The sequence below is a fragment of the Desmodus rotundus genome, chromosome 5, assembly GCF_022682495.2.
Source record: "Desmodus rotundus isolate HL8 chromosome 5, HLdesRot8A.1, whole genome shotgun sequence".
NCBI classification, from domain to species: domain Eukaryota; kingdom Metazoa; phylum Chordata; class Mammalia; order Chiroptera; family Phyllostomidae; genus Desmodus; species Desmodus rotundus.
Window position 1 is genome coordinate 94,439,761 of NC_071391.1, and position 72,089 is coordinate 94,511,849.

General features: G+C 39.0%; 1 protein-coding gene across 8 annotated transcripts; it reads left to right on the plus strand.

The window, feature by feature from the left end:
- Positions 1–973: 973 nt before the first annotated feature.
- IL1RL2 (interleukin 1 receptor like 2) lies at positions 974–44,771 on the plus strand. 8 transcript variants are annotated; one of them, XM_045204752.2, is made up of 12 exons: positions 980–1,112; positions 1,197–1,310; positions 1,883–1,955; positions 2,776–3,010; positions 5,195–5,387; positions 21,203–21,368; positions 21,890–21,964; positions 25,596–25,725; positions 27,061–27,197; positions 31,178–31,321; positions 39,294–39,455; positions 41,422–44,771. In XM_045204752.2, the coding sequence occupies exons 3-12, from the start codon at positions 1,892–1,894 to the stop codon at positions 41,808–41,810; spliced, it is 1,695 nt and encodes a 564-aa protein (XP_045060687.1). In that variant the 5' UTR covers positions 980–1,112; positions 1,197–1,310; positions 1,883–1,891; the 3' UTR covers positions 41,811–44,771. The 8 variants fall into 8 exon arrangements, with proteins under 8 accessions (XP_045060688.1, XP_045060687.1, XP_045060691.1 ...); XM_045204756.2 differs by having other exon boundaries at positions 25,614–25,725; XM_045204755.2 differs by having other exon boundaries at positions 21,893–21,964.
- Positions 44,772–72,089: the final 27,318 nt, after the last annotated feature.

Genomic DNA, 72,089 nt, shown 5'->3' on the forward strand with positions numbered 1-72,089 from the left:
GATTACAGAAGCTTAGATACCTAGAACAGCCTGACAGCTATGGGAAAGGCATGGGGGGATGGGATGAAAGATGGTGAAGGGATTAACTAAAGAACATTTATGCACAACCCACAGACACCGAACAACAATGTGGGGATTGGCTTGGTGTGGGGAAAGAGTGGGGCTGGGTGAGGAAGGGGAAAGGGAGAAAAGTGGGAACAACTGTAACAGCTTAATAAAAAATAAAATAAAATAAATAAAATAAATGTTTAAAACTCTCCACTTAATTTCTAATACAGTAAATTATGGGAGACAAATCCATATAAGCAAAAAGACTTTAGAAGGCTCAATAATTTGGAATAGTGTGGACATTTGCAAACGACTAGCCACCAGCCTATCCCTGGAAGTTCTGCTGACAATGTAACTACTTCATTCCTCTGCTTGCTCCTGTGGTTGCTCCTGTCTCACTGTCTCAAATCCTACAGAGACCAGAAATCTCTTGAATGGCAATTATAATTTATATTTTCTTCTAAGTCTCAGTGCCATGAGAGATATCTCTGGGGTGTCATCCAACAGCCAGGGCAACAGGTCCCGGCTGATAGCCTCCTATTTCGAAGTTTCAGACCAAAGTGGTCTTTGTGCTCCAGGAATTTGAGTATCATCATGGAATGCCTGCTTTCCATATTCAACGAGCTTGACTCTGGCAGAAAAATGATATTTCTTACAAGCCATTTGGACGGTTCCACTTTTGGGGTGTTGGATATAGGCCAATGTAGGGCATGTAATTACTGCTTAAGTGGTGTTTGGAAAGGAATGAATAATTCATTTACAAGGACAATTCAGAATAGACTTAAGCAGGAATTACCGGTGAGCTGTCAGAAAATTAGGCAACAAGCCTTCAGACCCACTTCCTAGGGTGACACCATGTTCCTTCCTACACTTCCCTTGGGGAAGGTAAGCCTGCCCCGCCCACGGTGGCAAAGAAATAGCCTGATGTGAAAATGCAAGACAGGGTTCAGTTCCTGGGTGTCAGATCCTCCACTCTCCAGAACTCCTGAGTGCTCAGATCTGATCCCACAGGTCGTGTGTGGCTGGGAGTCCGTGGTGGAGCCAGTTGCGGGTGGGCGCCGACGGTAGGTGTGCAGGGGTAAAGGTGGCAAAAATCTGAGCGACGGGGAGGCTAGAGACTGGGACTACTGGGCGTCTCCTTACCTCAGGGGAGACCTTGGGAGAACAGATGCCACCTCTGAGAGAAGGTGTGGAGCTTGCGTCTACCTGCCAGTCCAGCCGCACACCGTCTTCCTCCCTCTTCTCCTGCCGGCCTTTGCCAGGTAGACCTAAGCTAACTTCTTCCTGGTGAGCAGATATTTGGAGTGTCGGTTTAGACCAACGGCCCTGCGGATCCTGAGCTCGGGGACGTGCAAGGGAGTAGGCTCTGTGCAACGCACGGTGGGAACCTGGGCAGCCACGATCGGGACCAGGGGCTTCGGCTGAAGGGGGCAGGGAGGCTCGCCACTTACAAGGCGCAGGATGCAGATTCTGCCTCGCTGTGCCAGATGGCAGAAGGGGATGCCAGCGCGTCCCCAGAGGAAGCGAAGGAGAGCGTCCTGGAGGAGGGGACCCCGCTCCTGCAACAGCCATACCCAGACTTCCCCCACTTTGTTCTCGTAGCTGACCCACGGACCCCTCTCCGCCTAAGATACTGACGGTCGGACCCTGAGAATAGGAAGGGGGAAGGAGAGGGAGCCGTCTTTGTGGGTACTCTGGGTCAATGTGGGGCCAGGGTTAGAGGGCTCCCCGCGAAGAACAGAAAGTCAGTGGCCTGACTTGGGGTATTTGAGGTTCAGAGATCGCAGGATCAGGCCCTTGCCTCTTCCCCTCCCACTCTCTTTTCTCTTCCTAGTAGCCTGATATGGAGACGGTATCCCTGCTGCTGTGCGGTGTGTCCATAGCTCTTCCCCTTTGGATCAGAGCTGGTATGTTGGGTTTGTCCTCGGTTCTCAGAGGTCCCCCTCACCCAAGAGCCTCCTTGCTGCTCTGTGCAAGCCTTCTGTGCAGACCTAGGGGGGTTCCATGGGACTCTGAGCCTTGGTGACACTCTCCCAGGGGACCGACCAGGCAGAATTCCGTAAATGGCAGTTTCATTTCCAAGTGTCTGATGCTCAGCTCCAGTTGTCACCTTTGAGTTTTGAGGTGACTTTGGAGAGGAGGAGGATGAGGCAAATTGAGTTAAACGGCTCAAATGGATCTTTTACATGACAGAGTCATTTTATGACCCAGGATAAAAGCAAAGAAACCATGAAAAGACTAATTTCTTCCAAGAAAGAAACTAAGTGATTTGGTAGAAAGGAACTCTAAAGCGAGCGGAGTTTTAAACAATCCTTTTTGGGATGAGATACACATTTGATACACCTTTTATTTAAGACAGAATGAAGTAGCTGAGTGTCAGAACAAAAGGAAAACAGGACAATTAAGGCTGAGAAGAAACATTTCCTCTGACCCGGGAGGATGAAAAATGAAGTGTCTTAGAGCGGAAAGGAAACGGAATCAGTTGTTCTAAATGCTGAAGATGACTGTGAGGTGCAAACAGTAAATTCAGTCCTACGGACACATTGGAAGGACTTTGATGCTTACAAATTAGTAGACTATTTTTTTGTTTTGTTTTGTTTTAGGTAACTCCCACACTGAAAAAATTCTCAAATAAAATTGGCTAGGAAATTGAGATGTTTGTGAAAACTATTAATAAACAAACATTAAATTTTTCTTTCATTATTATTTTTCCCTTTCATTTCCTAGATGAATGTCGGAACATTAGTGTGCAAAATGAGACACCTTCAGTCAACCAGCCTTTTGCTTTTAATTGCACATACCCTCCGCTAACCTCTGGGAAAGCACATGTAACTTGGTATAAATATCCTAGCAAAATCCCAGTATCCAAAAACATGCAGACTAGAATTTACCAGGATCAAAACTGGATTTTGTTTCTTCCCCTGGCATGGGGGGACTCTGGAATCTACCAATGTATTATAAAGTAAGTTCCTCACTTGAAATAGAACTGTCTCTTTCTCTGTCTCATGTATATATTATAATTATATGTATATAATTCTTTTAGGAAATTTCTTAATAAATTACCAAGTATAGAAAACTCAATGAGAAGAATAAAATGTAGTTTTATAATTGTTATAAGACAATTTCCAATGAACACATTTTAAAACAAAACAGATTTGTAAATCAGTTGTTGGAATATGAAATGCAGCTTTTTCCACGGAAGTGATGCCATAGCCAGACCAGTTTGCAAAAAATCTGTGTAACCCAATATTATTGTTGCTGCCTTCTTTCTTGGAATGCCAGAAGTTTTTGTGGTAAATGGCACATCCAGATAGGAATAAGCTTCCTTTGAACACCTTTTTGTAAGGCATCTGCTATGGAAATTTAACAGTGACTAAGCACCAAGTATGTTCCAAACCTAATGCTAAATCTTGTGCTAGAAAGTAATACTGTATAAATGAATGACACAGGTCTGGTGGGAGACAACTGAGCGTGGTGGGGACTGTGGTGAACTAGAAAACATGCCCCACCAGATGTGGCAGTCTATTCAGCTCAAGTCAATTTTCCAGTTTTTCAAGAAAACCTGGAAATTAATGTGTGTGTATGTGTGTATGTGTAACTTTTAATGAACTTTTTGTGTGTGGCTCAAATAAAACATATCTGTGGACCAAATTTTGCCTGAGGGCCCCAATTTTGTTACTTTCCCTTACTATGTTCATGACTTTACAGATTATTTGACCTCTCTGAGACTTGGTTTTCTTATCTGCATAGTGGAAGTCATGCGGGCCTGATAGGGTTGAAGTGAAAAATAGCTGAGATCATATGTGAAGAAAGTGCCCCAGAAATGAAGCTGCATTCTCTCTTGTTTTGTTTCTATGGTATTTGCTGTTCCCTTTCTCTGTCCTAGGATGGCTTGTGTCCCACTCTGATTCATGCCAGATTCCTCATTTTCATATGCCAGGTCAACTTTAGGGCCAAAATTACTTAGTGGTACACAAATAGAAGTGGCCTTTTGCCCATTTTCCTGGCTTCTTTCCACAATTTCACTTGCTACATAGATCAAGCTGCTGACATCTTAAGAAGGCCTGCTCTCCCATTTTTACTCTCGGCTACAAATTAACTAGAGTTGAAGACTGTATGTCACACAAATTTCATCTGGAAATCTAGATTGGATTTAAAATATTTAAATCTGGAAGCTGTGAAGTGGGGAAAATCATCTTTCATAAAAAGTAAATGTAGATATTGTCTGTCATAGAAGAAAAATATGAATTTTCATAAAAATTTAATATATAGATATGATATATATTTATTTAACTGTATATTTTTACTTTGATAATTTCAAATTCATGTAAAATTTGTAAGAACAGTATAGAGAGGTCTCATCTATCCTTTATCTAGATTCCCCCATTATTTAATATTTTGCCACATTTAAATTATTCTTTCTCCATATATATTATACCAAATATTTTTTCCAAGTCGTTTTCCCAAATCATTTGAGTTGTTTGTATCATGTCTCTTGACCCCTTAATAAGTCAATGTGTATTCCTATCAAAAAGAATATTTTCTTACATAATCACAGCATAACTAACACATTCAGAAAATTTTACTGCCATACAATATTTTATAATCTAATTCTCAATCCATATTATAATTTTATCAATAGTCTTAGTGATAACCAATATAAATATTTTTCTTTCCTTTCTAGCAGAGGATCTAATTCAAGATCAATCATTGCCTTTGGTTGCCATGCATTTTTAAACTTTCATGTAGAACAGTTCTTCAGTCTGTTTTTCATGACATTGACGCTTTGAAGGAGTACAGGCAATTATTTTACATTATATCCCTTAATTTGAGTTTCTCCATGAACCTCCTTGGTTGGAATACTCTGAAACTTGTGTCCTCTTCAGAAAACACTCAGAGGCACATTTGCCCCTCATTGGTGATGTTCATTTTGATCATTTGGTTAAGGTATTATCCACTGTTTCTGCTATATAAATACTTTTTTCCTTTTGTGATTAATGATTTGTGAGATATGTATTGTCTTGTGTGAGGTAGAGGGTTTGTACAGTACCTTGAAGATAATTTGAACATAGCTGAAGATAAACGGAATCATTTGATTTTGTGATTGTTTGAATTTATGAGGTTTTAATCTGTTATTTTCTTACAGTAATACAAATATGTGTCACCGAATACACGTAAATCTAACTGTGTTTAATGAAACCCAGTGTGTTTCCAGAAACAGTCAAGTGAATTTATCAGATGAGTACAAGCAAATATTACATGTTGGAAAAAATGATAGTCTTACGTGTCATCTGAACTTCCCAAAGAGTTGTAATTTGGATTCAGTAAAGTGGTATAAGGTAAAAAAAAAAAAAATCCTATTAATACTTTTTCTCTTCTTATTTAAAACCCACTTGTTTTTTCAATTTAAGTTGTATTTTTTAAGGCAGAATTGGTAAAGGGATGTGTGTACCTAGGAGAGCTGATTGCTATGGGTAAGCTTACCTGCTAATTATTTATTTTTAAATTTATAGTTATTATAGTTTTGTAATATTTTATCATTTGTATCTACCACCTCCCCACTATTATCCTTATTTTTTAGACTATCCTTGGCTATTTTTTTTCCCCTAACAGATTACTTAGTTTGTTTGAATGAGTACTAACCACAGAATATAAAAAGTCACCCCTGGAAAGTATCCTTTCCACTCTTGACCCATATTTGTCCTGGTTGGGCCCATGGCACCTTCCCTAACATGTAGCTACCTTATTAGTTTCCTGCTTTCTTTATGTTTTCTTTGTATAATGCTGTATAAGCAAATGATACTCTATACTTAACCCCTTTCTTTTTTAAGCAAACAAGGAATCCTACCTTTCTGCACCTTGTGTCTTCTTCACCTTCAGAGATTCTTTTTTTCTTGACTGGACTGGCATATAATAATGCATAAGACAGAATCCTTGGTATGAGGGAGCACCAGCTAGTTATTTAGGGTTGGGATTATTTTTCCACAACCCTGCTTGCTAGCACTTGCTAGTATAACTGTCTAGGTTAGGAGTTTGCTTTGTTGGAAGGTTTTCATATATTAACTCAAATTCTTTAATGGTGATAGGAATATACAAATTTCTTATTTCTTCTTGAATTAATTTGGGTAAGATTTTGTTTTCAAGGAAATTGTCTATTTCATTAATACTCTGTCATGGAATTGTTTATCTTCTCTTTGAGTATCTACTTCTGCAACAAGGTTCATCTTTTAATGCCTATTACTCTTTCTTTCTCTCTCTCTCTTGATTTGCCAGTTTTGTCACTTCTATCACTTCTTTTAAAGAACCATTCTTTTTGGCTTTGTTGATCCTCTCTACTATGTTTCATATTCATTTAGTTTGTTTCCATTTTCCTCTTGCACAAAAAAATGTAAAAATGTAACAACAAATTCCTTATTCCTGTCTTTAAATGTACATTTGCCAATATGTGAGGTTTTCTCTTTTTCATTTTTTTTTGGTATCTTTAAAATTTTGAGTATTCTAAATGATAAACCTGGTATATCCCTACATTTGGTTTTCTCTAATTTCTCACAACAATGTTGTATAATATTTTTGTGTAGACACACTGTATGTTTTCTGTTAAATGTATTTTTAGAAAATGGATGTTTTCTGATGTTATTGCAATGGATGGTTTTTACATATTAATATTCTGTTTATTGTTCTTTTATCTCACAATCTTGGTAACTTCACCTGTCCATTTTAATAATGGATCTATAGATTCTTTTGTATATCATACATACATAATCATGTTGTTTGTGGATTAACAACAGTTTTATTTATTGCTTTTTTATCTTTGTAACATTAATGTTTTCTTTCATTGTCATTGCACTGGCTAGGACCTTCAGAATGATCTAGAAGTTATTATCATTCCAGTGTTAATATCCTATAGTGTTATCACCACTCCAGAAGAGGCAAAAACAGCATCTTTGTGTCATTGTATCAGAAAAAGCTTTTAATATTTTCCCATTAAGTGTGATGTTTGTTCTAGGGTTAAAGGCCTTTATCAGACTGAGGAAGTTCCCCTAGTTTGTTTGAAATTTTATGAATGGAAGTTGAATTTTATCAACTGATTACATATATGTATATATATATACACACATGTGAATGTTATACCAATGGTGCGTTACTAGAATAACCTAAATTGATGTGTAACCCTTTTTATACATTGCCAGATTTGGCTTAGTAATATTTTGTCTAGGATTTTTTTCATCCAAGTCATAAAGAGACTGGTCTGTAATTTGTGTTTCTTGCTTTGTCCTTGTCAGATTTTGGTATAAAGGATATGCTGACCTTATAAAATAAATTGGGAATAATCCTTACTTTCTTCTAGAAATGTTTCAGATTGATTTTATTTCCTCTTGTACATGTTTTTATTTTATTTATTTTTAAAGATTTTTATTTATTTATTTTTAGAGAGAAGGAATGGGAGGGAGAAACAGAGGGAGAGAAACATCAATTGGATCAATTGCCTCTCACACACACCTAGATGGGGACCTTAACATGTGCAAACTGGGACCTAACTTGCAAATCAGGCATGTGCCCTGAACTGGAATTGAACCAGCAACTTTTTGCTTTGCGGAATAATGCTCAATCAACACTCGTCAGGGCTCTTTTACATGCTTTTAGGATTTAGTAGTAAAATTATGTAGGACTGAGACTTTCTTTGAAGGAAGGGTTTTCAATTACAGATACAGTGTGCTTAATTATAGAATTACTCAGATTTCTTGTTTCTTCTTAAAGCAGATTTAACACATTGTGCTTGTTTAGAAATTTTCATCTTATCTACATAATTTTTAAATTATTGGGCTAAACTTGTTTATAATATACTCTCACTCCCTTTTTAATGTTTTTAGAATTTGTAGTGACATCTTTTTCACATCTGGAGTCATATATTTCCATCTCCCTTCCTCCCTCCCTCTCTCTCTCTCTCTCTTGCTTTCTCTCTTTGTTGATTACCTTTGCCAGGGGTTTATCAACTTGAAAAGTTTCTTCAAAGTGCTAATTTTGAAATTGCTGTCTCTCATTAGTTTTCTGCTTTATTAATTTCTGCCCTTATCTAGTTTTTCCCCTCTATTTCTAGTTTTGGTTTTAATTTGCTATTATGTTAATAACTTTATGGAAAGGATTTTTTGGTCATTAATTATAAGCCTTAAAGTTGTAATTTCCCTTTAAATTCAGGTTAAGCTGCTTTATACTTTTGATATATTATATTCTTATCATTCTGTCAAAAGTATTTTCCAGTTTCTAATGCTATTTTTTCTTTGAACTCTGGAATATTTGTAAGAATTGCCTAATTTGCAAATATAGTGGATTTTTAAGTTACTTTTCTATTTGTGATATTAAGCTTAATTGCACTGTGGCACAGAATTTACTCCCTATGTTGTAAATACTTTGAAGTTTGGTGGGATTGGCTTCAAAACCCAGCATATGTTCCACTTCTGTGAACACCTCATGCTTATTCAAAAGAATGTAAGAACTACAATTTGGGTTTCTTAACTGTGTTATGCAGGTGTATTTTTTCTACAAATGTTCTTTTTTTCTTTCTTTTTCTTTTAGTTACTTAGAAAGATATGCAAAACTAACCCAGTGTGATTGCAGATTTTTCTGGATTATTTAGAAGTGACATCATCCCACTTCTAAAGTCCAGCTTTGGACTTCTCAGTATATAGTGTTACACATTTTTCTATTTAGCTTCTTCAGACTCTATTCCTCAGGCCGCTCAGTGTTTACCTTGAAGCCTTGCAGCAATCACTCCTTGGCATCAGTATTATGACCCTCTAGGGTCTTGGCAATAGGACTCTTCTGGCAAGTTTCTCCTCTTGATCTGGACATGTTGTGGTCATAGGTGTTGAAATCAGATGACATTTATAGAGAAGTAGATTTCTAGAATCAACTCTGCCACTACTCCAGTGTCAACATACAGATATATTGAGTCTAAAATTTCTCACTTAGAAAATGAGAGTTTAGACTACATGATTTCAAAAGGCTTTCCAAACCTTAAGGCTACCAGCCTGATAATAAAACCTATTATCTCCTGTTCCATTATAGTCAGACTTTGAGGAACTGGGAGATTTTTTAGCAATTTAAGAAATGTTATAATATTTATTATTATTTCAAATAAATTTCAAGTTCTGTAAGACTTGGAGATGATCTCAGAGCTCTGATGATTGGTCCAAAGTGGGCATCAAATTTTATACTATGGACCTTTTTAAAAAGCAAATGCTTGACCTCATTTTCTACTACTGAATGAGGTTATGCATGAGTGAGACTCAGACATACTTATTTTTAAAATAACTGATCAGCTTGAGAAGATATGAGGAAGCAAGGAATTAAGTAATATAAGGAGGAGAGATCATTCTGCAGTGTCCACCTGCTCAGATTCAGTGACCTCAGTTATTGCTCTGTTTTTGCCACTAACTAGTTATCTTCTATCACTCCTTGGTCCTCAGTATTTTCATCTGTAAAATGAGAGGGTTGGGATAAATTATCTAAATATTTAGAGCTTATTATTTGCCTACTGCTATGCCAGGTACTGGGGATGTAATGATGAAAGAAAGTCCTTGCCTTCAAAAAAGTTATATTTCATGAAGGTGAAGGGGACTGATTCAAGTTAGGATTTAAAAAATGGCTCAGATGGATAGGAAGTTCAGGTAGAAAAATATGATGGATATGGTGGTAAACACTCACTATCCATGGTGAGCCTCTTTACCCTAGAGACTATAAAGCTTAAAATAAGAACAGAACAACCAAAAAGGTACCCTACGCTTTCCAGATCTGCCTGCTGCTAAGGTTCTGGATGTGATTCGGTTTCTCCTCTGGCTTCACTTAAAGGCTAACATGAGGGTGGTGAATCTTCCTGCTTTTCCTACTAGACTACATGCATGGCACTGGGTACTTTCTGCAGCGGTGTTCCAGGGTCCAGCCCCCAGGTTTGTGGGAGCTGAGAAGCAGTGTGTATGTCTTCTTAGTCATTCGTTGGTTTGTCTGTGCCAGATGTGGCATGACTAATGCAACACTATAGTTGCATAAGTGGCAATTCCTGGACTCTGACTTGCACATGATGTATTTCCAGATCTTGATTCCTGCTGCCATGATTGTGGTAGAGGTAGCAGCTTTATGTGAGCTAGTTCTATAGGGTGGTTCTGGACTAGACCTCACTCCCTGAGTACTTCTTAATATTTATAAGCACCTAATATCTATCCTGTGTTGAATCCTTTTATTCCTAAAATAGCTAAAATGCTTCTTGTTTCTTGCAATTAAGTCCAGTCTGACAGATATAACCTGATAGAGTTTTAAAGAGTAAATAAAATAACCAGTCCACTAGTTCATTGTGGGCATTTAGTAATTATTTAATAAACAATTATTATATATTATTATTTAGTTAAAATAAAGGAATGGAAGAGGTGGCATAATAAAAAATTATAATCAGAATGGTATGTTTGTTTTTAAGAATTTTGAGACACAGACATTATGGACATTGATAAAGTCCAAGTAGTGGCTAGTAGGATTGAAGATGGAGAGGAATACAACTGAAATTGAATGAGTTATGGAGGAGAAGGTTCAGGTATTAAAACATCCATTCTTACAGATAAATAGCGAAGTACCCACACTTGGAAAAGCAGTAAAATCTCCTTTTTTTTTTTTCAATTCCAAATCATTCCTGAGTACAATGCTTTCTCCTTTACTACTGTGCTGAATCTGTACTTGCTGAGGTTACTGCTGGCTTTTAAGCTGCCAAAATCTAACATTTATTTTCAATCCTGACCTTGATCTCCTGTGGCATTTATCATTGCTGGGCATGCTTGTCACCTGAGAGCTCCCTTTTCTTTCTACCTGATACTCATTTTTTAAACTTCGTTCCACCCCCACCTGTCCTAGGTAATCATTACTGTATTCTCATCCTTTGTGTTTGGGTCTTAGATTTTTGGGTTTCAATTTCCACCATGGTCATCTTCTGTTCTTGCTTTGATTACATTCAAATGGAGATAGCTCATAGACCCATCTATACACAGATTTACAAATGACTTCCAAACCTTCTTTCTCCCACTTCAATCTTTCTCTCAATATCCAGATACTTTGTCAATAGTCTAATATGTATTCTACTTAGACATTCCCATCCCTAAAACTGAAAATAGTCACCATTTTTACGGCAACTTTTTATCTTAGTTCAAAATCTGATCATTCTTTTCTTATTTTTCCAATTTTTAAATTATTTTGTTGTTGTTCAATTACAGTTGTCTGCATTTTCTTCCCACCTTTCAACCCCACCCCAGCAAAACCCACCTCCTTCCCCTGCTTCCACCCTCCTACTTGGTTTTGTCCATGTGTTCTTTTTTTTTTCCTATTTTATAGATTGTCTTTATTATTTTTTATAATACCCTTTAAAGCACAAAATTTTTAAATTTTGATGAAAATTTTAAAGAAAAAAATAGGAAATTAAAAAATATATATGGCTATTTTTTTCTTTTTTTGCTGGGTTTTTGTTTGTATATTTGTTTTTTTTTAAATTTTTATTGTTATTCAATTACAGTTGTATGCCGTTTCTCCCCAACTCTCCACCCCACCCCAGTTGAACCCACCTCCCTCCCCCACCTCCACCCTCCCCCTTGGTTTTGTCCATGTGTTCTTTATAGTAGATACTGAAAACCCTTCTCCCCATTACCCTGTCACCCCTCCCCACTAGCTATTGTTAGATTGTTCTTAACTTCAATGTCTCTGGTTATATTTTGTTTCCTTTGAATTCTGTTGATTATGTTCCAGTTAAAGGTGAGATCATATGGTATTTGTCCCTCACTGCCTGCCTTACTGTACTTAGCATAATGCTCTGCAGTTCCATCCATGCTGCTGCAAAGGGTATAAACTCCTTCTTTAACTCTGCTGCATAGAATTCCATTGTGTAAATGTACGAAGTTATTTCATCCACGCATTTGCTGATGGGCACTTAGGTTGCTTCCAGTACGTGGCTATTGTCAATTGTGCTGCTACGAACATTGGGGTGCATAGGTTCTTTTGGATTGATGTTTCGGGGCTCTTAGGGTATAATCTCAGCAGTGGAATTGTTGGGTCAAAGGCAGTTCCATTTTTAGTTTTCTGAGGAAATTCCATACTGTTTTCCACAGTGGCCTCACCAGTCTGCATTCCCACCAACAGTGCACTAGGGTTCCCTTTTCTTCGCATCCTCTCCAACATTTGTTTGTTGATTTGTTTAGTTTGGCCACTCTGACTGGTATGAGATGGTACCTCATTGTGGTTTTAATTTGCATCTCTCTGATGGCTAGTGGTGCTGAGCATCTTTTCATATGTCTCTGGGCCCTCTGTAAGTCTTCCTTAGAGAAGTGTCTGTTCAAGTCCTTTGCCCATTTTTCAATTGGGTTGTTTGTCTTCCTGGAGTAGAGTCATGTGAGTTCTTTATATATTTAGGAAATCAGGCCCTTGTCTGAGGTATCATTGGCAAATATGTTTTCCCATAGTGTTGGTTCTCTTTTAATTTTAATGCTGTTTTCTTTAGCCATGCAGAAGCTTTTTATTTTGATGAGGTCCCATTTGTTTATTCTTTCCTTTATGTCCCTTGCTTTAGGGGACAAGTCTGTGAGGATGTTGCTGCATGGAATGTCTGAGATTTTCCTGCCAATGTTTCCCTCTAGGACTTTTATGGTGTTACGACTTACATTCAAGTCTTTTATCCACCTTGAATTTATTTTTGTGTATGGTGTAAGTTGGTGATCGAGTTTCATTTTTTTTGCATGTAGCTGTCCAAATACCACAACACCATTTTTTGAAGAGGCTATTTTTGCTCCATTTTATGCTCCTGCCTGCTTTGTCAAATATTAATTGATTGTAAAGCCTAGGGTTTATTTCTGGGCTCTCTGTTCTGTTCCATTGGTCTATGTGCCTGTTTTTATGCCAGTACCAGGCTGTTTTGATTACAGTGGCCTTGTAATACAGTTTGATATCAGGCATTGTGATCCCTCCTGCTTTGTTCTTCTTTCTCAAAATTGCTGCAGTTGTTCGGTGTCGTTTATGGTTCCATATGAATTTCTGAAATGTTTGTTCTATATCTGTGAAATATGCCATGGGTACTTTAATAGGGATTGCATTGAATCTACAAATCGCTTTGGATAGTATGGCCATTTTGATGATGTTAATTCTTCCAATCCATGAACATGGTACATGCTTCCATTTGTTTGTGTCTTCCTTAATTTCTTTCTTCAGTGTTGTGTAGTTTTCTGAGTACAGGTCTTTTACCTCCTTGGTTAGGTTTATTCCTAGGTACTTTATTTTTCTTGTTGCTATATCAAATGGGATTTTTTTCCTGATTTCTGTTTCTGATGTTTCATGGTTGGTGTACAAGAAGGCCATTGATTTCTGAGTAATGACTTTGTATCCAGCTGTTTTGCCAAATTCACTTATTAAGTCGAGTGGCTTTTTGGTGGAGTCTATAGGATTTTCCATGTACACTATTATGTCATCTGCAAACAGTGACAGTTTCATTTCCTCCTTTCCAATTTGGATGCCTTTTATTTCTTTTTCTTGTCTGATTGCTGTGGCTATGACTTCCAATACTATGTTGAATAGGAGTGGTGAGAGAGGGCATCCTTGTCTTGTTCCTGATCTTAGTGGGAAAGCTCTAAGTTTTTGTCCATTGAGTATGATGTTGGCTGTAGGTGTCTCATGTATGGTCTTTATTATGTTGAGGAATGCTCCCTCTTTTCCCACTTTGCTGAGTGTTTTTATGAGAAATGGGTGCTGTACCTTATCAAATGCTTTTTCCGTATTTATTGATATGATCAAGTGGTTTTTGTCTTTGCTTTTGTTTATGTGGTGTATTACGTTTATTGATTTGGGAATATTGTACCATCCTTGCATCCCTGGGATGAATCCCACTTGGTCATGGTGGATTATCTTTTTAATGTATTGCTGGATGTGGTTTGCCAATATTTAGTTGAGGATTGTAGCATCTATGTTCATCAGTGATATTGGCCTGAAGTTTTCTTTCTTTGTTATGTCTGTATCTGGTTTTTGGATTAGGATGATGTTGGCTTCATAAAACGAGTTTGGTAGCCTTCGATCTTCTTGAATTTTTTGAAAGAATCTGTGGAGGATGGGTGTTATCTCTCCCTTAAATGCTCTGCCGAATTCTCCTGTGAAACCATCGCGTCCAGGACTTTTGTGTGTCGGTGGGCTTTTGATCACTGCTTCAATGTTTTCTGCTGTTATTGGTCTATTCAGGCTTTCTGCTTCTTCTTCACTGAGTTTAGGAAGATTATATATTTGTAGAAATTTGTCCATTTCACCTAGGTCTTCAAATTTCTTGGCATATAGTTCTTTGTAGTAATTTCTTAAAATCCTTTGTGTTTCGGTGGTATCAGTTGTAGTCTCTCCTCTTTCATTTCTGATTGTGTTTATTTGGGTCCTCTCTCTTTTTTTCTTGATGAGCTTGCCTAAGGGCTTGTCGATTGTGTTTTTCTTTTTAAAGAATCACCTTCTGGATTCATTGATCCTTGAAATTGTGCTTTTAGTTCTTATGTCATTTAACTCTGCTCTGATCTTGGTTATTTCCTTCCTTCTGCTTGCTCTGGGCTGTCTTTGTTGTTGTTCCTCGAGTTGTTGTAGATATAGAGTTAGGCTATTTATTTGAAATGTTTCTATTCTTTTTAGGTAAGCCTATATCACTATGAACTTCCCTCTCAGGACTGCTTTTGCTGTGTCCCATAGGTTTTGGATTGTTGTGAGTTCATTTTTGTTTGTTTCCAGAAACTTTTTGATTGCTTCCCTAATCTCATTCGTCACCCACTCATTTTATAATAGCATGCTATTCAATCTCCATGTTTTTGAGTGTTTTGGGGCTTTTTCGTTGAGATTTGTTTCTAGTTTCAGTCCCTTATGGTCAGAGAAAATGCTTGATCTGATTTCAATTTTCTTGAACTTGTTGAGGCTTTCTTTGTGTCGTATTATGTGGTCTATCTTTGGAAATATTCCATGTGCACTTGAAAAGAATGTGTATTTTGCTTCTTTGGGATCAGTTAAGTCCATTTCATCTAGGACATTGTTCAATTCCACAATATCTTTGTTGATATTTTGTTTGGAAGATCTGTCCTTCTTTGACAGTAGGCTATGAAAATCCCCTACTATAATTGTATTGCTGTCAATATCTTTCTTGAAGTCCTCCAAGATTTTCTTTATGTATTTATTTCAGTGCTCCTTTGTTGGGTGCTTATATATGTACAATGTTTATGTCTTCTTGATGGATTCTTCCTTTGAGTATTATGAAGTGACCTTCTGGGTCTCTCTTTATGGCCTTTTTTGAAGTCCGTTTTTTCTGATATGAGTATTGCTACCCCTGCTTTTTTTTCCTGTCCGTTTGCTTGGAAAATTTGTTTCCTGCCCTTCCCTTTCAGTCTGTGTAGGTCTTGTGTCCTGAGGTGGGTCTCTTGTAGGCAGCATATGTGTGGGTCATGCTTTCTTATCCATTCAGCTTTTCTATGTCTTTTGATTGGAGCATTTTATCCATTTACATTTAAGGTTATAATTGATAAGTTCTTATTCATTGCCATTTTTTTTGTGCTTGTGTTTCTCTCTCTCTCTCTCTCTCTCCCTCTCTGTCTCTCTTTTCCATCCTTTCCTTAAAGCAGTCTCTTTAGCATCTTTTGCAGAGCTGGTTTGGTGGAGGTATATTCTTTTGGGCTTCTGTTGTCTGGGCAACTCCTTATTTGGTCTTCTATCTTGATTGAGAGCCTTGGTGGGTAAAGTAGTCTTGGTTGCAGGCCTCTGGTTCTCACTACTTGGAATAGTTTTTGCCATTCTCTTCTGGCTTGGAGAGTTTCCATTGGGAAGATAGCTGCTAACCTTATTGAGGCTCCCTTGTATGCTACTTCTTGTTTCTCCCTTGCTGCCTTTAAGATTCTCTGTTTCTCTTGGAATTTTGCCATTTTAATTATGATGTGTCTTGAAGTGGGCCTCTTTGGGTTCCTCTTGCTTGGGACTCTCTGTGTTTCCTGGATTTGTGTCATTTTTTCTGTATGATTAGGGACATTTTCCATCATTACTTTTTCAAACAGGTTTTCTATCCCTTGCTCTTCCTCTTCTCCTTCTGGTATCCCTATTATATGGATATTATTATGTTTCATGTTGTCCTGCATTTCCCTTAACCCCTCTTCATTCTTTCTGAGCTTATTTTCCTTTTCTTGCTCATCTGGGTGTTTTTTTCTACCTTGTCCTCCAGTTCGCTGATCCAATCCTCTGCTTCTTTGAGCCTGCTTTTGATTCCTTCTACTCTGTTCTTTAGTTCAGAAATTGTATTCTTCAGTTCCTCTTGGCCCTTGTTGATAGTTTCTATTTCCTTTTTCATGTTGATATAGTTTGCAGTGAGTTCACTGTAGTTTCCTTGTAATTTTTGGTAATTCTGTGTGAGCTTATTAAGTTTCCTTATAACCAATTCTTTGAACTCAACATCTGATAGTTCACTTGCTTCTTTTTCATTTCGAATTGTTTCTGAGACTTCCTCTTTTCCTTTCACTTGGGGATTGTTTCTTTGTCTTCCCATTGTTTGTGAGACTATACCTGTTAGTCTCTGCTTCTTAAGTTGCTCTGTTCTGACCCCCTGGGTTTATGGTTTAAACTTCTGTGGTCGAATACCTGAGAGATTCAGTGGTAAAGTCTCCTTGATCTCCCGATCTTATTGATCTTGGGCTCTGGTTTATTTTAGCTCTGTGTATGTCTTTGGGGTTTGTTTTTTTTTTTTTTTGAGTCTTTCTTTGGTGAGTCCTTCCCACCAGCTGGTTATCTGAGGGTTAGTCTGTCCCCCACCTCTTGTTTTCTGTTGTGTAGGTGTGGGCAGGTTGTGTTGGAGCTGGTTCTTCCATGTCTTCCAGGTTTTGAGGCTTTTCTCTTGCTCTTGTTCAGTTGTTTTTTCTGAGTAATTTCTTCACTATTTAATTGTATTTCCAGATAGGTCCTGGGTTGAGTTAGTGTGACTTCCACTCCCTTCTTCCCCTTCTTCTGTTCTTAGCTGTTGGTTGTTCCTTTGTTGGTGGGTTTCCTCTTCCAGGAGGTATCCTGGGGTTCACAGCTTCTGCCTACTCTTTTTCGTGATAGGTTGTAGAGGGAAGGTGAAATGGTTTAAGACAGCAAGAGTGTATTATATGATCTTTAAAGTACCAGCCCTTGGATAAGAGATAGGAGATCCTTTGGATACGTGTAGTGTTAACCATGATAATTCACACACATAGCCACTTTTTAGAAAGGGTGAAAAGAAGTTAAGACTCCTGTTGTGTGTATGGGTGGAGGATTATGAGTTGGATCTAGAAAGGTGTGAGCTTGTGGGAGGTCTGATTATGAGGTAAAGTGAGAGTAAACAGTAGAAAATAGGTGTAATGTGTGAGAGAATAGATTTAACCACAGCAGTAATAAAGTTCAGGAAACAGTGAAGTGGGCTGAGGTCTAGGAGGGGTTCTGTGTAGTATTTACAAATGTATGGAACAACTAATATTTATAATAGTAATGGAGCAACAATCATATGACAGAATCTATGTGATCTGGATAATTACAATAGGGAGTATAAGTCCTAGAATAGTGTGCTAATAGAACACAAGTGAAGTGAAAGACAGTTAATTAACAATACACTATGAAAGAGAGAATAAGGGGAAACCAGTCAAACAATGCAAATTAAGCAGTCAAGCGAAAAAGACTAAACAGAAAGAAGAGAGATACAAAAATACTAATAAAATGAGTGATGTAAGAATAATGAAAAAAATAATAATACAAATATACAATATCTTATAAGTTCTCTGGAGTAGCAAAGTGAAATTTGTTTCACTGTCTCAGCTGTTGGGATGCCCCTCTGGGTGCAACTCTTGTCTTTTCACAGTTCCAGGTTTCATTGTATCACTTGTGGGGATATATATATATATAAAAAAAAGAAATGGAAGGAAGAAGAGATATAAAAAGGAGAGAATGAAGGAGTAGAAAAAGAAAGCAGGAAAGAGAGGAAGAAGGTGTTAAAAGAAAGAAAAAATAATTAAAAAAATAATAATTACTTTAAAAAGAAAAAAAAAAACAATCTTGCTGGCTTCTAACTGGCCAAGCCAGTTTTGCTGGTCTTTTTGGCTGCAGCCAACTCAGGGGCCCTAGCCCAGCTCTTCTCTGTTCAGATCAGCACTTGGGCAGTCTCAGGACCAGCTCTCCAGCGGCCCCTGGACCCACAGGTTCAGGCACTCACCCTCCTCCCGACTATGGGTGCGAGCGTGGGGCCTTCCTTGATTCGCACTCTCCTTGATGGCTGTGGTCTCAGTTCCCCCGAGTTGCACTCTCCCCGTTCTTTGGATGTGGGCTGCTGCCCCCTACATCCCCATGGGTGCACTGGGTGGCCAGGTGAAGAAGAGACTGGAGATGCTGTTGTAGGAGAATTCCCCAAAGTGCCTCCGAGTGTCTTTTTCTTTTTGAGAAAATCCTCCTGCTCAATCCTGCTGCTCCATACAAGGAAGGGCCTGTCCTCTCACACAGCCCACCTCTCCAGCTAGAGCAGGGACTGTCCAAGTCAGGGCCCCACATGGCCCAACTCTCAACTCTCCCCAGCCAGTGCACACGGTCTCTGTGGGTTTACCACTTCGTCCTTATTCCCCTCTCTTCGACTTCAAGCAATCAGGTCTCTCACAGTGCTGCTCAAGCCTTATTTGTCAGGGGAGGGAGCTGTTAACCTAGCTCTCTCTCAGGAGTCCTGCATCAGTCCCGGCAGGTGCGGGCCTGGGGCTGTAGTCTCCCTGGTCCCTGCACTGGTTCCAGGGACCTTTTTGTTCTGAAGCAATCCCCTTACTGTCTGTTTTTTCAGTGCCCTCTATACTTTTTGGTCTGCTATCTTCATAAATGCTGGGGTGCTGTTGGCTGTTCGCTTTGTTCCTCAGTAGAAAGGCTAGGTGTTTCACCCATGTGCAGGGGGAAGTGGACCCCACTCCCAACTATCTCACTGCCATCTTAAGTGTCCTTTTTTTTTCTTTTTACATTCTCTCTCCTTTGTAACAATACCTTTGTATAAAGGAGCTAGGATAATGAAAATCCTGTTCCCTGTCCATATTCCAAATTTGTCACTAAATTCTGTGTATTAGAACAGCTTAAAAATATTGTTTTTGTGTCCTCTTGCTGTCATCACTGTACTGCCTTAGTTCATCCTCTATTTAGCCTTAGTTTATGGACATAACTTTCTAAATTTTTTCCTAGTTTTTGGATTGTTCCATCTTTAATTCTTTCCCATACAACAACCAGATAGATTGCTCTCTAATACAAATATAATCTTCTTATTCCCTTACTTCCAAAGCTTCTAATATTCATCCCTTTCCGCTTGTCTCACTGGTTTCATTTTCATCATTTTCCCACAGCCACATCTTAGCCAGAGGCTCTGGACTATTTTATGCCTCAGAATCATCATACCTGTTGAACCAGGAGTGTTCGTTTTAGTGTCTGAAAAATGAAATATGCAAATGTTGGCTACCAGAATAATGAATATTTTAATTTTAAATCTTATTAATGAGCTATTACCCAAGAAGTGTTAAATAAAAATGCAAGCCTTCTGACGATTTAGACTCTAAAGTTATGCTTCAGTAATTATAGTAGAGGCTGTCCTAGTTACAGTAAAAGGATAGAATGGCTTTTACACTAGCTTGGCTAAACATTAATATGACTAAATATTTGTATGTACATCTTGAAAGAAAGAATGAGTCAATTGAAAATTGGAGTGGTCATAGAAAGCAAGGCCCAGAAATTGTGCCTATCTAAGCCTATCTAGGGAAGAGGTTTTCACAGTCCAAAGATTTAAGCTTTTTTTTGTGCTCTAAAGAAGGTGGCATCACATTTTCAGAGGCTTCGCCCACCTGGCTCTTATTAATTCCCATTCCATTTGGTAGCCATTGTTCAATTATAATTTATTTTTCCATGTAAGGTGTTTATAGAGAGATAATTTAAGACTTCTAGAAAGTTGTAGTTTACATTGTAGTAATCAAGTGCTTGTTCTGGCATTATTGAATTGCATCTTTTAAGATCGATTTGTTAACACTGCTCCAGTAACAGAGAATGAGGTCTAAAACTTTAGAAATTAAATCTTTGCTTATAAATTAAGAGTTTGCATATTTGTCTTATCTATTATCATGATTATCAGCTTTCAGAGGCCATGGACTGCATCTTATTCATGCATGACCAGGGTCTTTCATAGTTCCAGCAAAGAGCAGGAACTTAAATGTTTGAATGTATAAAATGGACTCAATTGTCCAAGAAGTCACCCTGTAGAGTGGTGCTTCCTGAAGAGAGGGTAAAAGATTTAAGAGAGAGTTCAGAAGTGGGCTTGTGAGATGGAAGAAATGGTAATTAGCATGAGAATATGAGCTTCCAGATAGGATGTATGAATAGTGAGACTTGCCCTCTGGGTGGTTGCTAAGGATGACAAGTAAAATAGGCATCCCTGAAACTGACCAGCCTTCCAGTTTGTTTGGTGTGGTGCTGTTTCTCTGTTGATGCAGTGGAAGCATAGGAGATATGAGAAGTGACATGACACTTGTTGTTCCTAAGCCTAGTCAGCATCGTTCCAAATAGAATGTCTGTCAATTGAGAGAGATGGTCCCCTGTAGGTGAAGGATTTTTCCTGCCTGTTCACATCTTCCTACCAAATTCCTTTATGGCCCAGCCTCAGTCTTCTTCCATGATGTCTTCCTTCCAGCCTACATAATGTCTCTGTCCATTCAACTCCTATTAGATGATATTTGTAACATTCATTTTAGACTGTTAAATATTCTCTGTCACCCTGGCTGGTGTGGGTGAGTGAATTGAGTGCCGGCTTATGAACTGAAGGGTTGCCGATTTGATTCCCAGTCAGGACACATGCCTGGGTTGCTGGCTGGGTCACCATTTGGGTGTGTGCAAGAGGCAAACACACATTGATGTTTCTCTCCCTCTATTTCTTTCCCTCTCTTTAAAAAATAAATAAATATTGCCTGTCAACTCTTCTGTACATATATATCACTTAGATAATAAACTACTTAATGTCCAGGAACCTAAGGACCACATTGGTTTCTTGCATCTCCTCACAGTTTACAAAATGGTGTCAATTAGAAATATAACTGATACTCAAAATGCTCTTTGAACTTTTTTTTAGGACTGTAAAGAGATTAAAGGAGAGCGCTTTGCTTATTGGGAAAGAAAAAGAAAGCTGTCAGTGAGCAATGTCTCAGCAGAGGACAGAGGGAACTATTTGTGTAAAGCCAAACTGACTCATGCAGGAAAACAATACATGGTTTTACATAGAATTACTGTGAATGTCAGTAAGTATGTATATACTAATTGCGGAACTTCCTCTCATCTCTGCCCTGCGTGAGATACTTTCTGACTTAAAGAGAAGTGATTCTTCTTTATCTTGATTTTCCTGAATGTTAGCAGGCTCTCAAGCTTGTCTTTAGTATAGTCAGAAGGTGGAAAGAATGAGGCAAAAGGGCATGAGGAGTTTAATTTCCTCATCTGAGAAAACAGAATACTCAAAACTCTTGGTCAAATGTAATTGAAAAAAAAGTAAAAACACAAAACTCTTGGTTTATTTATGAAAATTGAGATCATGTATATAGAGTAGCTACTAGGGTGCTTGGCCAAGAATAAGTATTTAGTTAGTGGTGGATATTTTGTCACACCATGCGTCCATTTTTCTCTGGACAAATGTCTTTTGGAAGGTCTGCTCTTTGCCAAGTTTTGGTTTGTTTGTTTGTTTGTTTGTTTTATGCTACTATTACATTAAAGTAGTTGGTAATGTATTGTGATTCTAATGCAATGTCATATGAGTATGATTTCTTAGCAGAAAATGTTGGACATGGAGGAATAATCCCTAAAATAACTTATCCAACAAACAATACAATTGAAGCACAACTTGGTGAGTAGAGTTATAAAAGCCAATGAAATCACTAAGGGCAAAAATAAATATGACCACATATCCTAGTGAATTTTTTGAATTTCAAGGATAAAGATAAATTTCATACATATCCAGTTTCCAGCTTGTAATGTACCTGGGCTCATCAAAAGAGCTATCAGAATGAAAAGTCTAGAGAGCTGGATCCTTGGGAAACTGTGATATGAAAGGTTGGCAGTGTACACTATGGGTCTAAATCAGGGATTTTCAACCAGTGTGTGAGCAAGAATTTTTAAAACATGTAATAGCTGACTATTGAATCAGGACACTTTTACTTGTCAAGGAAGAAAATGACAACAGCCAACACAGCAACAATGGCCTGGTGTGAATGAATCAAAATTATAACTTTTTTGTGTCAGATCAGCAAAAAATATATGTTCTAGTGTGTGGCAAAATTTTAGTAATCAGTTTATGTGTGCCATGAGATGAAAAAGGTTGAAAATTGCTGGTCTAAATGATTACAGTAAATCTGTTTATGCAAAAACAATGAAAATGTAAAATTAATTCCTGAAAGTGATGATACATAATATAAAACTACTACTATAATGTTGGTCAAGAATTCTGAATTATATAATCTTGCACTGGAAACTATATTTAAAAAGTAGGGAGAGTTATCTTTTATATTACTTATTTTACATAGGAAGGGATCAGTAAACATTGCTTCAGTTTGTGATCTAAGTGGAGAAGAAGGAGCTCAAATTATTTTTTAAATTTTAAAGGTAATCAGTAGTAACATAAAAACATGTTAGTACTTTCTGGAAAAAAATGTAAATTAAACAAATTCTCAGGTTGAGCCAAATATTAAAATCTGATTGCATGCTGTTTTCAAAAGATATAGATCTAAAAATACATGACCTAAAAAAGTAAATATAAATTCATAAGCATACTATATCTTGCAAAAATTTGCACAAAGAAATCAGATTGGCAACATTAATCTTTCAATCTGATAAATATCTTTCAATGCCAAAAATTATATGACAGATTGAATTATTTGATACTAATAAAATTATAATACCTCCCAAAATAAAAAATATATATATATATGTCAAATAGCAGTGCCTCAGAATATTTGAAGCTAAAACTCTCATATATAAAAGAACAACACAATACAACAATAAAATTGTTTTAATTATAATGGGAGATTTTAACATACTTTGGATTTGACACATTTCTTAGTCAATTAAGGATCTAAAAGATTCTAGTAATGAGCCCCGGCCAGTAACTCAGTTGGTTAGTGTCATCCCAATATGCCAAGGTTTCGGGTTCAATTCCAGTCAGGGCACATACAAGAATTAACCAACGAATGCATAAATAAGTGGGACAACAAATTGATATTTCTCCCTCTCTCTTTTGCTCTCTACCTTCCTCTCTCTCTCTGAAATAAAAGATCCTAGTAATATGATAAGAATAATATATTAAATAAATCACAATCATAAATATCTATGAAAAACTCAGAGTCCCAAAAGAGGAAATTAAACAGATCATATGGTGCAATCACAATTCAGTAAGTCTATAAATTTACAACTAAAGTTAAAATAATAAACTTGACAAAAATAAAATTAACTAATTTTAAAAATCAAGCAACAACAAATATGTATTCTAATTATTTGCTTTGCTGGTTAGATTTAATTCAAAACCATAGTTACAGATTATTTAGAAAATAATGGCAGTGAAATCATGTCAAGCTTCATGGAATGTGAGCAAGGCTATACTCTAAACAAGGTATAAATATCATCATTTTTAATAAGTGTAGAAATAATTAAAATGCATAAACTAACCATTTAACTCTATTTTTAAAAAAGCCATTGTAGAAAACAGTATGGAATTTCCTCAGAAAACTAAAAGTGGAACTGCCTTTTGATCCAGTGATTCCACGGCTGGGGTTATACCCTGAGAATCCTGAATCACCATTCAAAAGAACCAATGTACCTCAATGTTCATAGCAGCACAATTTAGCAGCCAAGTGCTGGAAACATCCTAAGTGCCCAACAGTAAATGAGTGGGCCAAAAATCTGTGGTACATTTACACAATGGAATACTACCCAGCAGAAAGAAGGAGCTCCTACCCTTTGCAACAGCACAGATGGAACCGGAGAGTATTGTACTAAGTGAAATAAGCCAGGTGGCCAAAGACAAATACCATATGATCTCACCTATAAGTGGAATCTAATGAACAAAACAAACAAACCAGCAAAACAGAACCAGAAACATGGAAATAAGGAACAAACTGACAGTGACCAGAGGGGAGGGGGACGGGGGACAATGGGGGAGGCGGGGAAGAAGGGGAAGGGTCAAATCAAGGAACCTTGACTAAAGGTTCCTAGTATAAAGGATCCATGGGCATAGACAACAGGATGAGAATTCAGTGTGGGGGGGAGGAGGGGGAGGAGGGTTGGGTAGGGCAAGGGAGAGCAATGGGGGAAAATTTGGGATAATTTTAATTGAATGACAACTTAAAAAAAAAGGCAATTAAATAACTCTATGAAAGAAAATAACAAATGTTCCAAAAAATGAATTTAATAAATGATAAGTTCCAGAGTTGGTTCTGGGATAGAAGGGCTTGGGCAGGGTGGTGGGGGTGAGGGGCATGGGAATAAAAAAAGAAGGTAGAGAAACCTCCAGCAAATATAATCCCCCCAAAGTATAGGAACTCTAAAGAAAAGAAAGAAATGAGAAAGCTTAGAAAGCAGTAAGTGGAAAGCAGATGAAATGTGTTTTAAAGGATTTGGACCTACATGTTTTAGTAAAGGTCTTGTAAACTTTCAAGGAAATAATAATTTTCCTAATAGAGGATATTTGTCTACATATCACTCACCATGTGATTTCTCTAGTGCATTTCATAAACACTTAGAAAAGATAAGTATTCCTGTTATTAACTCTCTTAATTAACTTTGTTTGCCCTTCCTGTCTTTGAAAACTCTAGCCAATGTGTTTAGACAATAAAGAGACAAGAGATGTAAGCCTTGAAAGAGGAAGGTGAACATATAATTATTTTAAATGATCTATATATATCTACTTGGAAACTCTAAGAAAATTCTCTGAAAAAGTATAATCACTAGCAATTCTTAAGTAAGGTATTCCAATATAAAATACACTTTTAAAGCTAAAAGCATTTTTATATGCCTGAAATAATCATATATTGTATAACTGAGGAAGATGACATAACTGGGGAAAGGGAAATATAGTATTATATGTGATGTTGGTATAACTTGTTAAATTTAAAGAATATGTAGTTTATTCTTTACTTCATATCAGACACAAAATACATTTTTGATGATTTAAAGATAAAGACAACATTTATTTAATGTTAGAATGATGTACTTGTGAAACACAAAATCAGTGGAAGGACTCACAAAAAATAAAAGAAATTAGACTAGAATAAAAAAATGTAAACATCTCTGTGGGAGAAAACTGGTAAGGCTGCAAGGTCACATGTCTCTAGTTACCTCTGTCCGGTAAAGTAGATTAACATTGACCTCAGGAGAATATTTTTGGTAATCAAAAGGCATTCAAGGCTCAAAAACAAGATGTATTTGTTAAGCAGGTCATTTTTGGTAGAATTGTTATTTAATTTTTGTGAACTTGATTTTTATAGGCTCTACCCTTATTGTAGACTGCAACATAACAGACACAAGAGATAATACAAATCTACGATGTTGGAGAGTCAGTAGCACATTGGTGGATATTTACTACAAAGAGTCCAAACGAGTCCAAGAAGGAATTGAGTAGGTGTTTTTCTGGCTTCTCTGAAAGCCAGCAACATTTTTTCCATTTAAGTGATTTGGTGTTAGTGCTGCTCTTTTAGGTGGTTCTCACTGCCTCCTCATTCCTACTTTTGGCTTTGTCTTTCAAAGATCTTCTCAGTGTTATGTGTGAGCAAGCAACTGTTGTAAAGAAGTGTGAGATGCTCAAATTATCAATCCCTCCTAATTTGAGATAAAGCAAAATGTGGAGTATGGGCCTATAGTCAACAAGATAAATTCTTGTCAGCTGCTACTTAAAACTGATTACCTTCCCTGTTAGTCATATGAGGAACCATAGGCCTTCAGGGCTTAAGTTGAAAAACAGGCAGCAAAACAGGATTCTTGGGGAGAGGGTGCATAATCATTAGCAGATAGAGTGTATGCACCCAGTTTATGATGATATGAATTGAGTGGTGTAAAACAAGACTCATTAAGTCAGAGGGCAGAACTTCTGTTGGGCCTTGCAGTGTAGCTAAGTTAGGATAAATGGACAGGGAGTGCAGAACATTTTTTAGGGCTGAGTATGGTGTCTATGAGGGGGGACCCCAAAACCCCTGGAATTTATTTATAAAGAATTGTATTTATTCTTACATGTTTAAATTTCAGTCACCTTCGAAGCACTCTTCATTTGATGCAATACACCTATTGAGATGTTTTTTTCCCCCACTGCTCAAAACAGTTTTTGAACTTGTTGATTTTGATGCCTTTTATTGCTTCCACTGTTTTTTGTTTCACCTTTTCCACATAGGCAAAACATTTTTCTTTGAGGACTTTTTTTTTCATCCAGGGAAACAAAAAAGTCACTCAGGGAGAGAGAGGGTGAATAGGGAAGGTGGGACACGGGGGTCATGCCACTTTTGGTCAAAAACTGCTAAACACTCAGCGTGGTGTGCACAAGGGTGCTCCTAAATTATGCATCATGAAATGGGCAAATGCATTGAAAGAGTCTTCAAAAATTTCACTGAAGCTGAATGCCGCCTCTTGCATCGCCAGCTGGTGCAGTGATACAGATGGGTTCCTAGAACGCTCACCTAGTGGGGGAAGCCTGTACTACAAGGGGCCTCCAGAACATTTGTGTCTCCCTTCCTTGTATAACTAACAGAACCATGCTTCCTTGTCACACTGTCCCAATGATAATGCAAATTGGGAACTACACAATACACACACCTCATTGAGACACTCAGCAAAGTATTCATAGCATAATATAATGGCCTACAGTGTCTCTAGGAAAGAACTTTATTCTCCAGACTAAAGATTATAAAATATGTTGGGTAAAATATTATATGTGTATTAATGATTGGCTCTTTTCTTTTACAGAACCCACATTTCTTTTCAGGAACATAATTTTTACACAGTGAACATAACCTTTCTAGAAGTGAAAATGGAAGATTATGACCATCCTTTCACATGCCATGCTGGTGTGTCTGCAGCATACTTTATTTTAAAACCCCCAGGTAATGTTCCTGTGGGTTAAATACTGTTCAGAGTGTTCAAAATGATGTCAAGGAAACACATGTGAAAGATAAAAGATCTTAAATGTTTGGCATGAGACAACAGAGTGGTAGTAAACCAACAAGCTCGCTATGAAATCTAGGGAAGAGTTGATGTCATGTCTGATAACACTCTTGCAATCAAGGGGGAACTGCAACACAGTATGCTTTGAAAGTGCCATATCAGTATACTTGAGGTCTTATGCATCAAAGTTCTTGAAAACAGAGTTGTTCCTTTATTAAACTTGGTTACTCAACATTTATAATCATGTGCTTGTGATTTGCAGCTTTTAGATTGTTTGTTATAAATAATTTCATATGAAAATAAAATATTTACATGTATTTTATTCCTGTAAATTTGTAAAATTTTCTGTAAAGGCTGAATTCTGATATTGAGCAAAAGGCCTTCAAACTTAATGTATATGCACAAATTGCTCTCTTAACCTTGTAGAGTATACTGAGTATCCATTGCAGGTAACAGACCCAGAGGGTAGATAGTGATGGATATAATCATAATCTGGAGAACAGCTTTAAATTCCTAATGTATCAGTGGAAGTGTTTGAAGCACCTTGTAGAATGTTGACCTGTGGCTTACCAAGATAGTTTTTCTTCCTAGATTCTATTGAAATCACCTTTTTTTCTTGGCTACCTACCATGGAAGAGAGAGAGGGCTTGATTTTGCCAGTATCTCTGAATAATCAGTTAAAACCATGTTTGGGTGTATCTACCTAAGGTCCTACCAGAAATATTTTTCTAGAACTTAACATAAAACATTAGTGGAGTGGATGCTGTATGGAGCTATGGAAAGTGCCTTGGCCCCTGCCAAGTTCCTTACCTCATGAGTGCCCATTACTTCCCTTCTGATAGCAATGTATCGGGATATCTCCACAGTAGCTTGTAGCCCTGACCTCACTTCTATGACCTGGAAGCCAGGGTCACTCTGTCCACAGCTGTTTAACTGTGAGTGATCATGCAGCACCTCCTCTCCTCACCTGGACCCATGGGAAACCCTCTTAGGTTGCAGCAGGTAGAAGAAGCCTTAGGCTCATCAACCACCACTCTCCATATTTCCTTCTTTCAAGGGCTTTCCCTTCATAGAAAGTCGTTTTTCTCCCATTCACTCTGCGTCTTCTCTCTCTCAGAGACACATCTAGGTCATTCTTGAAGTTCTATTATCAGTGCTGCTCTTTCTGCATTCTCATCCCTGACAATCTCCCTACTTGCATGGCTTCAACAGTCATTTCTGTGCAGGCGTGATTCCACATCTCCAACTATATTCTCCTTTCCCATGTGGCAACCCTGCACTTCCAGCTGCTTACTGGACTGATTTTGAACTTTATATGAAAGAGAATTATATAGTATGTTTTCTTTTATGTGTTGCTTCTTAGGTTTATGGGATTCATTGCTGCATCAGTGATGTAGCATGTAGCTATAGTTCATTTTTATTGCTGAATCTTATTCCATTGAATAACTAAATCACAATTTATCTATTCTACTATAAATATGTCATCATTTGAGTTGTTTTCAGTTTGGAGCTATTCATAAATAATGCTGCTATGGAAATTCCTGTATGTGTGAGCTGATATTCATGCATAAGCATTCCTCTATGATATATCATTAAGAGTACAATTAATTGCTACAGGGAGTACTCAGGGTCTCCTCAACCCCATAGAAAAGAGGGGAGCTGACTATGGGAAGCCTTGGAGACTGCACAAGTCCTGGAGTGTTTATTATTGAAATCTTCATCAGCATAGAAGTTTGAGGTTTTTTTGTTTGGTAACCTTGACTGAAAATCACCAACATAGATTTTCATGTCAGTGTTGTCTTATAGATACTGACTATCTGGAAGCACTGTGTTCACAAGGATTCTGAGGCAAAGTCCAGGCTCAGAGGAATGATGTTATTATTTAACACCTGCCAATCATACAGGAAAGAGGAAGGGTAGTTTGTCTCCTTTGGTGTATGCCAGTAAAGAAACTTGGGCTCACCATATCTATCTTTGCTTCTGTCCATACTTTTTTCAAATTTCACATGCAATGTATTTTTAGACACGTTCATTTTATTTTGTTTTCCCTGAGTTCTTATGAACATTATCCTCTTAAATCCAAGACTCTTGGTTTACTTGGGGCCAGAGGTAAGGTTATAACTATTTCATTTGACATCCTTATTTTTTGTTGAAAATACATCCAGACTAAATCTTATTTAGTTTGTCTGAAGTAGGGTTACTAGAAAGATGTTTGGATCAGGTATACCTTTTGTGAATTTCTTTTAATCACTATTTTCAGCTCCTATGTCAGTTTAAGGCTGGTAGTAGTCACATGGACCCAAATACCATCCTTATAGTGTCTTCAACAAGCATCTGGTGTCTCAACAGTGAGTGTTCCACCATTTCAATTTAAAAGCTCATACTCTCTCTGAACTCATTCATTCATTTTCTATTTCCATTCATCATCTTTTAGCTCATTTACAGAACTAAAGGTATCCTCAGTCTTGAATGCAATGAATGACCAATTCAAGAATTTCAGGCCATCACTCTTATCTACTTACCAGGAGATTCTGAGTATCATAAATTTTGTGGGCATGGTCTCCTTATCATGATCATTTATAAAACCAAGACCCCTTGAGTGTACGTTAAGGGTTCCCAGGCATGGGTCCTCCCAAAAGGAGAGGTGGCATTGGTGTTCCAAGAGCTTGGAAAGGGCAAAAACACGTGGAAAATGGGAGGGAAGGGAAACTCCATGTAAGAGTTAGAAACTAGAGGTTCAAAAATATCAGGCACCAGCATGAAGAGCAGATCCACTAAGCTGCACTGGGACTTAATGGATTGATATGTTTCTGGCACAAACTGTGTTTATATATGTTGTGCTTCATTGTGGCACTTATTTGAAAACATGCAGTAGTAGTTAGGGATGTCTTGGCTCAAAATGTTTGCAACATGGTGTGGCCTAGGGCAGGTTGTGATAAGCTCTTTAATAAATATTTTAGAAGTGAAAGTACACTGAGAATTCAAAGAAAAGTGATCCTCCCCTTAAACATACCTTCTACTGGGGACTAGAGGGTGAAGAAGGGGTTCATGAAGAAAGTGGGTATGTGGTGGGTTCTAAGAATAAGGAGGAGTTCTCTTCCTCTCCCTTCCTTCCCCTTTTTGAATTCTTTTTTTCCTAGAGCCTCTTTCTTTGGCAGCACAGGTTGGGGCTGCGGTAAGGAAGAAAGCTGTGCTGTTCCTCTCATCAGATATTTAGGAAGGAGTGCATTTTTGCAGACTTGGAGTTCCAGAGGAACTGGCTCTGCTCTTTGGTCATCATCTCCTGCCCACAACTTTCCCCATAACTTCTCTGAAGTATGCTCACAAAGCTGAGCAGGACACAAACACCTTCCTGAGACCCTGTCTCACAGACATGCACCCAGCCAGGCTCTATTGACCTAGGGAGGTGGCAGTTTGGCTCTTGGCCAGTCTTCTAGAGCCAGCAGAGATCTGAGAGAGGCAACTGATGGCTCTTTATTTATGACATGAGTCCTGTTGCTCAATTTTGAGTAACTGGGAAAGCAGTTACAACAACATAATCAAGAATGTGTGGCAGTACCACCTGGGGAACTTTCCCAACAATGTGCTAAGCTTCACATCTGAGTTCTGGTTAAGTAGGACTTGGCCATGTGTGTTTTGACAGCAGTTCTCATGAGATTGGAGCTATACCATATCTACCTCTGGGTACTAGGGTTCTGCAGAATTTCTCTCAGGTTCCCAAGGGCACCTTGATTCCTAAAATTCATGGGTCAGACCAGATTATTCTACTCTCATACCTACTATTTAACTATAAAGAGATATTTAAGCAGTGTCCTCACTGACATCTAATATATTTCCATCTGACATTTGTAATGTGATCTGTATAAGTGTGTACTTGACACTTTGTAATATTATTATTTAATTTTGCTGTCGTTTGCAGTGCCAGATTTTCTAGCTTACTTGATAGGAGGGCTTCTGGCCTTTGCAGGTGCGGCTGTGTTTGTCATGTGCCTCTACAACATTTTTTGGATTGACATTGCACTTTGGTATCGAAGTGCCTTCCAATCTACTGGGACCATAGAAGGTAAGTATGTGGAAACACTGAAAATTTCCTCATTATTTCTATTCACTCATTTTTATTACCATTGTAAATATATTTTACCATGTTTTACTTAGCTTGCCTTTTATGTTGTTGGCAAATTTAAAGGAAGGAAATCTACCTGGAACTTTCCAGACTTCTGAGAAATGATTTCCTCAAGCCCACAAGCATTGTTCAGTCAAATCAGACATGCAGGCTGGTTGTGAGTGAGTGGCAAAATCCTCCAGGTCCCACTGCAATCATTTTAGAATGGTTCTCACATCCATGGGTATAAGCAAAAGAAGACAATTTCTTTCTTTCTTTTTTTTTTATTGTTATTTAATTACAGTTGTATGCCTTTTCTCCCCATCCCTTCACCCCACCCCAGGTGAACCCACTTCCCTCCCCCCTCTCCACCCTCCCCCTTGGATTTGTTCATGTGTCCTTTATAGTAGTTCCTGTAATCCCCTCTACCCACTGTCCCCGCCCCCACCCCCAACCCCCGCTCTTGCTATTGTTACATTGTTCTTAACTTCAATGTCTCTGGTTATATTTTGTTTGCTTTTTCCTTCTATTGCTTATGTTCCAGTTAAAGGTGAGATCATATGGTATTTGTCCCTCACTTCCTGGCTTATTTCACTTAGCATAATGCTCTCCAGTTTCATCCATGCTGTTGCAAAGGGTATAAGCTCCTTCTTTCTCTCTGCTGCGTAGAATTCCATTGTGTAAATATACCATAGTTTTTGGATCCACTCGTTTGCTGATGGGCACTTCGGTTGCTTCCAGTACTTGGCTATTGTAAATTGTGCTGCTATGAACATTGGGGTGCATAGGTTCTATTGGATTGGTGTTTCAGGATTCTTAGGGTATAATCCCAGCAGCAGAATTGCTGGGTCAAAGGGCAGTTCCATTTTTAGTTTTCTGAGGAAATTCCATATTGTTTTCCACAGTGGCCTCACCAGTCTGCATTCCCACCAACAGTGCACTAGGGTTCCCTTTTCTTCGCATCCTCTCCAACATTTGTTTGTGGATTTGTTTATGTTGGCCATTCTGACTGGTGTGAGATGATACCTCATTGTGGTTTTAATTTGCATCTCTCTGATGGCTAGTGATGCTGAGCATCTTTTCATATGTCTCTGGGCCTTCTGTATGTCTTCCTTGGAGAAGTGTCTGTTCAAGTCCTTTGCCCATTTTTTAATTGGGTTGTTTGTCTTCCTGGAGTGGAGTCGTGTGAGTTCTTTATATATTTTGGAGATCAGCCCCTTGTCTGAGGTATCATTGGCAAATATGTTTTCCCATATTGTTGGTTCTCTTTGTAATTTGGTGCTGTTTTCTTTAGCCATGCAGAAGCTTTTTATTTTGATGAGGTCCCATTTGTTTATTCTTTCCTTTATGTCCCTTGCTTTAGGGGATGTGTCTGTGAGGATGTTGCTGCGTGGAATGTCTGAGATTTTCCTGCCAATGTTTTCCTCAAGGACTTTTATGGTGTTACGGCTTATATTTAAGTCTTTTATCCATCTTGAGTTTATTTTCGTGTATGGCCTAAGTTGGTGATCGAGTTTCATTTTTTTGCACGTAGCTGTCCAGATCTCCCAACACCATCTGTTGAAGAGACTGTTTTTGCTCCATTTTATGCTCCTGCCTCCTTTGTCAAATATTAATTGATCGTATAGATTTGAGTTTATTTCTGGGCTCTCTGTTCTGTTCCATTGGTCTATGTGCCTGTTTTTATGCCAGTACCAGGCTGTTTTGATTACCGTGGCCTTGTAATACAGTTTGATATCAGGTATTGTGATACCTCCTGCTTTGTCCTTCTTTCTCAAAATTGCTGCTGCTATTCGAGGTCGTTTATGGTTCCATATGAATTTCTGCAATGTCTGTTCTATATCTGTGAAATATGTCATGGGTACTCTAATAGGGATTGCATTGAATCTATAAATTGCTTTGGGTAGTATGGCCATTTTGATGATGTTAATTCTTCCAATCCATGAACATGGTACATGCTTCCATTTGTTTGTATCTTCCTTAATTTCTTTCTTCAGTGTTGTGTAGTTTTCTGAGTACAGGTCTTTTACCTCCTTGGTTAGGTTTATTCCTAGGTACTTTATTTTTCTTGTTGCTATATCGAATGGGATTTTTTTCCTGATTTGTGTTTCTGCAGTTTCGTTGTTGGTGTACAGGAATGCCTTTGATTTCTGGGTATTGACTCTGTATCCAGCTATTTTGCCAAATTCATTTATTAGATCGAGTAGTTTTTGAGTGGAGTCTATAGGGTTTTCCATGTACACTATCATGTCGTCTGCAAACAGTGACAGTTTCATTTCCTCCTTTCCAATTTGGATGCCTTTTATTGCTTTTTCTTGTCTGATTGCTGTGGCTAGGACTTCCAATACTATGTTGAATAGGAGTGGTGACAGAGGGCATCCTTGTCTTGTTCCTGATCTTAGTGGGAAAGCTCTAAGTTTTTGTCCATTGAGTGTGATGTTGGCTGTAGGTCTCTCATATATGGCCTTAATTATGTTGAGGAATGCTCCCTTTATTCCCACTTTGCTGAGTGTTTTTATCAGAAATGGGTGCTGTATCTTATCGAACGCTTTTTCCGCATCTATTGATATGATCATGTGATTTTTGTCTTTGCTGTTGTTGATGTGATGTATTATGTTTATTGATTTGCGAATATTGTACCATCCTTGCATCCCTGGGATGAATCCCACTTGGTCATGGTGGATTATCTTTTTAATATATTGCTGGATGCGGTTTGCTAATATTTTGTTGAGAATTTTAGCGTCTATGTTCATCAGCGATATTGGCCTGAAGTTTTCTTTCTTCGTTGTGTCTTTATCTGGTTTTGGGATTAGGATGATGTTGGCTTCATAAAAAGAGTTTGGGAGTCTTCCAACAGTTTGGATTTTTTCGAATAGTCTGTGAAGGATAGGGGTTAGTTCTTCCTTAAATGCTTTGTAGAAATCTCCTGTGAAACCATCTGGTCCAGGGCTTTTGTGTGATGGGAGTTTCTTGATGACTGCTTCAATTTCCTTTGCTGATATTGGTCTGTTCAGGTTTTCTGCTTCTTCTTCAGTCAGTTTTGGAAGATTATATTTTTCTAGAAATGTGTCCATTTCATCTAGGTTTTCAAATTTCTTAGCATATAGGTCTTCATAGTACTTTCTTACGATCCTTTGTATTTCTGTGGTATCAGTTGTAATCTCTCCACTTTCATTTCTAATTCTGTTTATTTGGATCCTCTCTCTTTTCTTCTTGATAAGCCTACTTAAAGGCTTGTCGATTTTGTTTATCTTTTCAAAGAACCAGCTTCTGGATTCATTGATCCTTACAATTGTGCTTTTAGTCTCTATGTCATTTAGTTCTGCTCTGATCTTGGTTATTTCCTTCCTTCTGCTTGCTCTGGGCTGTCTTTGTTGTTGTTCCTCCAGTTCTTGTAGGCGTAGGGTTAGGTTGTTTGTGTGAACTGTTTCTAACTTCTTAAGGTAGGCCTGTATTGCTATGAACTTCCCTCTCAGGACTGCCTTTGCTGTTTCCCATAGGTTTTGGGTTGTTGTGAGTTCGTTTTCATTTGTTTCCAGGAAGTTTTTGATTTCTTCCCTAATCTCGTTCTTGACCCATTCATTGTTTAATAGCATGCTATTCAGTCTCCATGATTTTGAGTGTTTTGGGTTTTTACCCTTGGGGTTGGTTTCTAGTTTCAGACCCTTGTGGTCAGAGAAGATGCTTGATATGATTTCAATTTTCTTGAATTTGTTGAGGGTTGCTTTGTGTCCTATCATGTGGTCTATCTTTGAAAAAGTTCCATGGACACTTGAAAAGAATGTGTATTTTGCTTCTTTGGGATGAAAAGCTCTGTATATATCAGTTAAGTCCATTTCCTCTAGGGTATTGTTAAGTGACACAATATCTTTGTTAATCTTTTGTTTGGAAGACCTGTCCATTTTTGATAGTGGGGTGTTAAAATCCCCTACTATAATTGTGTTGCTGTCAATATCTTTCTTGAAATCCTCCAAGATTTTCTTTGTGTATAAGACAATTTCTCATTGAGAAAAGTGCTCTTCACCTGGGTGTATGCTCAGCACATGGGTGCCTGGAAAGAACGTGTGTTCTGGAGGGCAACCTGCTGCCTGTGGTTACAGCACTAATACTTGGTGCCTGAAAAAACTCTCAGGTCGGGGGAGAGACAGACCTGAGTTTGGATTGGAGTTCTCCATTTACTCCCTGGGTGATCTTAGAAAGGTATTTAATTTGTTCCTCTTTCTTAGCTATGGAATGAGGAAAAGGAAGGGAGGGAGGGAGAGAGGGAGAAAGGAAACAGATCAGAGCCTGTCACACAGTGCTGTGTGAGCAACTGAGGTGAAATCCAAAACAAGCACTGAGCAGGAACCTGGGGCATCGGAGGGCTCCCTTGTTGCCTGGAGGTCAAAGCAGAGATGCCCCTGCTGGTTTGTCTGGAGGTTTCAGTTTCGTTGGGGGAGCCTGCATCCTGCCAGCACTATTCTGCACAGAAATGCCTCAGTGTGATCCTGAAACCCCGAGGAGAAAGCATTTTACACTAAAACTGGAAAAGCCGGCATTTATGCTGCCTGTCACCTACCAGACCCCATAAGCAGAGAAAGAGATTGAACCTTTACTGGTGCTTTATTTAGATGGCCAGCGATCCGAGAAGATGGTGGGTTTTATCCTAACAAGCTGTCTCATTTCCTTTCAAACTAGCTTTTTTTTACAAGGGGGCAAAAGTATAGGTCAGGTGTCTGCAATTCAAGGGAAAAAAGTGTAAGTAAGGGATTTGGAATTCAGGAAAGAGGTTAACCAGATAAAAGCTGCAGTCCAGCAATTTCCCTAACATCCTTTCATCCACTGACTGGTGATTTTCTTTATCTGTGTCCTGTGTCCTGTGTCCTGTGTCCTAGGTGATTTTCTTTGTGCCCTGGACTGTGAACTGTATCTCCCTGGAGCACAACGGCTCAGACACCACCTCTATTGCTTATAGTCTTTTCTGGAACACAAAGGTCAATCACTTGTGGCCTCCTGGAGTCAGGGTGGGCCTTCCTGCAGTACCTGAAACAATAGCTTTTTACATGCATTAACTACTAGGCTTATTAACTATTACCTTAAAATAAAATTTTCCAACATTTGAGTCCCCCATCAACACCATTGTGATTTTAACTCTATAATAGACAGGGTGGGGCAAAAATAGGTTTATGAAATGAATTTATTCTTGTATTGTTATTTATTATTGTATTATTTTCCATACAAACAAATGTAAACCTACTTTTGCTCAACCACAAAAGTGTATTTGTCTCAGAATGTATATACTCTATTAAGGCCTTGAAAAAAGTAGTAAGTCTGTTTGTAAGTACCTTAATTGGATGGAAAAATAAATAGAAGGCTGAAAATAAATCTGTACAGCTCACATGCATGGAGATGCACACATTTATACCTTTCAAGTCCCAAGACTTGCAATACTAACAAGAGCAGACGCATGGGGAATATAGGTGTGGAACATGTTTAGTGAGTCCCTGTTACGGACAAGGGCATTATTTACACTAAGTACTTGCATTGCATATTTTTTAAAAAAGGATGGTCAGAGTTGTTGCCCACATGTATTATAAAACACAGATGGCCTAACTTGGACTTTATTCTACAATAAATTTTAGAATTTAAACTTGGCACCCCTTGAACAACAAAAAAAGCAATCTACATTTTCTTTGGTGACAAACTTCAACTGTGGAATTCTGGCCTTGGGTGTCCAGCACAACCTGAGGAGCCTCGAGTGCTGGGGACAGTCAGCTGGACGTGGGGTTTCTGTTTGGCTCTGCAGCCCCTGCAGAGGCCACTCCTTGTAAGCCTGCCTGTGACTGAGCTCCAGCCTGCATCTTGTTGAGAGACTTCAGTGTGCCACCACTTTGTCCTTTCTGACACATAGATGTGAGTGGTTTGGCTGTTCTCTGTCTATTGACTGAAAGGGGACTTCATTGACTTAGGTGGTGTTCCCAGAATTCTGGCCCCGTGATGTTTGTCACTCCCTGACTCACTGCAGCTCCCAGGAGCATGAGTAATGAGTGGGTGGTGAAGTTGCCTGCTAGTGAGGTGAAGTATAGCAGGAAGAGAAAAAAGGAACAGTGACTCACCCTGAGCTAGTGGGGCTGAGCAGAGGAGAGGCTCAGGGAGCCCCACCCTCTGCTGAGCCTGAGCCACAGGCCAAATTCAGAACCAGCGGGCTGAGGATTTGGAAATAGGGACTTACAGTCAGTCAGTGGTCTGCTTTTCTCTTTTTTTTTTAATCCAGAAAAGTCTATGTGCACTTTATGAATACAGTTTCAACAGCTCAGTCTATGAGAATTATCCTGTAATACACCTTGGAATGCTGGCTTCAACAGTGACCTAGTGATGATATTGGAAGATGAGTCCCATATGCTGTCTCCAGCCTTGGCTTCCTGGAGGGTAGTTTCTGGTTATTTGGGAACATGTGGAGTAATGGATGGCTAATACAGATGAGAAGGATATCCTTCTTATGACAAAGTATCTTTTTTATCATAAAGTATTTATCCCATAGATTAGTCAGGTTTTACATGTGATTACTAGTTACATGCATGTAGCTCACAGTTTTATTGAGTCATAAATAGGCCTAGCTAAAGCTCATGAGTTCTGTATATTCTTTCTTAAGTATTGGAGATGCTTTATACATTCTCCTGCCAGGTGTGCATATGTGTACAAAAATATAAGGATCAGTTTACAAATCTCCTCAAGTGATATGCCTTACCTTATTTCAAATAAATTTGTGCAGAAAGTTTATGTAGAGCAGAACAATTAAAAATAAAACAAAAATAGGTACAATGAACACAGGAAAACAAAGGAAGAATGGTAAAATAAAGCTGAGGTAGAGTTCATGACAAATCTTGGTCAGGTTTTAAAGATAAGCTTGTTTTAGAAGCAAAAGCACAAGCTATTATAGGATTCATTGCATGCTGTTCCTAGAAACGTTTTGGTTGCTCCTGAGAGCACATGGCTGGTTTGGGGACAATCTTAGAAAACATTTCCACCCCCTCCACCTCCCCTCTGGTTACTGTCAGTTTGTTCTTAAATTCAATGTCTCCGGTTGTATTTTGCTTGCTTGTGGAAAAGGGAGAGGGGTTTTCGAGAACATCTATAAAGGACAAATGGACAAAACCAAAGAGGGGTAGGATCAAAGGTGGGAATTGGGGATGGCTGGGGCGGGGGGGGAGTGGGGTGGGGAATAAATGGAGACAACTGTAGTTGAACAACAATAAAAAAAGTAAAAAACAAATAAATCCTTGGTTGTTGGACTTCATAAAAAGAAACTTTGTGTGTGTGTGTGTGTGTGTGTGAGGAGTCCTCACTTTTAAAGGATGTGATGCAGTGAACCTTGTGTGCAAAAACATTTCCAAGATCAATGTAATAGGTTTTATGTGGCTTTTCTTCTAGTGTCTTCTGTGCATGTTAGCACTATAGCACCAAACTTCATGCTATTCAGTAAAAGCATGTACACAAAGGCAAATTGATTGCCTAATTTTTCCATTGGTCCACTTTGATCAGTTTTAAAATTTAGCAATATCATATCAGGAGAATGTAGGAAATTGAATAATTTTTATGCAATCTTTCATAAGCTCACCTATGCCTAGGCATATTATTTTCAAACTACAGAAAAGCAAAGATAAGGAAAAAATCCCAAAAGAAGCTAGAGGCAAAAATACCCATACCTATAGAGAACAAAAGTATAAATTATGCTTGACTTCTCAGAAGCCATCAAGCAAGAAGAGAGTGGAGTGAAATATTTTAATTATTAAAAGCATGAGATGCCGAGAGTGGCAATGCTTGACACCAAGTCAGCCAACTGGGCATGCTGAAGCAAAAAGGACATTATGGTAGAAACTCAGATTTTTACTTTGTTAATATAAGAAAAATTTGATAGGAATCATTCCATGAGCTTATGCCATTTCTTTTTCAGATGGGAAGCTCTATGATGCATACGTCTTATACCCCAAGCCTCAACGAGAAAGCCAGAGCTATATTATGGACACACTGGTTCTGAAGGTTCTGCCTGAGGTACTGGAAAGGCAGTGTGGATATCAGTTATTTATATTTGGCAGGGATGAGTTTCCTGGACAAGGTATGTTTCAAGTGAAGTAGAAAAATAACAAATGAATTTTAAAAATTAAAGGAAACTTTCTCTTCTTTCACTTTACAAGTGGTACACTCTGTGTGCCTTCTCCACAAAACCACAAGAAGTCCTTTACTTCTTCAGCCCTCAGCCTTTGAGCTGAGGAGGTTAGAACCAAGTTCCCTTCCCTCATCAAGTTTATCCCTGCAACAGGATAACTGGGATCCTGGTTGAAATAATGTGACTATCATTTTGAGCAAGATATGGTTAACCCATCTACTACCTGTTCACAAGATGTGTGAACAGGTAGTAGATGACATAGCCTTGGTCGAGAGACTGAAAGTGGTCACTTGTCCTGATGTCCTTGAGACTAACTGCTGAGTATTTTCTGTCAGTTTGAATATGTAAATCCGCTCATGTTTAAAGCTGATTTCCTAAACCTCAATACCCTAATCTTCCCCTACCTAAATAAAATAGGTATTTACTTGTCATTTAATAATAGTGTAACTTTGGGCAGTGAAGTTAATATCTCTGACCCTCAGTTGTCTCATCTGTCAAATGGGGATAGGAATGTTTCCCTGACTTGGTTGAGAGAAATAAATGAGTTTAAACCTGAGCAGGAATCAGTCTGGAGCTCAGTATATATTAGACACTCAATGGATGAATGTTTCTCCCTTTGAAGGCTCTAGAGTCAATGGCTGAAATTTGTAATAAGCATCCTTTTCCAGTTACCAGGAAACCAAGATTACCATTTTATAGCATTTGATAGTGGCTTATTCTGGGTTGCTTTAAAAAGTTTCTAACTACTTTGGATTTATAGGCAACTCATATCCACAGTGAGACCACACTGCTATCTCAGTCCAGACCTTTTCAAGTTATGAAATCATCCTCTATGAGGAAATGATAATTAGCCCAGTGCTTGTTATAAACAGGTGGAAGAGCTCTGATTTCATAACCATATCAATATTCACTCATTCAACAAATACTTATTGAGTACCTGCTATGTGCCCAATAATTTTCAGATAGTTTTCTAGTCACTAGAAATAGAGCTTAGAGATATTAAAGTAAGCCAAAGAGAAAAAAAAATTCTGCTCTTGGGGAAGCTGTTGTCTATTCTTACCTTAAGTGTAAGAATGATATAAAACTTGGTCTTTATTTTTTTTTTTGAAAAGACCAAGTTTTATTTATAGCTGGATATTTCAAGAACTCTTCCCTTCCTGCCCCCAGAAATCATCAGAGTATATTATTTGGTTTCTAGTTAGTCCTATAAATCCTGGTCATTTAAATAGGTGTAAAGCACAAGAGGAAAACATGAATAAAGATTAATATGACATTTAAGCTAACTACATTTTTCTTATCTTTTAAAAGTCTATTATTTAAAAAAAAATATGTTCATCATCTTCTACCAGACCTTCAGCTAAGTCTGGGGATATAAAACTAGACATGATAAGTTCCTGTTCTGAGCAGTTCATGGTCTGTGGGTGGAGCCAGTGGGCTGAGGAAAGTGACATACCAACAACTAACTATCAAAATATGTGACTCATGAACATAAAGAACCAATTTTTCAGGGAAAGTAAGGGAATTTTCACAGAGGAGATGATAAATGTTTTAAGAAAACCTCTCATGTTGCCTTGGCTGGTGTGATTCAGTTGGTTGAGTGTCATCTCATAGACTGAAATGTTGTGGGTTTGATTCCCAATCAAGCACATACCCAGGTTGCAGGTTTGATCCCCAGTAAGGGCAGATATGAGAAGGCAACCAATTGATGTTTCTCTCTCTCTGTTCCTCTGTCTCTAAAAGCAATGAAAAAATGTCCTCAGGTAAGGGAAAAAATAAAAACTTCTTGTTAAGCCCTTCCTAAGTCATGTTTATTTTAAAGTTCTTTTTTAACATCCATTTATAATGTTCTCAAGAGCATTAAGGTCTGAGCTCTTTCATTCATGAGATCTTCTGTTCCTTCTTTCTCTATTTACAGCTGTGGCCAGTGTCATCGATGAAAACATTAAGCTGTGCAGGAGACTGATCATCATCATAGTTCCTGAATCACTGGGGTTTGACCTATTAAAGAACATGTCAGAAGAACAAATTGCTATCTACAATGCTCTCATCCAGGATGGGATGAAGGTCATTCTAATTGAAGTGGAGAAAATCAAAAACTATACAGTTATGCCAGAGTCAATCCAGTACATCAAACAGAAGCATGGGTCTGTCCATTGGAATGGGGACTTCACAGAGGAGTCACTGTGTGCAAAGACCAAGTTCTGGAAAAAAGTGAGATATTGTATGCCACCCAAAAGGTTTCCACCATCTTCTCATGCCCAGCTGCTGAAGCACATGCCCTGTGACCTCACTGCTGGCAACTGATATGCCAGCGCAGGGTTATTTACTCTTTGATGCAATTCGTCTGCAGGAAGTGGCTCACATTTGGACAAGAGGCACTGCATTCAGGCCATCTGCTTGAAGATTGTCATTGTGTACTTGTGTGAAGAACTGTGCTTATTTTGATCAGACATACTTCTTTGGAGAAAGATATCAGCTCTAAAGAAAGCTCTCATTGACTTATTGTCTCTGAACACTTATGAATATTTGCTGAACATAGACTAGCATCAGTATTTGAGCCTCTAAGGAATAGGACACAGGGAATATCAGAGTTTAGTTCAGATGTGAGGAAGTTGGCAGATGGTGTAGGGCCACTTGTAGGGCCAGAGATGGGAGTCTGAGTAGTCAGAAGATGGCAGGAAGGGAGTCTGTGGGCTTGGAGAGGGCTGGCAAGGATAATGGCAGTTTTTGTACCTGATCAGTGTCCATAGGAGCCTGGCACTCAGCAGAAATTTGCTGTGTCTATGAGCCTTTCTCACTCCTCTAGTGCAAATAAATAACCATGACCACAGTCTTAGCAGGTTGAGACTGGAAATGAGTCAGAGATCATCTAGACCAGTGGAACTAACATTGGCGACACTGGAATTGCCCATCAATCTCACTCCTGGTGGGTTCCATGCTTTGAAAGACTTTATCTTTCAAATCAAAATAACTTATAACTCACTTATTTTTTCCAGCTGGCCTATGTCAGCTGCAATTCTGAGCAACATGTGACAGACATGGTTATCAACCTGAGATGATGTCATTATAGTCCAAGTAAAACAAAGTAATCTTTCAGTTAGTCAGTGCACCTTTATCACAAGTTAATTTATGATTTAACAAGTCTCAAAGACTTTTGATACTAAAAATTAGTTGTAAACTCTTATCATAACTTTCAAATACCTTAATCTGAAGAGTAGATATATAGTCCAACACTCCTTTTGTGGTTGACAGCACTAAGCCTTAAAAGGTGGTCTGCTAAGATACAAAATTAATATTCAGGAATTGGTGGCATTTTTACATACCTATAGTGAACTATCAGAAAGAGAAACAAATAAAACATTCCCATTTACAATTGCAACAAAAAACATAAGATACCCAGAAACAAATTTAACCAAGGAGGTAAAAGATCTATACTTAGAAAATTATAAGATACTGAAAGAAAAGGAAAAAGACACAAATAAGTGGAAGCATATACCGTGTTCATGGGTAGGAAGAATTAACATTATTAAGATGTCCATACTACCCAAAGCAATCTACAGATTTAACACAATTTTTATCAAAATACTAGTCACATGTTTCACAAATCTTGAACAAATATTCCAAAAATTTATACAGAACCACAAAAAACCCCAAATACTACCCAAAGCAATCTATAGATTCAATAAAATTCCTATTATAATACCAATGGCATATTTTAAGATATAGAACAAGTATTCCAAAATTTTATATGGAACCCCAGAAGACCCAAATAACCCCAGCAATCTTGAGAAAGAAGAACAAAGTTGGAAGTATCAGAATACCTGATATCAAACTATGCTACAAGACTATTATAATCAAAACAGACTGGAATTGGCATAAGAACAAGCATATAGATCAATGGAACAGAACAGAGAGCCCAGAAATAAACCCATGCCTTTATGGTCAATTAGTATTTGACAAAGGAGGCGTGAGCATACAATGGAGTAAAGATGGTCTCTTGAATAAGTGGCATTGAGAAAATTGGACAGGGGCATGCAAAAAATGTATGTAGACTACCAACATACACCATACAAAAGAATAAACTCAAAATAGGTAAAAGACTTAAATGTAAGTCAGAAAACCATAAAAGTCCTAGAATAAAACATAGGCACTAAAATTTTAGACATCTCTAGTAGCAATATTTTTGTCTATGTCTACTAGGGCTAGGGAAAGAAAGGAAAAAATAAACAAATGGGACTACATCAAATTGAAAAGCTTCTGTACAGCTAAAGAAAACAACAACAAAAATGAGGAACCCACTATATGAGAGAACAAATTTATTAGTGACTATTTAATAAATATACAACTCAATAGCAGGAGTACAAACAACCCGATTAAAAAAATGGACAAAGGACCTGAATAGACACTTCTCCAAAGAGGATATACAGTGCCCAATAGACATATGAAAAGATGCTCAACACCACTAGCCATCATAGAGATGCAAATTAAAACCACAATGAGATATCACTTCACACCTGTCAATATGGCTACCATCAATAAATCAACAAACAACAAGTGCTGGTGAGGATGTGGAGAAAAGGGAACCCTAGTGCACTGTTGGTGAGAGTACAGGTTGGTACAGCCACTGTGGAAAACAGCATGAAGTTTCCTCAAAAAATTAAAAATGAAACTGCCTTTTGACCCAGCAATTCCACTTCTGGGAATATATCCTAAGAATGCCAAAACACCAATTTGAAAGAATATATACACCCCCATGTTCATTGCAACATTATTTTCAATAGCCAAGATTTGGAAATAGCCCAAGTGTCCATTAGTAGATGAATGGATAAAAAAAGCTGTGGTATTATGCAATAGAATACTACAGAACAAGAAGAAACTCTTACCTTTTGTGACAGCATGGACGGACCTGGAGATTATTATTATTAGGTGAAATAAGTCAGTCTGAAAAAGACAAATACCATATGATCTTACTTATATGTGGAATGTAATGTAAAAATAAACTGACAAACAAAACAGAAACAGAAGCATGGGTGCATGGAACAGACTGATGGCTGTTAGATGGGAGAGGGCAGAGGGGGACTGGATGAAAGAAGGTAAAAAGATTAGCCAAAGAATGTGTATGCATAACCCATTGACACAGACAACAGTGTGGTGATAACCAGAGGGAAGGGGATGGGGTGTTAAGGCCAGGGGAAGGTGGGCAAAGGGAAGGAAAATGGAGACATCTGTGATCATGTAAACAATAAAAATAAAGTAAAAAAGAAATAAAAGAGAAATTGTTTAAAAATTTTATTTTTCACTTACAGTTTATATTCAATCTTCTTTTGTGTTTGAAAAATTTTTTAATGTCCCTGAATAGCCTCAGCAACCTTGAGAAAGAAGAACAAAGTTGTTGGAGGTATCATGCTACATGATATCAAACTCTACTACAAGGCTGTAGTATTCAAAACGGCATGGTGTTGGAATAAGAATAAGCATTAGATCAATGAAATAGAATAGAGAGCCTAGAAATTAACCCAAGACTTTATGGTCACTTAATACTTGACAAAAGAGGCAAGAACATACAATTGGGGTCAATAGTTAATTCAACTAATAGTGTTTGGAAAATTGGACAGCTACATGCACAAAAGAAAAAGAAAGAAAAAGAAAAAAGAAACTAGACCACCTCCTTATATCATACACAAGAATAAACTCAAAATAGATTAAAGAATTAAATGTAAGACTTGAAACCATAAAAATCCTAGAAGAATACATAGGCAGTAAAATCTGAGACACTTCTGGTAGTATTATTTTTCTGATATATCTCCTTGAGCAAGGGAAGCAACAACAACAACAAACAAACAAACAAATGGGACTATATCAAACTAAAATGTTATTGCACAGCAAAGAAAACCATCCGCCAAGTGAAAAGACAACCTGAATGGGAGAACATATTTGCCAATGATACATCTGATAAGGGGTTAACATTCAAAATTTATAAAGAACTTCTATAATTAACACCAACCTTCCCTCACCCCCAAACAATCCAAATTAAAGGTGAACAAAGAACCCGAATAGACACTTTTCCAAAGAGGACCCACAGATGGCCAACAGACATATGAAAAGATGCTCAGCATCACTAATCATCAGAAAAATGCAAATGAAAACCACAATGACATATCACCTCATAACTGCCAGAATGGCTATCATCAATAAAGCAACAAAAAACTAGTCTTAATGAGGTTGTGGAGAAAATACAATACTTAAGTGTAAGTGTATTCCCGCCCTCATACACTGTTGGTGGGAACGTGGATTGGTGCAGCCACTGTGAAAACAGTATGGAGATACCTCAAAAAGTTAAAAATGAAACTGCCTTATGACCCAACTAGTCCACTTCTGGGAGTGAATCCAAACATACCCAAAACACTGATTTGAAGGAATACATGCACCCCTTTGTTCTTTGCAGCACTATTTGCAACATCCAGGATATGGATGTGGCCCAAGTGTCTATCTGTAGATGAGTGGATAAAAAAGCTGTGGTACGAATAGATGGGGAAGATGGCGGCAAGATAGGTGGGAGCAGAGTCCACTTCCCCTCTGCACCAGTGAAACACCTAGCTGATCTGAGGAACAGAGTGAACAGCCAACGGTATTCCAGCATATATGAAGATCGGAGACCAAAGATAGAGGACATTGAAAGATCAGATGGTAAGAAGAGTGCTTAAGGACAATAAGATCCCTGGGACCAGCGCAGGGACCAGGGCGGCTGAAGCCCCCATCCAGGCACAGGGTCTGCTGCAGGATTCTTGGGAGAGAGCCAGGCTGGGCTGTGTGAGCAGCCAGGTGCTTGTTTGGACCAGAGGGGCTTGAATAGGAAGAACTTCTTGAAAAGGAAAAGAAAATAGAGGCACTCAGCAGCTAGTTAGAGAACTCTCCACAGCAACAGCAGCCTCTTGCGCCCCCACCCCCTCAGCCCCTGGACTGTGAACACGGAATAACCATCCCCAGCGCTCACCTGAAGCCTGGTTGCGCACAGGCAGATTAGTGGATCGGGGACCCACACCTGAAAACTAGGGTGGGTGCGCACCGGGAGCAGAGGCTAGCTGCCCCATGCACAGGCCCAAAGCAGCGGATCCGCTGGCCGCGAGACTCAGGCCCAAAGCAGAGGACCAGTCCCCTGCACCACTCAGACCCAAAGCGGGGGACTGGCAGGCTGCACGTGACCCAGGCCCAAAGCGGCAGATCCGGTGATCCACAGCCTGGCTGCCTGCGAGCAACCACACATAAAAGCACCTGTTCTGAACAACTCCTACCTAGCCCCTGCGCACAGAGCCCTGCAGGGCCTACTGGCTCTCTAGGACAAAGGCAGAACACCCAGCAGAGGGGAGCTGCAGGGCTTGGGGGGACTGCATTCCCTGAAAAGACTCGACCCAGTAGGGGGCTGAACTACCCCATAGCAGCACCCAGAGCCCCTAGCATCTAAGACAGCAAAGAACAAGAAGGGGGAGTGTGAGTTGCCCCTAATTGGTGCGACTCAAGGACAGCACAACTGGGGAACTAAAGGCCTAGTGGGGAGCAGAAAGACCCTGAGGAACTGTACTGGAGGCTGCACAACAGCAAAGAGTGTGGTTCAGGAAGGGACAAAAGTGAAACCAATCCTTCCAACCACCCCCTCCCGTTCCACAGACAGGAAGACCAGCAGAACTAACCTGACCTGTTTAAAGGCAGCAGAAGACTTTTTTTTTTCTTTCCTCCTTTCCCCCTGAATTCCTTCTTCCTTTCTGAACTTCTTTCTTTTTTTATTCCTTCTTCCTTCCATCCTTTACCTTTTTTATTCCTTCTTCCTGCCTTCTTTTATTTATTCTTTTCTTTTAATTTTTGTTAAAATTCCTTCTTATCTTGCCTCCGATCTTTCTTTATTCTTTCTTCCTTCCTTCCTTCCTTTCCTTTTCTATTCCCTTTTTCCCTCCTTCCCTTCTCCTCCCACACCCCCTTTCTCTTTTTCCCACAGGTGAGAAAATAAAACCTGGGGTGCTGAAATGACCAGAGTTAGACTATGTTAGACCTGTAAACATCAGCTCAAGATGAGTGAGCACAGGAGATTAAGGAGCCAGCACCACTGAATCCCATTGGCATTCTACCATAGAAGTTCATACCATAAACCCACGAGGTCAGAAAACATCAATTTAAGAAGCAGAGGCTAACAAGAAGAGCCTCACAAACAATGGGAAGACAAAGAAACAATTCCCAAATGAAAGGAAAGGAGGAAGCCTCAGAAAGAATGTTAACTGAAAAAGAGGCAAGTCAACTATCAGATGCTGAGTTCAAAGCAATGGTTTTCAGGAAGCTCACTGAGCTCACAGAGAACTACCAGAAACTACAGGGAAACTACAATGAACTCACTGCAAACTATATTAACATGAAAAGGGAAATAGAAACTATCAACAAGTGCCAAGAGGAACTGAAGAATACAATTTCTGAACTAAAGAACAGAGTAGAAGGAATGAAAAGCAGACTTGATGAAGAAGAGGATCGGATCAGTGAGCTGGAGGACAAGGTAGGAAAAAACACCCAGAAAGAGCAAGAAAAGGAAAAAAGGCTGAGAAAAAATGAAGAGGGATTAAGGGAAATGCAGGATAATATGAAATGTAACAATATCCGTATAATAGGAATACCAGAAGGAGAAGAACAAGGGATAGAAAACCTCTTTGAAAAAGTAATGATGGAAAATTTCCCTAATCTGATGAGAGAAAAAGTCACCCAAATCCAGGAAACACAGAGAGTCCCAAGCAAGAGGAACCCAAATAGACCCACTGCAAGACACATCATAATTAAAATGGCAAAATTCCAAGACAAAGAGAGGATCTTAAAGGCAGCAAGGGAGAAAAAGGAAGTAACATACAAGGGAGCCACAATAAGGTTAGCAACTGACTTCTCATTGGAAATGCTCCAAGCCAGAAGAGGATGGCAAAAAAATATTCCATGTAATGAGAACCAGAGGCCTGCAACCAAGACTACTTTACCCAGGAAGGCTCTCAATCAAGATAGAAGGCCAAATAAAGAGTTTCCCAGACAAAAGAAGTCTAAAAGAATACACTTCCACCATACCAGCTCTGCAAGAGATGCTAAAGGGGCTGCTGTAAGGAAAGGAAGGAAAAGAGAAAGAGAGAGGACCACAGGTATGAAAAAATGGCAATGCATAACTACCTATCGATAATAACCTTAAACATAAATGGATTAAATGCTCCAATCAAGAGACATAGAATAGCTGAATGGATAAGAAAACAACACCCACATATATGCTGCCTATAAGAGACCCATCTCAGGACAAAAGACCTACACAGACTGAAAGTGAAGGACTGGACACAAATTTTCCAAGCAAATGGACTGGAAAAAAAAGCAGGGGTAGCAATACTCATATCAGACAAAATAGACTTCCAAGGAAGGGCCATAAAGAGAGACCCAGAAGGTTACTTCATAATACTCAAAGGAAGAATCCACCAAGAAAACATAAACATTGTAAATATATATGCACCCAACATAGGAGCACCCAAATACATAAAAAAAATCTTGGAGGACTTCAAGAAAGGTATTGACAGCAACACAATTATAATAGGGGATTTTCATAGCCTACTGTCAAAGAAGGACAGATCTTCCAAACAAAATATCAACAAAGATATTGTGGCATTGAACAGGGCCTTGGGTGAAATGGACTTAACTGATATATATAGAGCGTTTCATCCCAAGGAAACAAAATACACATTCTTTTCAAAAGCACATGGAACATTTTCAAAGACAGACCACATGATAGGACACAAAACAAGCCTCAACCAGTTCAAGAAAACTGAAATCATATCAAGCATTTTCTCTGACCACAAGGGACTGAAACTAGAAAACAACCCCAAAGGAAAAAACCCAAAATAGTCAAAATCATGGAGACTGAATAGCATGCTATTAAACAATGAATGGGTCAAGAACAAGATTAGAGAAGAAATCAAAAACTTTCTGGAAACAAATGAAAATGAACTCACAACATCCCCAAACTTATGGGACACAGCAAAGGCAGTCCTGAGAGGGAAGTTCATAGAAATACAGGCCTACCTTAAAAAGATAGAAACATTTCAAACAAACAACCTAACCCTACTCCTAGAAGAACTCGAGGAAAAACAACAAAGACAGCCCAGAGCAAGCAGAGGGAAGGAAATAACCAAGATCAGAGCAGAGTTAAATGACATAGAGACTAAAAGCACAATTCTAAGGATCAATGAATCCAGGAGCTGGTTCTTTGAAAAGATAAACAAAATCGACAAGCCTTTAAGTAGGCTCATCAAGAAAAAAAGAAAGAGGATTCAAATAAACACAATTAGTAATGAAAGAGGACAAACTACAACAGATACCACTGAAATACAAAGGATTGTAAGAAATTACTATGAAAATTTTATGCCAAAAAATTTGAAAACCTAGGTGAAATGGACAAATTTCTAGAAAAATATAACCTTCCAATACTCAATGAAGAAGAACCAGGAAGCCTGAACAGACCAGTAACGCGTGATGAAATTGAAACAGTAATCAAAAAACTCCCAACACACAAAAGCCCTGGACCAGACAGTTTCACAGGAGAATTCTACAGAGCATTTAAGGGGGAGCTAACCCCCATCTTCCACAAATTATTTCAAAAAATTCAAGAAGATGGAAGACTCCCAAACTCATTTTACGAAGACAACATCATCCAAGTCCCAAAACCACATAAAGACATAACAAAGAAAGAAAACTTCAGGCCAATATCACTGATGAATATAGATGCTCAAATCCTCAACAAAATATTGGCAAACCGCATCCAGCAATACATTAAGAAGATCATACACCATGATCAAGTGGGTTTCATATCAGGGATGCAAGAATGGTACAACATTCGCACATCCATAAACATAATATACCTCATAAGCAAAAGCAAAGACAAAAATCACATGATCATATCAATAGATGCAGTAAAAGCATTTGATAAGGTACAGCACCCATTTATGACAAAAACCCTCAACAAAGTGGGAATAGAGGGAGCATTCCTCAACATAATAAAGGCCATATATGAGAGACCTGCAGCCAACATCATACTCAATGGACAAAAACTTAGAGCTTTCCCACTAAGATCAGGAACAAGACAAGGATGCCCTCTGTCACCACTCCTATTCAACATAGTATTGGAAATCCTAGCCATAGAATCAGACAAGAAAAAGCAATAAAAGGCATCCAAATTGGAAAGGAGGAAATGAAACTGTCAGTGTTTGCAGATGACGTGATAGTGTACATGGAAAACCCTATAGGCTCCACCAAAGAACTACTTGACTTAATAAATGAATTTGTCAAAGCAGTTGGATACAAAGTCCATACTCAGAAATCAAAGGCATTCCTATATACCAACAACGAAACTGCAGAAAAAGAAATCAGGAAAAAAATCCCATTTGATACAGCAACAAGAAAAATAAAGTACCTAGGAATAAACCTAACCAAGGAGGTAAAAGACCTCTACTCAGAAAACTACACAACACTGAAGAAAGAAATTAAGGAAGACACAAAAAAATGGAAGCATGTATCATGCTCATGGATTGGAACAATGAACATCATCAAAATGGCCATACTACCCAAAACAATTTATAGATTCAATGGAATCCCTATTAGAGTACTCATGACATATTTTACAGATATAGAACAGACATTTCAGAAATCTATATGGAACCATAAATGACCCTGAATAGCTGCAGCAATTTTGAGAAAGAAGAACAAAGCAGGAGGGATCACAATACCTGGTATCAAACTGTATTACAAGGCCACTGTAATCAAAACAGCCTGGTACTGGCATAAAAACAAGCACATACACCAATGGAAGAGAACAGAGAGCCCAGAAATAAACTCAACTCTATACGGTCAATTAATATTTGACAAAGGAGGCAGGAGCATAAAATGGAGCAAAAATAGCCTCTTCAACAGATGGTGTTGGAAGATCTGGACAGCTACGTGCAAAAAAATGAAACTCGATCACCAACTTACTCCATATACAAAAATAAACTCAAGATGGATAAAAGACTTAAATTTAACGCCTAACACCATAAAAGTCCTTGAGGAAAACATTGGCAGGAAAATCTCAGACATTCCATGCAGCAACATCCTGACAGACATGTCCCCTAAAGCAAGGGACATAAAGGAAAGAATAAACACATGGGACCTCATCAAAATCAAAAGCTTCTGCATGGCTAAAGAGAACAGCGTTACAAGAAAAAGAGAACCCACAGTATCAGAAAAGATATTTGCCAATGGTATCTCAGACAAGGGCCTGATCTCCAAAATATATAGAGAACTCACATGACTCCACTCCAGGATGACAAACACGCAATTCGAAAATAGGGAAAGGACTTGAACAGACACTTCTCCAGGGAAGACTTACAGAGGGCCCAGAGACAGATGAAAAGATGCTCAGCACCACTAGCCATCAGAGAGATGCAAATTAAAACCACAATGAGGTACCATGTCACACCAGTCATAGTGGCCAACATAAAGAAATCAACAAACAGATGTTGGAGAGGATGTGGAGAAAAGGGAACCCTAGTGCACTGTTGGTGGGAATGCAGACTGGTGAGGCCACTGTGGAAAACAATATGGAATTTCCTCAGAAAACTAACAATGGAACTGTCCTTTGACCCAGCAATTCTGCTGCTGGGATTATACCCTAAGAACCCTGAAACTCCAATCCAATAGAACCTATGTACCCCAATGTTCATAGCTGCACAATTGACAGTAGCCAAGTACTGGAAGTAACCTAAGTACCCATCAGCAAACGAGTGGATCCAAAAACTATGGTATATTTACACAATGGAATTCTACGCAGCAGAGAGAAAGAAGGAGCTTATACCCTTTGCAACAGCATGGATGGAACTGGAGAGCATTATGTTAAGTGCAATAAGGCAGGCAGTGAGGGACAAATACCATATGATCTCACATTTAACTGGAACATAATAAATAGAAGAAAAAAGGAAACAAAATATAACCAGAGACACTGAGGTTAAGAACAATCTAACAATGGTTTGGGGGAGTGGGGAGGGGACAGTGAGGAGAGGGGATTACAGGAACTACCATAAAGGACATATGGACAAAATCAAAGGGGAGGGTAGAAGTGGGGGAGGGAGGGGAGTTCAGCTGGGTTGGGCTGGTGGGACGGGGAGAAAGGGCATACAACTGTAACTGAATAACAATAAAAAATTAAAATTATATAAAAATAAAAGAACTCGATAATGCATCTACAAGCCAGAGAACACCGAAGACTGAAAAAAAAAAAATCATAAAAAAAATCACCATAAACTAGGAGAAAGGCTTTCTTTCTCCAGGATAACCCTCAGAAACTACACTGCAGAAACATTGATAACAGACTTTAAGCTTCCTGATCTTTGAGGTAATAAATTTCTATTGTTGAAAAAAAAAAAAGCGTTGGTACATTTACACAATGGAATACTACTTAACCATAAAAAAGAAGGAAATGTTACCTTTTGGGACAGCATGGATGGACCTAGTGAGTATTATGCTAAGTGAAATAAGTCAGCCTGAAAAAGACAAATATCATATGATCTCATTTATATATGGAACGTAATGAACAAAACAGACAAATAAAAAAGCAACAGACTCATAAATAGAGAGAACACACTGACAGCTGTCAGAGGGAAGGGGGATTGGGGGGCTGAGTGAAAAAAGTGAAAGGATTAAGCAAGAGAAAAATTGGCCTGCTGTAGTCAGAATGTTCATGTCCCACCAAATTCACATGTTGGAATCCTAACATCTAATATCACAGTATTATTTGTTGGGTCCTATGGGAAGTGATGAGGTCATAAGGAAGGAGCCCTCATGAATGGAGTTAGTACTTTTATAAAATAGCTCCAGAGAGCTTCCTTGCCCTTTCTGCCATGTGAGGACACAGTTTGAAGTCTGCTACAAAGAAGAGGGCTGTCACCTGATCATGCTGACACCCTTATCGCAGACTTCCAGCCTTCAGAAATGTGAGAAATACATTTCAATTCTTTGTAGGCCACCCAGTCTATAGTATCCTGTTTTAGCAGTCTAAACAGAGTAAAGCATGGCCCTGATAGTGGGGCCTGGAAAGACATCTGCTCATGGGCAGGACAGGAGATGAAGGCAGGGCCTAGGGGAGTGGGAGGGGTGAGGTAGGAGAACAGTGGTCCCAGTGTGGAGGAAAAAGCTGGATGTATTATGGGGAACAGGTTCAGGTAGATGTGGTGAACCCTTCTTCATAGGCTATGGATGGTGTGGAGTGTCTGGTGGGATGTTAAGTGGTAAGAAGCACATTTTGGACTTTAAGAATTTATGTTGCAAGGTGACTTAGTGTTGCATATTTGTTTTCCATCCTTCACAGGTCCTAACTTGACATCTAGCCACTTTTAATTTTGTTTAATATTTGCTCTTTAAAAATTTTTAGATAGTGGTAAAATACATGTAACACAAAATTTATCATCCAAACTATTTCTAAAGGTGCAGTTCAGTGGCATCAGCACATTCACATTGTTGTACAACAATCAGCACCATCCCTGTCCAGAACTTTACGTCTTCCCACACTGGGACTCTGTCCTCATTAAACACTAATGCTCCATTTCCCTCTCTCCCTAGCTCTTAGTAATGTCCTACCTTCTGTGTCTATGAATCTGACTACTCTGTGTACCACATTTAGGTGGAATCCTACAGTATTTGTCCTTTTGTGACTGGCTTATTTCACTTAGCATAATATCCTCAAGGTTAATCCATACTATTTGCTTTTTGTTTCATTATTCTTGCCTAGTCCTCCCCTTTCTTTTCCTCTCTCTCCCCCACCCCTTGAAGGGTACAGTCAAAAGGAAATAGAAGCACTCTTATTTTACTGAGGGCAAGGGTCAAACCCCAGAAGTAATGAGTTCATTAGGGCTCTTCTCAATAGTTGTTTGTAAATTCTTTGCATCTTGGTTTATCTCTCCAATGTGGGGTTCATAATTCCTCATGGAAAATGAGCCAATTTAAGTAAAATGAGCTGTTACTAATGGTGGACCCAAGAGCAAAATGCTGGACACTGGTGTGTCCCTCAGCCCCACTCTAGCTCTTCTTCTCTGGTTAGTGTTTGGAGGCTATTTGCAGTGCTGGGCCTCCCAGGCTCTGAGGCTCTGGGAAGACTGAATGGCACTTTGTCCTTCCCTTCATCTTCTTTATGGAGGGAGAAGGGATAACAAACACACACCAACAAACAAAAAGGAATCCACAGGAGTATACTACTAGATGGTTTGGATGTCAAGTTGGAGGGTTTCTTGTCTTCCTCAAGATGCTGCTTGGTCCCCAACTTCCACCTCCCTTCACCACAGACAAGAGTGGGATCCAGGGAGATGAGTGCTCTTGCACACCCAGCTGACACGTGCTGTGCTAACATATGCTGAAGCATGCTTGTTTTCCTCTGTCTCTTTTTTCCTGCATGGGGTAGGGTGGGATGAAGTGGGATTGCAGACACCCAGTGGAGCTCTGTTATAGAGGAGAGCAGGAGGGTCATCACCATGTGCCGAGGGGGGCTGAATCCCATGTGGCAGCCTGTGCTGCATGGTGTATGCTCCTTTCCCTCTCTGACCACAGTGAAAAATTAAGCTGTAACTATTGGAAATATCAGAAGGCCATGAAGTATTTTCATTTTCAAATTTGTAATGTAAATCACAAATTTGTTTGGCACTCATATAAAAATGACAATTTTTAAATCAATCTAGAAAATAAAATCCTGTTTCTACTACAACCAAGTAACTAGTTTGTCACTAGACTAATAATTATACCTTAATTACACTACCCTGGGAAGTGGTGTCAATTGAAACATTGCACAAGGCCCAACCTCTGATTACAGCAATGAAAAGTGCGAGGATGAGGTGTAGTAACTTGCCTTTCACTTACTCAGTGGATGTTATTTCTGAATCTGAGTCACTGACATTTCCTGTTTCATTTGATTTATTTATGTTGTCCCTTAACTTACCTTGTGATCCCTAGAGACTGAAGGTTTACATCATGATGATGTTGTCATCTCCACAGACACTCTGACCGTCATCTCTCCCTATATCCCTCCCTTCTCTTTCTTGTTATCAGCATTTACTTGCCCTTCCCCTAACTACCACAGTGTCTACCACCACACCAGTTAGCATCTTTCTGGAAAGTAAAAACACTGGGCAGGGGCTGGAAGACTTTCAATATATGTATGAAGTGTGGTCAGTTTGCAGACACATGTTTTTATTTTTTCTCCATCTCAGCCTGAGCCTTGTAGAAGATACACCAGAGGAGCTGAACTTAGATTCCTAGGTTTTAGTTGAAGTGCTGGCATCCATCCCAATGGCTTTCATATTTTTTAAACTACAAGCTACAGGTTTAAATACATTTTACATTGCAACTGAGTATACACATACATATGGTGAATAAAAATATGTGTTCTATATTATTTTTTCTATTCTATTTTATTCCAGTGCTGCCCAATTTCTCAATGTTGGAAACAGCCCCACCAACTTGTTTAATAGCAAACTTATGTGTTTCTGAAGCAATTTGAAAAGCACAGCCCCAACTTCAGAAACTGCTGGTCACTTATTCATAATATTCTATTTTCTTCAATCAACAAGTCTTTTTCAGGAACTTATAACTCTTCTTTTATTATTTAACTTTGGAGACAATTATTTTTTTTTAATTTTAATTTTTTATTGTTATTCAATTACAGTTGTGTGCCCTTTCTCCCCATCCCGCAACCCCACCCCAGCTGAACGCCCCTCCCTCCTCCACCTCCACCCGCCCCCTTCATTTGGTCCATGTGTCCTTTATAGTAGTTCCTGTAATCCCCTCTCCTCACTGTCCCCTCCCCACTCCCCCTTGACCATTGTTAGATTGTTCTTAACTTCAGTGTCTCTGGTTATATTTTGTTTCCTTTTTTCTTCTATTTATTATGTTCCAGTTAAATGTGAGATCATATGGTATTTGTCCCTCACCACCTGGCTTATTTCACTTAGCATAATGCTCTCCAGTTCCATCCATGCTGTTGCAAAGGGTATAAGTTCCTTCCTCCTCTCTGCTGCGTAGAATTCCATTGTGTAAATATACCATAGTTTTTGGATCCACTCGTTTGTTGATGGGCACTTAGGTTGCTTCCAGTACTTTGCTATTGTACATTGTGCTGCTATGAACATTGGGGTGCACAGGTTCTTTTGGATTGGTGTCTCAGGGTTCTTAGGGTATAATCCCAGCAGCAGAATTGCTGGGTCAAAGGAGAGTTCCATTGTTAGTTTTCTGAGGAAATTCCATATTGTTTTCCACAGTGGCCTCACCAGTCTGCATTCCCACCAACAGTGCACTAGGGTTCCCTTTTCTCCGCATCCTCTCCAACATTTGTTTGTGGATTTGTTTATGCTGGCCACTCTGACTGGTGTGACATGGTACCTCATTGTGGTTTTAATTTGCATCTCTCTGATGGCTAGTGATGCTGAGCATCTTTTCATATGTCTCTGGGCCCTGCGTATGTCTTCCCTGGAGAAGTGTCTGTTCAAGTCTTTTCCCCATTTTCGAATTGGGTGTTTGTCTTCCTGGAGTGGAGTCGTGTGAGTTCTTTATATATTTTAGAGATCAGACCCTTGTCTGAGGTATCATTGGCAAATATGTTTTCCAATACTGTTGGTTCTCTTTGTAATTTGGTGCTGTTTTGTTTAGCCATGTAGAAGCTTTTTATTTTGATGACGTCCCATTTGTTTATTCTTTCCTTTATGTCCCTTGCTTTAGGGGACGTGTCTGTGAGGATGTTGCTGCGTGGAATGTCTGAGATTTTCCTGCCAATGTTTTCCTCGAGGACTTTTATGGTGTTAGGCCTTAAATTTAAGTCTTTTATCCATCTTGAATTTATTTTTGTGTATGGTGTAAGTTGATGATCGAGTTTCATTTTTTTCCATGTAGCTGTCCAGATCTCCCAACACCATTTGTTGAAGAGGCTATTTTATGCTCCTGCCTCCTTTGTCAAATATTAATTGACTGTATAGAGTTGAGTTTATTTCTGGGCTCTCTGTTCTGTTCCATTGGTGTATGTGCTTGTTTTTATACCAGTACCAGGCTGTTTTGATTACAGTGGCCTTGTAATACAGTTGTATATCAGGTATTGTGATCCCTCCTGCTTTGTTCTTCTTTCTCAAAATTGCTGCAGCTATTTGGGGTCGTTTATGGTTCCATACAAATTTCTGAAATGTCTGTTCTATATCTGTGAAATATGTCATGAGTACTCTAATAGGGATTCCATTGAATCTATAAGTTGCTTTGGGTAGTATGGCCATTTTGGTGATGTTCATTCTTCCAATCCATGAGCATGGTACATGCTTCCATTTGTTTGTGTCTTCCTTAATTTCTTTCTTCAGTGTTGTGTAGTTTTCTGAGTACAGGTCTTTTACCTCCTTGGTAAGGTTTATTCCCAGATACTTTATTTTTCTTGTTGCTATATCAAATGGGATTTTTTCCCCTGATTTCTGTTTCTGTAGTTTCGCTGTTGGTATACAGGAATGCCTTTGATTTATGAGTATTGACTTTGTATCCAGCTGTTTTGCCAAATTCATTTATTAGGTCAAGTAGTTTTTTGGTGGAGCCTATAGGATTTTCCATGTACACTATCATGTCATCTGCAAACAGTGACAGTTTCATTTCCTCCTTTCCAATTTGGATGCCTTTTATTGCTTTTTCTTGTCTGATTGCTGTGGCTAGGACTTCCAATACTATGTTGAATAGGAGTGGTGACAGAGGGCATCCTTGTCTTGTTCCTGATCTTAGTGGGAAAGCTCTAAGTTTTTGTCCATTGAGTATGATGTTGGCTGCAGGTCTCTGATATATGGCCTTTATTATGTTGAGGAATGCTCCCTCTTTTCCCACTGTGCTGAGTGTTTTTATCATAAATGGGTGCTGTATCTTATCAAATGCTTTTTCCACAGCTATTGATATGATCATGTGGTTTTTGTCTTTGTTTTTGTTTACGTGATGTTATTGATTTGCGAATATTGTACCATCCTTGCATCCCTGGGATGAATCCCACTTGGTCATGGTGGATGATATTTTTAATGTATTGCTGGATGCGGTTTGCCAATATTCTGTTGAGAATTTTAGCATCTATGTTCATCAGCGAGAGTGGCCTGAAGTTTTCTTTCCTTGTTGTGTCTTTATCTGGTTTTGTGATTAGGATGATGCTGGCTTCATAAAAAGAGTTTGGGAGTCTTCCATCAGTTTGGATTGTTTCAAATAATCTTTGAAGGATAGGGGTTAGCTCCCCCTTAAATGCTTTGTAGAATTCTCCTGTGAAACCATCTGGTCCAGGGCTTTTGTGTGTTGGGAGTTTTTTGATGACTGCTTCAATTTTGTCTGCTGTTATTGTTCTGTTAAGGTTTTCTGTTTCTTCTTCATTCAGTTTGGAAGATTATATTTTTCTAGAAATGTGTGCATTTCACCTAGGTTTTCAAATTTCTTAGCATACAGTTCTTTGTAATAATTTCTTACAATCCTCTGTATTTCTGTGGTATCAGTTGTAATCTCTCCTCTTTCATTTTTAATTGTGTTTATTTGAATCCTCTCTCTTTTTTTCTTGATGAGCCTACTTAAAGGCTTGTTGATTTTGTTTATCTTTTCAAAGAACCAGCTCCTGGATTCATTGATCCTTAGAATTGTGCTTTTAGTCTCTATGTCATTTAACTCTGCTCTGATCTTGGTTATTTCCTTCCTTCTGCGTGCTCTGGGCTGTCTTTGTTGTTCCTTGAGTTCTTCTAGGAGTAGGGTTAGGTTGTTTGTTTGAAATGTTTCTATCTTTTTAAGGTAGGCCTGTGAACTTCCCTCTGAGGTCTGCCTTTGCTGTGTCCCATAGGTTTTGGGTTGTTGTGAGTTCATTTTCATTTGTTTCCAGAAAGTTTTTGATTTCTTCCCTAATCTCGTTCTTGACCCATTCATTGTTTAATAGCATGCTGTCCAGTCTCCATGATTTTGAGTGTTTTGGGTTTTTTCCTTTGGGGTTGGTTTCTAGTTTCAGTCCCTTGTGGTCAGAGAAAATGCTTGATGTGGGGACAATTAATTTTGTTTCTTATTTTAAGTGACCACAAGGTAGCAGAAATCTTTCCCAATAGCAGTTTTAAATGAACATGATTTCCTGTCAACACAAAAAGATGATATCAAGAGAAAAAGAAAACAGCCCTGGCTGGTGTGGCTCAGTGAATTGAGTGCCATCCTGTGAACCAAAGGGTCACCAGTTTAACTCCCAGTCAAGGTACATGCCTGGGTTGCAGGCCAGGTCCTATCCTCAGTACAGGGTGCATGAGAAGCAACCACACATTGATGTTTCTATTCCTCTCTTTCTCTGTTCCCTTCTCCTCTCTCTGGAAATAAATAGATAAATAAAAAGAGGAAAAGAAAAAAGCATTTCCTTTCATCACACACAGGAGAAACTGAGGTCCAATCCTTAACTTGGCAAAAAATAAAGATGGTGCCACCCCATGGAGCTATTGCACACTCTGTTGGTGACTGAGGTCATACTCTCCATCCTGTTCCTTTACTTTCTCTATTTGCTAGTTCCTGAAGCTGTAAAGCACCTTAAGCTGAGAATGGATCTTTACAGGTGCACCTGCAAGGGTACACACCTTACTTCTCCAGGGTCTCCAACATAAGGCCAAGAATATTTTTCTTCCTCTTAGGCTGTGGGAAAGGTTGAGGTAGTGCCATTTTCCAAGTTTGTCACTGCGTTCCCAATCCTTGCTTCAAAGACCGCAGTCATTTGTCCTAAAGTTGTGAGTGCAGACCAGAAAGTCCTACTTCTTATGTACCCACAAGACAGGACTATGGATGGGGTGGTTCCAAAAAAAAGTGGTCCTGATATCAGGCTCCCTAGACTCCAATAACAACTCTACCACCTACTAATTGAGGATACTTGTTCAACTGGTGATTTCTTCACTCCTCAGGCAAGTCACAAACTCTGTGCCTTAGTTTCTTTATTTGTAAAAAGAAGATAGATAATAAAAGTACTATTGACCCCAAGAAGAAATATATCTGCCAAGAAGGATTGCTTGTGGTTAATTGGGCCCATATTCATAATGAGAGTCTAGCAGGCATTGCTAACAGAGGTCTCTCACACAGGCTGCCTGCCTTTCAGGGAAAAGTGGCATGCAGGCGGTACCTTCTGTCCGCTGCACTCTGCTCCTGCTGAGTACGCCCTTATAAAGGAGTTCCTGGAATCTGTTGGTTGTAATGGATTAAGACCTGTCCTATCTAATCGGAACTGGGCATCTATACCCTCACTTGCATCTGTACAATCTCAGTCAGTATAGATGCAGTAAGGATTAGTCAGTAAGGATTCCCCAAAATCACATTTTTATATTAAAAAACAGATCAGGAAGAATATTTCTAAATGAGACATCTTGATATATTTAACTATAGTAAAAATTAAAAAATTTTTAACTCTAAAAAGCAATATAGCCCTGACTGGTGTGGCTTGGTTGAGCATTGTTCTGCAAAACAAAAGGTCACTGGTTCAATTCCTGGTCAGGCCATATGCCTGAGTTTTGGGTTTGGTCCCTGGTCAGGGTGTATATCAGAGGCAACTATCAATGTTGCTTTCTCACACTGATGTTTTCTCTCTCTCTCTCTCTCTCTCTCCTCCTCTCCCTTTCTCTAAAAACAAATACAGAAAATATTTTTAAAAAATTAAAGGCGATATAAATACAAAATGCAGGCCACAGAACAAAAGAAGATACTTGCACATAATAACTGGATAAATACTTGAAATATGTAAAGAACTTCTAAATAACAAGAAGAAAAAGACAACAAATTGAAAAATGTGCAAATGATATAAATAAGAACACCAACATAGTACAGGAAACCACGTGATCCAGACACATAAGAAAGCTCATTCTTACTAGTAATGAGGGACATGTCACTAATCAACAATATATTGTTTTATGTTAATCAGATGAGCAAGCTTTAAAGTATCTGACAATGTTGATGAAGCCCCCAGGCAATAGGGACTCTCCCTTACTCCTGATAATACTGCAAATTGGTAAAATCACTGTAGAGAGTATTTGGCAATAGCTGACAACATGAACAATGCTCATAGCTGTCCTAGATGTAGCCTAAAGAAATTCTTGAATATATGAAAAAGGACATGTGCAAGAATACTTATTGACACATTGTTTGCAATTGTGAAAATTTGAAAGCAAAAAATATATATCCATGGATAAGAGACAGATAAGCTGTGGTATCCTCCAAATCAACTGTATTTGCAATTTAAAAAGAATGAATTTGCACTATATGTACTAACAAGGGTAAAAATAAAAGCAATAACAATGACAAATTTCAGAAGAATACACACATTTATACTAGTTATAATAGTAAAAATACAATAACATGCAAAATACTACTGTATGTTATCAATGCATATGCACAAACGTTACACAAACTATGAACAAATGGTTACCTTGGGGGAAAAAGATAGTGAAATGAGCCTGCGTGGGCCATGTGGGGGAACCTAGTTGTGTCAAAAAGTATTTCACTTACTGGAAAAGAGAAATTAGAGAAAGAGGAGGAGATCTGAAGCAAATGTTGCAAACTGTAGTTTGGGAAACGTGTGTGGTAGGTGCATGTGGGTCCAATACACCATTCTCTGGATGTTTTTTACATACATGAAACATTTTTTTATTAAGCCAAACTTGAATGGGTACAGAGTTTTAGTTGGGAAAGGTTAACCAGTACTGGAAATCATGGTGGTGATGTTTGTACAACAAAGTGAATATACTTAGTGGCACAGAACAATACACCTAAAATGGTAAATTGTATAAGTATATCTTACCATAATAAAAAACTTAAAATTGGTCTGACTCTGTGCCCTTAAATTCCAATACCATGTTGATGAGGCAAAACAAGGGGTGATCTTAGTTGTGTGTTTATGTCTACAGGATTAATGTTTTGTTGAACATCCATTATATGCCAGGCATTTATGACACAAATCTTAAAACCACCCTTCTGGGGCACATTTTACAGATGCATAAGTCAAGCTTCAGAGAGTTCAAATACCTTTATCAAATGCACAATACTATTTGAACCCAGGGTTAGATGACTCCAAAGTTTAATACCCCATGATGATGCTAAGTGGTAGTTTCCTTCCTACTTTAGCTTATTCCCAGATAGGGTCTAGGTTTGTGGTGGAATTACATTTTGGGTCTCATCCATACATTTTCTTGCCATTCATTTTATTCCATTATACTTGTAAAATTCCTTGTTGTATGCATTTGGATCCTGTGGTCCATGGCCCAAGCTTGGTCAATCCTGGTAGCCTGGTCAATCCTAGCATGTTATAGTCTGTACACAATTTAAAGATAGTCTTGTGACCCAGGATGAATATTTCAAGATTCTTTTGAAATGAAGAAATGGTCTGTAGAAATGAAGAAATGGTCTATCCCTACCCCTAGAATATATATTCCAGTAGCAGTTTTCCTTTTCACAAGCATAGAAATCAAGAAAGAATCATGCTCCAAACGAAGAGCTACAGAAATAAACACAATCAGAGAAGGAGGGAGTGAGAGCTGGAAAGAGCAAGCAAAACCTACGACATAGTTAGAGACCCTGGATCCTGTCGTGCCTGAATTTCTTTGGAATTCTCAAGGTCAAGCAGTTAAATACTCCTCTTTTTGGCTACAGTTGGGTTAGTTTTTTTTTTTTTTTTCTGTTTGTTTGTTTTGCAGTTGAAAGAATGATGACACATATGAGGTCTGTCTGGAAAAAGTCCAGCCATTGTAAATATAACTAGAACAGCTTGTGCAACATCAGTGTAACCTGGCAGCCAAGGAGAAAGACTCAAATGTCCATGTGTGAACAATGACAACTTCACTGTACTAGTCAGTGGGGGGCCAGTAGACACCATTGAGTGAACATGTGTACTATGTGGCTGTCACATTCAAAATGACTGAGCAAGTAGAACAACAAATCTGCATCAAATTTTGCATTAAGCTTGAACATTCCTCTGTGGCAACTATATGGATGATTCAGAAGGCCATAGCTATGGGCAACTGGTGATTGGCAGCTTCATCATGACAATGTGCCCACTCATGCATCACATCTTGTATAGAGTTTTTTGACAAAACATCAAATCACCCAGTTGACTCAGTTCCCAACAGCCAAGATTTGGCACCCTGCTACTTCTGGCTTTTCCCAAAACTAAAATCACCTTTGAAAGAGAGGAGATTTCAGACTGTCTATAAGATTCAGGAAAATGTGACAGGGCAGCTGATGGAGATTAGGAGAACTGTGTAATGTCCCAAGGTGCTACTTTGAAGAGGACTGAGGTGTCACTGTCCTATGTACAATATTTCTTGTGTATTCTTCAATAGATGTCTCTATTTTTCATATTACATGGCTGGAAACTTTCTGGACAGATCTCATTCATATAAGCCTCCTCAGTGTTTTCATCTTGCCCTTCAGACTTTCTTTCTTATTGATAGTAACCATAAGGAATGCAAATTTTTCTTCAGAAAATGTAAAAGAAATAAAAGAGCTATAATTGGTTTGGGGCCCCTATGATGAATGTGTTTTGATTTAAAATATGGAATAGTCCAATGCCTGAGGAGCAATTTTTTTGTGTATCTATTTGGTGTAACCAAGCCAAGTATTGGGTTGGCCAAAAAGTTCATTTAGGTTTTTTTTTCTGTAAAATGAAAAACACATCTTTCATTTTCACCATCTTTATTGATACGGATATTTTGAGTATCAAGGCCATCTCCTGCTCTTGGCTTCTAGTGGGTAGAGGCCAGGGGCATTGGTAAACATCTTCCAATGCATAAGACAGCCCTACAGCAAAGAATTATTTGGCCAAAATGTCAATAGTACCAAGAAACTTCACAAACCACTTTTGACACATTCGATCAGTCACAGTACCTTCTCCATACACTGCACAAATCTTTTCTTTTGCATTTCAGTTGCATTTTTACCTTTCTTAAAATAATAAAGTCTAATATAGGAGACTGTTCTGCGTGGCATGGACCCAGATCCCACTTGGAAAAGCCAGTGGGGAGTGGTGTCCAGCACACAGGACCCACACCCATGGATAAGTTCTCCCATGGGGAATCAGGCCTGCATTGTACCTAGGCCACTTTGAGACTTGCTTTTGCTAAAACTCACTCACCCTGAATTGAGACAGCAAATGTTTACTGCATATCTTTAAAGTAACTTCCTAAAATCTATGCTAAACCTTTCAAGGACCAGTGTAACCAGTTCAACCACTTTTCCCTTTATATTTGCAAATATCCTTCCTTTCTGATGTAATTAGCAACATCCTCTCCTTTGTTTTCTGTAACCACCTAAAGTGAACCTGGGCATAGTAAATTAGGATCATCCTCAATGTAATGTGCCCAGAAAAGCAATAAAAGCGTGTCAAGGCAAGGGTCGAGGTGCTCTCCTCTTGAGAGAGTGGCTCTGCTGTCCCTTTTCCTCCACAGGACTTGGTAGTCCATGTGAATTTGTCCATTGCAGCCACAACACACAGATCTCGAGGGCTGAGATCTGCATCAGTCTAATACACTGAAAACATTGCATATTTTCTTCCATCTTCAATATTAAAATGGGTGCACAAAATTTCCCCAATTTTGATAAGTGTTTTTTAATGTATTCTGTAGGACAGCTGTCACAATACAATCTAACAAAATTGTTTTGAATAAAGTTAAAGACAACTTAGCACTACTAGAGCCATCACATGAAAAAACTAAATGAAATTTTTGGCCAACCCAATAAATGCTTTTGAGAGTAGGTATAATGAAATTAAAGTTGAACCACTAATGGAGTGCTTCCTTAATCTTCACTCATTTCTGCCTCTCCCCACAGGTCTTAGGAATAAATGACTGAATAAGGGCTGATCCTTGTTTCCAATATAGAAGCTGGAATCAGATAAGCTTGTTATCAACAGGTTTTTTTGAGGAGTCAAATGGGCTAGTGAGGCAGAACACTCTAAGGCAGGGAATGGAACATGTGAGTTGTGGAAACATAAAAAATTCTGCTGATAATATGCTCTTGTTTCTTCTGGGCAGGAAACCCTGATTTGCTTGCCACTTGACCACCATTACCATGTGTGAATTCACATGTGAAAAGGCAAGTTTGTTTACTCGTAGTTGTTCTTCAATAGGAGACTTGATGTTTTTAACTTCCTTGGCTGAACTCACTAATAAGATACCTTCCTTAAAAAAAGAAGGGGGGAAACAAAACATAAAACTGAGAAGAAAATATTGTATAAGGAGAAAGAAGGATTGTAAGGTGCTCAATGGGGGAATTCAAAAGGAAATCATTCAGCAAGGTCAGAAAGAGATTTGGATCACTAATGCTACAGATAAGCAGAACAGGCAGGGGCCACAGAGTCTTTTGAACAATAAAACAAGGAAACAAAAATTCAGTGAAGGCCACTGTGGGAATCCATTCTGCCTTTAGGATCTCAACATAGGGCCTACTTATAAAGACTTTAAAAATCTCTGTACTTTAAGGTTTTTTATGCCCATTTTCAAACAGACTATTAAAATCTTACTGAAGAACAGAAACCTAAATACCCTTAGTTATATAGCCAATTTGTGTTTAAAAGGTGTTTTGAACTGAGATCAATACACTGGTTTTGAGTCTGAGTCTAAAGTCTGAAGGGTATCAGAATATATCACACCAAATATGTCTCTTTGGCATAGGATTATTTTGAGCTATTTATTTTAGTAAGGTTTTATTTATTTTTAGAGAGAGGGGAAGGGAAAGAGAAAGAGAGGGAGAGAAACACATCAACTGGTTGCCTCTCACATGCCCCAACCGGGGATCTGGCCCACAACCCAGGCATATACCCTGCCTGGGAATCGAACTGACAACCCTTTGGGTTCACAGGATGGCACTCAATCCACTGATCCACACCAGCCAGGGCTGAAATAACTATATTTAAGAAATAGCCAATACAGGAGAAGCTCTGATAGAAATATAGAAGTTACTTTTTGGTAACGGATATTTATATTTATAAAGCAGTCTCTTTTTGTAATTCTCCCTCTATATCAGGAAGAAAAGGATGATGCTAAGTCACAAGAAACTCTTATCAATGGAGAAGGCCCCAACTTAACTCTGCATAACAGCCTTACACTATTTACTCTGCCTTTTTTCTCATAACTTTCAATAACCGGCCTCCCTTCACCTTCTAATATCCTTCTTTTGTTTTTCAGTTAGAAATGAAATTTATGGTGGTGTTTGGGCCATTTCAGGGAAATTTACTCAGTTTTCCTGGATCTCCTTCAAGTATATACGAGGTACATATGTCATTAAACTTCTGTTTCTTCTTTCCTTGTTAACCCTGTTATTACAAGTTGGGTGGGGGAGGTCTCAGCTATGGAACCTAGAAGGGTAGAGAACAAATTATTTTTTCTCCCCTACAGGTTTAAAACATGAGTAAGATGCAGATCTTCAAAATAATCTAATTTAAAAAATCAAAGTAATTTTAGCATGAAATAAAATACATCTCCCTAGGACTCGTGGCCAAGACGGAGGCATAGGTAGACATACTGTGCCTCCTTGAACAACCAAAAGAAGGACAACACCAAATTTAAAAACAAAAAACAACCAGAACTGACAGACAATTGAACTGTATGGAAGTCCGACAACCAAGGAGTTAAAAGAAGAAACATTCATCCAGACTGGTAGGAGGGGCAGAGATGGCCAGCTGGGTGGAGAAGACTCCTGGCAAGGCAGCAGCTGGAGGACTGGGCAAGGTGGCAGCTGGCAGACCGTGTGGTCCCACATTTGAGTCCGGATAAACCAGGAAGAACAAGTGGGGAGCGAGACACACCACACAAGGGTTCCAGTGTGGGGGAATAAAGCCTCAAAACCTCTGACTGAAAAAGCTGTGAGGATTGTGGCAGTGGGAGAAATTCTCAGCCTCACAGGAGAGTTCATTGAAGAGACCCACAGGGTCCAAGAATGTACACAAACCCACCCATTGGGGAATCAGCACCAGAAGAGTCCAATTTGTTTGTGTGCAGTGGCAGGAGTGACTGAAAGCTAGCAGAAAGCAGAGCAAGTGGCACTGTTCCTTCTCTGACCTCTCCCCCACATACAGTGCCCAACCCAGCAACATGGCTTGTCCTGCCCTGGAGAACAACTAAGCTTCTGCCCCTTACCATGTAACAGGTACACCAAGGAGGGGGGAAAAAAAAAAGCCCAAATGAAAGAACAGATCAAAGCTCCAGAAAAATACAACTAAGCGATGTAGAGATAGTCAACCTTTCAGATGCACAGTGCAAAACACTGGTAATCAGGATGTTCACAGAATTGGTTGAGTATGGTTGCAAAATAGAGGAAAAAATGAAGGCTATGCTAAGTGAAATGAAAGAAACATACAGGGAACCAACAGTGATGGGATGGAAACTGGGACTCAAATCAACAATTTGGAAGAAAAGGTAGAAAGAAACATTCAACAACAACAGAATGAGGAAACAAGAATTCAAAAAAAATGAGGAGAGGCTTAGGAACCTCCAGGACATCTTTAAATGTTCTAACATCTGAATTGTTGGGGTGCCAGAAGGAGAAGAGGAAGAACAAAAAATTGAAAACTTATTTGAACAAATAATGAAGGAGAGCTTCCCCAATCCGGCAAAGGAAATAGACTTCAGGAAGTCTAGGAAGCTCAGAAAGTCCCAAAGAAACTGGATCCAAGGAGGAACACATCAGGGCACATCATAATTATATTAGCTAAGATTAAACAGAAGGAGAGAATCTTAAAAGCAGCAAGAGAAAAAAAGGCAGTTACCTACAAAGGAGTTCCCATAAGACTGTCAGCTGATTTCTCAAAAGAAACCTTGCAGGCAAGAAGGGACTGGAAAGAAGTAGTCCAAGTCTTGAAAGGCAAGGACTTACATCCAAGATTACTGTGTCCAGCAAAGCTATCATTTAGAATGGAAGGGCAGATAAAGTGCTTTCCAGATAAGGTCAAGTTAAAGAATTTCATCATCACCAAGCCCTTATTATATGAAATGTTAAAGGGACTTATCTAAGAAAAAGAAGATAAAAAATATGAACAGTAAAATGACAACAAACTTACAGCTATTAACAACTGAACCTAAAAAAGAAATCAAAAACAAAAACAAAGGAAACACCTAGAACAGGAACAGAATCACAGAAATGGAGATCACATGGAGGGTTACCAAAGAGGGAGTGGGAGGGAGAGAGAGGGGGAAAAGATACAGGGAATAAGTAGCATAAATGGTAGGTAGAAAATAGACAGGGGGAGGTTCAGAATAGTATAGGAAATGGAGAAGCCAAAGAACTTATATGTACAACCCATGGACATGAACTAAAGGGGGGTGGAAATGCTGGTGGGAGGTAGTGTGCAGGGCAAAGGGGAATAAAGGGGGGGGGGAACGGGACAACTGTAATAGCATAATCAATAAAATATATTTTTAAAAAAGAAAAGAAGAACACAGGAACACATAAAAAATACATTTCCCTCCTCCAGTGAAATACCATCTTCAATCTAAGTTTTATTAATTTTCTTACACATAGTGTTATGGTGACGTAGGAAGAGCATTAGGATGGGGTACAAGCAGTCAGGGAGAACTTTCTGGAAAATGTGGCTACTGAGCAAGCTGGAGTCAGATAGAGATGGTGAGTGTAGATCAGAGTTTCAAGTGAGAGGCAGTGATGTGAGGAAAGAAACACAAATTTCTGGGAAGTGATTGGAGCCCCACAAATATTTTGGTTTAGCCAAGGCATGAAGTCTAGAATGAGAGTGGGGCTGAGAGGAAGATGTGTTTGTGTGAAAGGTCAATAAGAGGAGAGACAAGAGGAGTATGAGAGCCTTAAGCAGGGCACAGACTGAGACTCAGCATTTTATTTCATATTATTTATTTATTTATTTTTAAAAGATTTTATTTATTTATTGTTAGAGAGAAGGGAAGGGGGAGAAAGAGAGAGAGAGAAAGGACTCAGGATTTTATATCTGTGTTATGTTTTGAAAGATTTTTCTACTTATAAATACTTGAATAAAATTTTGAAAATGCAAAAAAGCACACAGAAAAAAATTCACAATCCTAGCATACAGATATAAATACTGTTTATATTTTTATGTTTTATAATATGTTTTAAAATCTAGAAATACACACCACTCCTTATTCTTTCAACTCCTTTCAACACTTTCTTGACTCTTCTTGTTTACTCATTAGTTTATTGAGATTCCACAAGTTTCTAGAGGTATTTTGATTTGAATTTCTTTGGCTTTCTACATTAATTTTACAATACTATGTCTGTTTAAAAAACATGTAATAGCTCTCAGTATCTCCTTATGTAATTTAACATATTTTCCTCATAGATTTTTGCCTAAGCTTCTGAAGAGTTGTTTCTCAGGAATTTTTTGGTTTTGTTGTTCCTGGGACTGTAATTAAAATCTTTTCCCTCAATTTTTTAAATTGTTAGCTCTTGGCTAGTTGTATACTGCTGATTTTTGTGTTTTTATTTTATAACTGGCCAATTGCTATTAGTTTTAGTATTTTTTAGCAAACTCAAATAATTTTCTATAGAGATGATCATAACTGAAAATAATAATAACCTGCTTTTTTTCTTCCCATTTTTATGGTACTTATTTGCTTTTTCTTATCTAATGTTTAAAGTGTCTAGAATTTTGTTTAATAATAAGAATGAGAATAGATACATTTCTATGGTTTCACCTTTAGTTTTGATGCTGGCTATTGTGGTAAAAATTTTAAAATTATTTCAGGTTTAAAATACTTCAAATTAAATTATCTTCCAGGACTACTGTAGGGTAAACAAAGTCAGTATGGCTCCCTCATCTAGGTATCTTGAGAACTAAAATAAACTGTGTTCTCATAGCCTTGAGCCTGGGGGGATAAACTGTATTCCCATAACATCGAGTGTGCCCACATGCCCAGAATCACACTGTTACACAATATTCTGGCACCCTGATGGCTTTGTGTGCATTTAGTGTATAAGAGACTGGGGGGCTTCCTGCTGTGCTACACGCAGCGACACACAGAGGAATGCATGGCTGGCAGCGTGGATGGATCGCCCACTCTTGAATAAAGGCATGTCAAGCATTCCCATGGCTCTGTGCATTTTCTCTTATCTGCCGGAGTCCTGGAACCTGTCTAGCCTTGAAAGGGCACAACAAAATTGGCACTGTGGCAGGATTCGTCACAGAACAGTATGGACCCAGCACCTAGGGAGGGGTGCCTGGATGGGTGGCCAGTCACCAGCATGTAGTATTTGGTGGCTGGGCTCCTGGTGGCTTGACCTTTCCCCCCCAGGATTGGCCTGATGTTAGTGGCACACCTGAGAAGACAGAGAAGGCCCTGAGGGGGACTGAGGAGACCCTAGATAAGCCAGCACCCCTGTGCCCCTCAGGGCGATGGGCTGTGTGTTTCTTTAAGCTTTGAGAGCTGAGATGGAGACTGCCCTTCCTGACCTGATGCAGGAAGCTCCAAGAGCCCCAAGAGGGAGTGGTGCGCACCCTGGTGAAACACTTCCAAAAGATGGAGAAGCAGAGATCCCTCTCCCCGATCTTAGTGAAAGATTCAGGGGGAAAAGGCGGGGGGGAAATGGAACTGAGTTCCCTGTGGGACTGCCTAATAGTGGTACAGAAAATGAAAGCACAGCAGCCTATGGCGCCTGGGCGGGGCGGGGCGGGAATCTGGATCTGGGCAGCCTGGGGCCCTCTTCCACTCCCCTGCCCTACACAGTTGTGGAACACAGTTGCAGAGAGTGACTGGGCTGGGAGGACTGCTCCCGGGACCTGGAAAGCTCTGTTCCCAGTCGCCGATGAGAAGAGGTGGGGCTCTGTGGGCAAGTGGCGTGTGCTGCTGCTCCTGCGTGCCAAGGCTGTGCATGTGGAGCCAAGCACTGGGGCCGCGTTCCAGAAGGCAGTGCCACTGTGGGTACTTGGCCTGGGGGTGGCGGGGCTGCTGGTGCAGACAGCACTGGCTGTGCTGCCTGCCTGCTATGTTGGGAAGTGTGGGGCTCGTGTTCCTGGTGGCCAAGGTGCTGCTGGTCGCTGTGGACAGACGAGGGATGCTGGCTCTGACTCTGGTGCCTAGTTCCCTGGCTGTGCTGCTCACTCTGCCCCTGGCTTGTCAGTCCGTTAGCTCCTGTGAGAGCATGCTGGAGCTGGCATGACACAGAGAAGCAGGTGGTGGATCAGGCGGGGTGGTTGGAGGCAGAAGAGGCTATGGGGTGGAGGAAAGACCCAAGGGGATGAAGCAGCAAAAAGGAGAGACAATGTCTTAAGTTCCCTCTGTTTTTCTAAGTGAAATAAGCCAGGTGGTAAAAGACAAATACCATATGATTTCACCTATCAGTGCAATCAACAAAACAAGAAAACAAGCAAAATATAACCAGAGACATTGAAATTAAGAACAAACTGACAGCACCAGAGGGGAGGTGGGAGGAGATAATGGGGGGAAGAGGGGAAAGGGTTGTCGGGCACATGTATAGAGGACAAATGGACAGAGCCAAAGGGAGGTAGGATCGAAGGTGGGAGGTGAATATGACTGGGGTCGGGGGTAGTGG

Excerpts from the sequence above, each read along its gene's own strand:
- IL1RL2 (XM_045204753.2), top strand. The coding sequence starts at position 1,892 with ATGGAGACGGTATCCCTGCTGCTGTGCGGTGTGTCCATAGCTCTTCCC. Across the intron at positions 25,726-27,060 it reads CGAGTCCAAGAAGGAATTGA|AACCCACATTTCTTTTCAGG; the intron begins GTAGGTGTTTTT and ends TTTCTTTTACAG. Across the intron at positions 27,198-31,177 it reads CTTTATTTTAAAACCCCCAG|TGCCAGATTTTCTAGCTTAC; the intron begins GTAATGTTCCTG and ends TGTCGTTTGCAG.